The sequence below is a fragment of the Leptosomus discolor genome, unplaced genomic scaffold, assembly GCF_034619465.1.
Source record: "Leptosomus discolor isolate bLepDis1 unplaced genomic scaffold, bLepDis1.hap2 HAP2_SCAFFOLD_74, whole genome shotgun sequence".
In the NCBI taxonomy this organism is placed as follows: Eukaryota; Metazoa; Chordata; class Aves; order Leptosomiformes; family Leptosomidae; genus Leptosomus; species Leptosomus discolor.
Genome location: NW_028237858.1, coordinates 291683 through 362060, shown reverse-complemented (window position 1 = coordinate 362060; position 70378 = coordinate 291683). Strand labels below are relative to the sequence as shown.

The 70378-nt window shown below is 52.9% G+C and overlaps 1 protein-coding gene across 1 annotated transcript; it reads right to left on the bottom strand.

The window, feature by feature from the left end:
- Positions 1-12486: 12486 nt before the first annotated feature.
- Positions 12487-40011, bottom strand: LOC147412591 (coiled-coil domain-containing protein 40-like). Its single transcript, XM_086481201.1, has 19 exons — positions 39978-40011; positions 25175-25299; positions 23822-23990; positions 23445-23635; positions 22837-22920; positions 22529-22748; positions 21540-21694; positions 20593-20715; positions 20075-20196; positions 19109-19352; positions 18819-19001; positions 17333-17578; positions 16378-16591; positions 15658-15827; positions 15442-15533; positions 14719-14839; positions 13867-14055; positions 13497-13655; positions 12487-12737 (listed from the first exon to the last, which is right to left on the bottom strand). The coding sequence occupies exons 2-19, from the start codon at positions 25271-25273 to the stop codon at positions 12492-12494; spliced, it is 3027 nt and encodes a 1008-aa protein (XP_086337327.1). The 5' UTR covers positions 25274-25299; positions 39978-40011; the 3' UTR covers positions 12487-12491.
- Positions 40012-70378: the final 30367 nt, after the last annotated feature.

The following is a 70378-nucleotide window of genomic DNA, read 5'->3' as shown; positions in this document are numbered from 1 at the left end:
AGAGCTCCCGCTTGCTGCGCTCGCCCGCCCCGCTGCGGCTCTTCTGGCGGAACTTGCGCAGGTCCTCCTTGAAGTCCTCGTGGTCCATCGGCCGGTAGTCCTGGGGCTCACAGTGCATCTGGGCACCCACGGCTCTGTCAGCACCCGCAGGCCCCCCTCCCCACCCCCTGGGGCAAACCCAGCACCCCCCAGGACCCCCAGCACAACCCCCTTCCCCTGGAGGTACCACCCTCATGGAGGATGCTCAGAGCCAGACCCTTTCCCCTCACAGGGCAGGGTTTTGGGGAGCGGAGAGGGGGATTTCCCCCCACCCAGCACTCTCACCCTCCTGCCAGGGACCGCCCCCCCTCCCACACAGGGGGTGAAAGGTAGGAGGGCTTACCTGGTACTGGGGGAAGAACTCCCGGTACCCCCCCTTCAGGACATAGAGCTCGGGGTAGTGGAGGTGGGGGTACTCGTTACAGGCTCGGTCCTTCTCCCTGATGAACCGGCACCTGCAGAACAGGGGACAGGATTGGCACCCAGATAGGATCCTGCCATGCCCAGGGGGTCCGGCAGAACCCAGCGCCCACCCCAACCCCCCCACCCCCCAAACTCACATCCTGGGCCCCCTCTCGGAGGAGAACTCGCAGTGGAAGATGACGATCACCCTCTTGCTGGCGTCGAAGGGCACGATGGGCTTCTTCAGCAGGAACTCCTCCACGTCCTGCTCCAGCGGCAGGTTGATGGCGCCCTGGCGAGGGAGAGGGGCCCCTTTCAGCCCCCCCCTCCTCCCATTTCATCTCGGGGCGGGGGGGGGGGGGCTTTATACCCTGCCCCCCTTCTGCCCCATCTGCTGGGAATGCCTTCACCCCCCTCCTCCTTCCAGCTGGGGCTCAGCACCTCCGGGGGTGCTCAGCACCTTTGGGGAGGCTCTCAACCCCTCCAGGGGGTTCAGCACCTTTTGGGGGGGGCATCAGCCCCTCTGAGGTTTGACAGGTTTGTGTCTCCCCCACCCATGACCACCCTGTCCCCAGCCCCAAGGGGCGCAGCGGCGGTTCTGACCTTGATGTGGCCTCCCTTGTACTCGTAGGGGTACCTGCAGTCCACGATCACGCAGCTCTCGATGAGGCTGCTGAACTGCCCCGTCAGCACTGCCACCATCTGTGGGGGGAGCCCGTCACTGAGGGGGGGGCGGGGGGGTGGAGGGCGGGCAGGGAGACAGCCCTGTGGGGGTGTATTTTTGGGGAAGAGGTCACTGCTCCCTTACCATTTCGGGGGAAATGTACTTCAGGTCCGGGTGCTTCCCCTCTACCGTCTGCAGAAGGTAAGGCTGGAGGAGAGGCGGGTGCTGGGTCAGGATCTGTCCCCAGGGAGACGTCTTGGCTGCCACCCGCTCCCCCCAGCCCAGAAGACCCCCCGCCTGCGACGTTTGCTCCCTCCCAAGAGGGACGGCGCTGCGGCGCTGGAAGAGCAGCGGGTCAGGCTCTTCAGGCTGGAAAGTCTCAGCCCCAAGTCCCCTTGGTCCCAAACAAGGGCCTCCAGCTGTATTGGGGCTCTGGCACCAGCGCAGGGCTCCACTGATGGTCCCCCTTTGTTTCAGGAGAGGGGGGCAGGTGGCATCCCCAAGCCTGCAGCACCCCCAGCAGCCCTACCTTGGAGAAGTCCCCGATGAGCTCCCGGTGGTCGTTGGCCAGCAGGTTCTCCATCTCCTGGTGGCAGAAGGACCTGGAGCACAGCAGCCGTGCTTTCTGCAGGGACATGAACCAGAGACACCCCCCTCGGCGTTAGCGAGGGCGCCGGCAGAGCCGTGGCACCGGGCAGTCCCACCAGGGATGGGCAAGGACGCCTCACCCCGAGGATTCCCCATCACCTACCGGCTCCGCCGCTGCCGCCTCCTCGCCAGGGCTACCGGCCACGCTCCTCCGTCGCTTGGTCTTGACGGGGGTGTCCCGGTCCTGGGGTCGGTCTATCCGCTTCAGGATGGGCCTGATGACGCTGCTGGGCATCGAGGGCGAGCGGAAGAGCTGCCGGCACTTGCCGCGCTTCACCGGACACTGTGTGGGGAGAGAGCCCGTGTCGCTGCCCAAGGGTCCGGCATTCCCCCCACATACCCCCCCCCCCCCCCCCCAGCACCACGAGAACAAAGGGAAAAGGGTCCCTCTCTAGTGGCTGCACACCACCCAGGACAAGCCCACAGCCCTGGGGTGAGTGCTGCTCGCCAACCAGTGACCCTCACCCTCAGACCCCACCTTGGAGACCCAAGGAAGGGGGAGCCTGGGGCCCCATCCACCCCCCGAGACACCCAATGTACCGGCTCGGCCTCCTCCTTCCTCACCAGCGGCGCGGTCAGCAGGTTCTCCATCCCCTGCGGCACGTCAGCATTGCTCTGCCGGGGGGGCACCCGGGGGGGCCACGGGGCGAGACAGAGGAGAGCGTGAAGGGAACGAGTCCCACTGCTGCTTCGCATCCCCCTGGGCAGGGACGGAGCCCCTGGCCAGGGTACATCCAGCTGTCCAGATGGAGGAGCCCTCCCTACCTTCATCTCCTCCTCATCCAGGATCTCCACGAAGCCATCATCTTCCTCTTCAGACATGGAGGAGGTCAAGGAGCACCGGCGCAGGATGATGGGGCTCTCGCCCTGGACGGCGTTTTCCTTCTTAGGGGTGTCGAACTGGGGAGGGGACACGACACAGCCCATGGCTCAGGAGTGGGGCCAGCCCCACACCAGCCCTGTTTGCAGACACAGTGACCCCAATCCCCCCAGCTCCCACACCCACAGGTCTCCAGTGCAAACAGGGAGGCTGGAGCAGCAGGTCCCGGCTCAGCAGCCCCTGCAGCAGGACCACCCACCCCCGGTGCCCCCCTCTCAGCACCCCCAGCCCCTCTCACCAGCAGGCCGGGTGCAGAGCCGAGTCTCTGGCTGAGGGGGTCCCTCCCCGCAGCCCCATCGCCGGCGGGCAGCCGGCTGCGCTGACTTGGCCTCTGCAGCTTCTTGAAGACAAACCCCTCCTGCAGCAGTGGGGGAGGGGGGGGTGGGCATGGCATCCCCCTGCCCCTTCCCCGGTCCTGCCTCCCTCTCCCCAGCCTTGCTGCCCCCCCTCACCTTGTCCTCAGGCTTCCTTGGGCCCCTCTGCTCCCTGGCCCCGTGGCTGTTGAACTCCCGGCAGTGGGTGATGTTCTTCAGGACCGGGCTGGCCCCCAGGAGCTGTGGCTGCAGGGCGGGTTGGGAAGGGTGAGAGGTGCTGCACAGCCCCTGCGCTCCCCAGCTCCATCCTCCTCCTTCTCCTCCTCCTCCTCCCAGCTCAGCCAGGGGCACAGCAGGATCCAGCCGCCCTCAGCTCAGCCCTGCAGAGCCCCCGGGACTTACCGGCAGTGAGTGGATCCTCCGGATAAGGAGCTTATTGCTGCAAAAAGAAAAGGATTGAATGAGGAGAGAAGATGCCCTGGACCAGCAGCGTCCCACCCCCCCCTGCCCCGAAACTGGCATGGACCCCCTTGTCCCCTGGGTCCCCACAGTGGGGTGAGACCTCCCCGGACAGGACCCCAGGGCAGCAATTCCTCCAGCCACTGAGCAACACCAACAGCTTGATCCAAACCCCAGGGAAGGGCAGACAGACAGCCTGGCTTTCGGGTCTGGGCACAGGGACAGAGCCCCTTCACTTACTCTTTGAGAGCTCTCCTGGATTCTAGGATGGCTGTCTCAAAGCTGCGGGAAGAGAGGAACCAGGGTTAGGGGGGATGGCACCCCGTGCCCCAGCCTGAGCAGCCCAGGAGCCCCGGGGATGGGCAGCCGCAGCCCTTACAGGGACCCCACCCCACGCAGGGGTCATCAGCCCCCCCCAAGGGGAGAGCAGCTGAGCGGCTTTCAGCCCCACAAAGGGTTAAAACCCCATCTGGAAATCACTGGTTTCAGACGGGGGGACCCCAATCTGGGCTGGGGGGTTAAGCAGCACGCTGAGGTTGTCCAGGGCACCCTGCTGACCCCACTCGGGGCCCAGATGTAGCTGGTGGCAGTGGCGCCCGCTCTCCACCTGTATGTAAATCCGGCAGCGGAGATGCTGGGGATGCTGGTCGTCGGCCATATGGCCATGCAGCTGCACACTGCGACAGGACGAAGGGGGCACTGGCGTGTCCCCTGCAGCCCAGCCCACCCAGCCCCAAGGCTGCCCCAGCATCACCATCTGCCCCCAGTTACTCAGTCACCAACATCTGCCAGAGAGGGGCTCTGCCAACGGCCCCGGGAGTGGGCGAAGCCATTAGTGTGGCACCAGCGTGGCACCCAGAGCCCCTCAGCCCTGCAGAGCTCGGCTCTCAGCTGATCCCTGCACCCCAAATCTGCGAGGCCTGGGCAGCAGCACCCCAAGGAGGCTGAGGCGGGGGTTCTGGGAGCCCAGGGAGGTGCTCAGCACCCTCACCCCACTGCGTGGTGAGGCAGCGAGCCGTCTGCCGGCCGTCCCTGCCAGAGGAGGACTTGGCACGGCAGCACCGCAGAGGCTTCCTGCCTGCACCCGCTGCCAGACCCCTGCCTGCAGCAGGGCTGGGCCGAGCACCAGCACCGACACCCCCACTAGAGGTGGTTTCTCACACCACCCCCCACCAAAAATCAATTTTGGGGTGGAGGGAACAGCTGGAAGCACAGCCCCCCAGCAAGGCTGGGACAGGCCGAGCGTGGGCACTGCAGGCAGCCTGGGGAGGGTGAGCAGGGGGGACACAGTGGGCAAGGGTGGAGACCTCCCGGAGTGGGGGGACGCGGGGCGAGGGACACTCACACTTCCTCCAGTGCCGCGGGGTCCTCCTGCGTGGGGGAGTCCAGCCCCACTCATGCGGGAACAAGGGGCAGGGATAGCACCGGGGGAGGCGGGTGGGAGGCACGCCGTGCCCCCGGGACCCTGATCCAGCACAGGTCCCCCCCCGCTCCTGTGGGGCGCTGGCAAGGTGCAGGGGAGCCCCCCCCACCCCAGCTGTGTTCCCTTCTAGTGCTGGGGAGGGGGCCACAGGGTGGGATCTGCTGTGTGCTCAGGCGGGACCCTCACCCAAAGCTTCCTCTGTCCCCCAGCATAGCAAAGGGACGACCCTGGAACCACCCATCCTGGCCAACATGTCCCACATCACCCTGCCCAGGGACCCCCACTGGGGTGGTCCACAGCCGAGCCCCCCACCGGGGTGCAGGCCTGGGCGGGTGGGGGGGCTCCCACCCATCATCCAGCACAGGGAAGGAAGCGCTGGGGAGGAAATCCCCGTTTAAAATCCCAGTTTGACTCAGAGCATGGCCAGGAGCTGAGACAGAGCGGGGGACTCGGCTCCCACGTGCACCCCCAGAAAGACCCTTCCCTACCCTCAAACCCCACCCCTGCATGCAGTGACCCCCTGCCCAACGCCCACCCCCTCGGCACAGCTCCCCCTGCACACCCCCAGCCCAGGGGAGGAGGGGGGTCGGGGCAGGGGCGGGTGTGGCAACAGCACCCATCGCTCACCCGCGTCCGAGGACTCGGAGGAGACGGAGCTGCGGGGGGAGCCCAAGGCTGCCGACCCCCGGCACGGGCTGGCCCGGCGCCTCTGCAAGGACAGCCCCGCCACCCGCCGCTTCGGGGTGTCCCAGTGGCTGCGGGCAGGGCGGGGGCGGCGATCAGCCCGTGGGGACCCACCGGTACCCCTCGGGGTGCCCCCCTCGGGTGGGGCGGTGGGTGGTGTCCCCCCCCTCCGCGCTCAGCACTGCCCTGAGCCGGCAGCATTCACGCGTGGGGGGGAGGGGGGTGCGGTGCGGGGCAGCCCCCCCCGTCTCCACTCACCTTCCCAGTCCCACCAGCTTGTCCATATCCAGCGTCAGCGGGGTGACCGGCGACATGCCCGCTCGCCTCCTGGCCACTCCGGCTAGCCCACGGCCACCGGGGCCGCCCTGCGCCGCCATGGCGAGTGCAGGAAAGGAAGGGAGGCGTTAATTACACCCGTTGGAGCGACCGTTCCCGGCCCCGGCGGAGCGGAGCGGGGCCGCGCCGATGCTCCGCCGTCCGGTGCGCGAGGGGGGGGGCGCGCGCCCGCGGCCGCCCCTATTTATATTCGAAAACTAACAGGGGAGCGGCGCGGCGGGAGCCAATGGGGAGGGGCGGGGGGCGGGGCCACGGCCGGGTCGGGGGCGCGCGGGCAGGGGAGCCCAAAATGAGGGGGACGGCATGGCTGGAGGGGCTCAGGAGGCATCGCCCAAAATGGGGGGGGGCATGGCTGGGTGGGGGGACATGGCTGGGGAGCACAGGAGAGTTTGGCCTAAAGTGGGTGAGGGGCATGGGGCAGGCACGGCTGAGGGGGTAAATGGAAATGGAGGGGTGCATAGCTGGGGTCTTGGGGGGCATACGGCTGGGGGGGCACGGAATGGTGCGTGGGTGGGGAGACATCACTGGGGGGCTGCACGTCGGGCGTGCGGCTGGGCAGGATGAGGGGTGGGTGTCCGTCAGTGAATGTGCAGCCCAGGGGGGAGCCCAGTGTTCGGACACTGCCCCCACCCCCGGCCACAAGCCCCCAGCCATGTGGAAGTCTTTGCAGTAAAGATCTCCTGGCGATCCGAAAGCCCATCCGCTGTTCGCACCATGGGGGAAAGCGCTGAACCCCTGCCAAATCTGCTGGGGCTGCTGACACCTACCTCTTGTCCCGTGCTGATGTCGAGTGCTGTATAGACAGTTCCAGATGCCCTAGAAACAAAAGAGCAGCAAAGACATGAGAAGTGGTTTAGACCCTGGAAGTGAAAGCCCTGACAGGAGCTCTCTGCTGCCTGTAGTGTTTCTAAAACACCTTGGTTCCTCCACTCCTCCAGCCAGCAGCGCACAGCGCAGCAGCCCAGAAGCCCCCTGCCATGCAGGCTATCCAAGTGAAAACTTAGGTCCAAGAGGAAGAAAAAGGGCTGGTGCAAATCTCCAGAGTTCATACTAAATTCTTTCAGTCCAAAACTGAAGGGCAGGGTGCCTACAGAGACTGGAAAATAATAGATTTCATTCTTTTCCCCTTTTCTCCAGTTTTGCTCTGTTGGGGTTTAGTTTTTTCCTTTTTTTTTTTTTTTTTTTTTTTTCCTTGCAGGGGGTGTGTGTGGATTTTTTTCCAGAGAATGTAACACACGCACAGTCTAGCTGTGCCTTCTTAGACCTCTTCTTTGGATCTATCTGCAAAACTCCGGCAACACCATGCAGTCATTCTGAGAGCCCTGAACACACGTGCCAGACAACTGAGGAAAGGACAGTGCATTGACACTGCATGTATTACTGAATGGTTGGTTTTCACTACCTCTGCCAGAAAAGAGAGCTGAATATTTAACCTCTGGTTGCAGTTTCTAAACTATACCATTATAATCCTGATCACTAAATACTTTTTTAAAGCAAAAGAGTGGAAAGAAGTGTTCTTGAGAAGTGTTATTTATCTGACAGCTATCAGGTTCTAAGTTGCTCTTTCAGGCAATAAAGATTTTTCTCCTTTCTTTAGCGTGGCCGTATTATTTTGAGACACACAAAAATGATTTCCCCTAAGAAAACAAGCAAACGGGTGCCACAAACTTGAGGGACAGTAGATCTTCCAGGTCCTGCCCCTCGCTGCAGACAAGACGTTGCCAGCATCAAGTGCTCTTTGACGATGCCTTCTGACCACAGGCACCAATTCTGATCAGTACTGAGAGACAGCAGAATCTAAGCCCAGGGTCTGAACACGTTTGGAGCTTGCCCGACTTCACGCTTGATATCACACCAGCAAAATACCTGGCCCGTGATTTTGTGTAAGTAGCTGTGACTGGACTTACCCTTGCCCGACTTGTTCAAATCGAGTGTATTTCTGCTTAGGATCTGCCACGTTCACAGTGCTCCCTGAAAGAAACAACATTAAAAATGGAGACACCCCCTTCCAGCAGATCAGAAATGCCGCCCCACTGTCTGGGGTTGGGAGCCGTTTGTAGGCAGCTGGGTGACAACAACGATACAGGCAGCTCCGCAGCACAGAGAGTCTCCACAAAGACTGATTTTTACAGTCCTCTGGAGAGTCACCCGGACAGGAAACCAAGAACTTGGAGAAACATTCACAGGAGCCGCAGATCAGAAAAGAACAAGTACCAGTGCAAGTGCTTGTTGTCTCGAAACACTAAGGACAGCTGGAACAACAGAGCCTTCATCTTCTTAGCAAGAAATAGTCCGTGCGATTCCCCAGAAGGTTTAAGACTTCTGGAGGTTAACTGCCCCTTGGGTTCTGGAATCCATTCTGATGAACAGGTGCCACTTGCAGACAGGAAGAATATTGCAGAGTGTTCCCAGGAGGGGATCTTCTCAATGTTTCAGCGGCTTGCCAAAAGAATGCCGTTATGTTTTTAGAGAACAGCGTCTCCTGTTACAAACAAGAGAGAAAAAGCATCTCAGGCAAGAAGCCAGAGAGATTGGGAACATCAAGGAGGAATGCAGATTGGGACAAAGAGGCAGTGAATGAAAAACCAGCCATGCGCTGCAGGACAGAGACAGAGGAAGGAAAAAAGAGGGGCAGGGAGCAGGACAGAGGGAGAGCAAGGAAAACCAAAGGGGCAGGTAGAATAGCAGAACAAGAGAGGGGCTTGGAAACCAGAGAGGGACGAAGAGGGAGCAGGGTATGAGAACAGACAGAAGAAAGGGACAGGGAAGCAAAAGAGTGACGCCAGTGATGGAAGGTGGGAGGGCACAGGCACAGGGAGGCACCCGGAGCACAAGAGGGGTGACACGGCCCCAAGTGTGGACGGAGGGTCGCAATCACGACAAATTTATCTACACACTTGCAGATAAGCCGGCACGTCTTTATTGCAGCGCTGGGAAGCACAGGGACAGCTCCACCCGATGGGCTTCAAAGTTACATCAAAAATTCAACATCTTATACCCTTTTTCTGCAAAGTCAGGATCTTTAACAGATTTTAACATAAGCATGCATCTTATGCCCGCTATTAATTTTGACAGTTACAATGATTGGTCCACCCTATTCTATAACTTTCTTAATAGTCCTATCCTAATCTAATAATTGGTTATTTTACTGATCAAAATCTCTGATATACAAATTAGGATGGGGAGGACGGGAGAGTCTTCACAGCAACATTCCTTTGTTTCGATGGATTCATCACATAAGAGAACTAGCTGAGAACGTACAATTTCACCCCTTGTACCTGCCTCCCTCCCTCCTCGTTCTGTGTTCTGTACAGTTTCCCAATCCACAGCAGCTTCAGCTTTGGCCATCTTCCTAAGGCCTGCATCTGCTGTCTCTTAGCATAAGTGAGGTTTTGTCTACTCCTTACCATAATGTAAATTAATTGAATCAGGAAATAATTAACTATAAGAAATTAGTTGTTTATTCAAAACAATTAATTATCAATGAAATTCAAAATTCAGATCTGATTATAACACAAGGGCCCAGGACTCACTGCCGCTCCCGCTCTTGGTGCTGCTGGGAGCATTTTATTGTTGAGACACTTCTGTCTCTGCCTCTCTCAGCTCTTACAATATGAGGCTTCCTACATACACAGCCTCACGTGCGCACACACACACACACACTACATGGCTGTACCGTGCTTTGGTTACGCACACAGGCCCCGCGGTGCATGTTGGTGACCAGCTCTGCTCAGGACTACTCACAGGGACCCTTCCTCACGCGGAGAGGCCGGCTGTCTCTTGTCTGCAGCTGGGGGCAGCTCGCAGCCGGATCCCCTTCGTGTCCTTCTCCAGCCACTTTTCCTTTTGCCCATCTCCTCAGCTTCAGCCTGAGCTGGATGCAGCTGACGACATCCCCAGGGCAGGAACAGACCACCGAGCCCCTGGCACGGCCTCTGGCAGAGGGAAAGAACCGTGACTGTCACAGCCGGCCCCAGGCCGGAGCCCCTCCTGCTGCAGCCGCTCCTGCAGACCCCGCTCCTTCCCCGCACTGCTGCTGAAGGCCCCTGGGTTAACAGAGCCCTGGGCCTGCCCGAGGCCCCGCTCGCCGCTGCCAGGACAGGCCGTGGGGCAGCCTGGGGCTGCGGGACAGGCCTCAGGGGAGGGGCTGGGGACGGGGCAGCTGCAGGGGGGGAGCGGGGCTGGGGGGGATCAGGGGGGCTCTGGAAGTCGGGGTGCCCAGTGCCTGTGATGGGGGGTCTGTCTCCTTCTCCTTCCCCTGCCCAGCCCTCAGGTCACCCCCGGGGATGCCCCAGCCGGCCCGGCTCCGGCTTGGAGCTCCCACCCACCACCCCCGGGCAGCCAGCAGGCAGAAGACACCCCGTCACCCACCCAAGGGCCTCGCTCACCTCAGGGGCAGCCCCAGCCCTCACCTCAGACGGGCCACGCAGCATCCCGGCAGAGCCATCCCAGGAGCACCCGTGCCCCCCGCCCGTGGCTCGGCCCTACCGATGACGTCCAGGTACTGCCGCACCACGCTCTTGGGGTCAGGGCCCAGGAAGACGTAGAAGTCCAGGATCCCGCCCGTCGTGCGCCAGGTCAGGGCCGGGCTGGGCTGCAGGAGCACATCTGGCGAAGCACGAGCGCCGGAGGAACAAGCTGAGGATGGGGACGTGGGCCAAGCCCATGCCCAGCACCTCCATGGGACTCACCCATCGCGTTGCTGTTCAGCAGAAAGACGCCGTGAGCCGAACCGCTGTCCTACATCACCAGGTAGAAAGGGTGGGAGCCGTAGAGGTTGACCTGGGGCTGGAGTAGAGTACAGCGCAGTGCGGGTGAGGCTCCGTTGGAGGCCCCAGCACAGCACCCACCCCACCACCTGCCTGCCACTGGCCAGAAGCACCGTCACGGCTCGGGGTGCAAAGCCAGGGCTTGCAGCCCCAGACACTGCCTGAGTCAGCAGAGCTCTGCCCCAAACAAGAGCCCTGGACCGTGTCAGGGAAAGCGGCTTCTGAGCCAAACAAGAGCCCCAGGGGGGACAAAGCCTGACTTGGGGACAACGGTCCCACGGGCTTGCCCAGGGCTGAGGCCAGGTCCCAGAGCTCCACAGCCACCGATGCCTTTCCCCAGCCCCAAACAAGATGTCAGAGGTTGCAGGGCCACCCCCACAGGCGCAGATGAGCCACCTCCCTCTCCCTCAGCCCCGCTCCGTACCACAGGCGCCATATCCCGATTCCAGAGGGTGACCCTGGTCCATGCCGTGTCGAGGACCAGCGGCGTCTGGTGCTCCCCCAGCCCAGAAATGAAATGGGAGGGCAAAGAGGTGGAGATCTGCAGGAACTGGTCTGCGAAGAAGAGGGGCGCGACGGTGGTGTTCGGCCTGTTGGAGAGAAAGGGAGACTCCGGCAAACAGCCCCAGCGGTGCCCAGCAGCCGGGTTTCGACTGATCTCTGGGACTCCTGCTTCCCTTCCCAGGCACCGAACCGCAGAGGGGCTCAAAGCAAAGCCCCCGCAGCCGCTGACCGCCACCCCACTGCTGTCACCGCCATCCCCTGCCGCATCCCTGCTCCGTCCCACGCACCGCTGGGGTTGGGGCCAGGACCCGCTTCCAGACCGAATCCCTTCGGGAAGGCTCGGGGCAGGACGGGCACTTACAGGACCTGCCCGTCGCGCTGCCGGCAGACGACGAGGCCGAAGGGATCCTGGTTGATCTGCAGCCCGTAGAGCGGGGAGGCGGCTCGGCCGCTCGCCCGCGGCGTGGCCAGGGGCACCTCGTACCGCTGCCGGGCCGGGTCCCGCAGCTGCGGGGACAGAAGGGAGGGGGGGGGTGTCAGCGGGGGGGTCCGGAGCACCGGGGCACCGGGCCCGGGGCCGGCTCGCACCGTGAAGCGGAGGCGGGTGGGGGTCTCCAGCGCCACGTCCAGCCGCCAGCTGCCCACGGCCCCCGGCAGGAAGCTGGCGGCGACGCGGCGGAGCCGGGTGGCGGAGCCGGTGGCGGTGGCCGTCAGGTTCTCCGCCCGGTAGCTCCGGTAGCCGCTGGGGAAGAAGCACCAGGGCGGGCCGGGGCTGGAGCCGGGGCTGGAGCCGGAGCCGGCGGGTGCGTAGCAGCAGCCCCGCTCCTCGCAGTCCGCCCGCGACAGCAGCCGCTCGGGGCCGCAGTCGAAGCGTTCGCCCGGGGGCACCTGGCAGCCGGCGGCCCCGGGGCTGCCCGCCGCGGCGGAGCCCAGCAGCGCCAGCAGCAGCAGCGCGGCCGGGAGCCCCGGCCCCGCCATGGCCCCGCCGGCCCGGCCCGGCCTCCCAGCAGGCGCGGCGGGACCGGCCCCACGGCACGGAGGCGTCTGCGGGGCGGGACCGGCCCCGGGAGCGGGCGGGCGCCTTCTCCCGCCGGGGCCGGGGCCTTCCGCCTCCCGGAGCTGCAGGGAAAGGCGGTGAGAGAGGGGGGGCCCGGAGGGGAAGGGGGCGGCTGCCCCCAGCGCCCCAGGCCAGGGGGAGGGATGAAGCCACCCTTGTGCAGCCAAGGAAACAAAAATCAGTTGCACTGCTACAGCTTTGGTGACCACTACCTGCTACACAGACTTAGTTTTTAGATATTTGTTTATTTACAAAGCCTGCAGGCTCCAGCAGAACAAGAGCTGAGGGTTACATGGACGGGGTTGGTGGCAGTCAGGCTTCCTGCGAGCCCAGCCTGGAGCCCAAGCACTGTCTGAGCCACTGGAGAGTCCGGTAGTGCTGGGGATGGTCCTGCTGGATCTGCTGGACGATGGCATCGATGGTCTGGAGCCGGTGGCGCAGTTTCTGGTGCTCATTTCTCCAGGCTTGCTCCGTGCGGCACAGGGGAGTGTACGTCCCTTCCTTCAGCGCCTGCAGGTGCTTCCGGCGAGTCTGGTAGGACACGATCTCCAAAAGGTTCTGAGGAAAGCAACAACAGAAATTGCTTTGACAGCAGGCCGCAGAGAGAAAAGCACTAAGAAAGGCAGGTGACTTTTGTCACCGGTACTGGAACCATCACATTCTGAAAGGGAAGGGCTTCTGAAGAGGGACAGGGCTATCAAGTCCCCCTTGTACCGGCAGAACAGCTGCTAACGGGTACAGCCAGAGAAGTGGTTAGGTTGGAAGAGACCTTTAAGATCATTGAGTCCAACCATGAACCTAACGCTGCCAAGTCCACCATTAAACCGTGTCCCTAAGCACCACATCTACACGTCAGCTAATAGAAAAAAAAAAAAAAATTAAATGTTCATCACAGAATTCCATAAACCAGAGAAATACCTGCATGCACAGGGCAACCCTCGCCAGGACAGAGTTTGACCAACTTACAACCTTTGCAGGAGGGCATTCAAGACCTTCAGCTGGCTCTCAAATCTGTGACATATGAGCAGCCAGAAAGCACTCACAGAGGAGAGCTGTGACCGGGTATTTTCAAGACACAAACCATGTCCTTCAGGCTGATGTCTCCAGGTGAATGCTGCCTCGCTAAGAGTACAACTGCAGCCCAAATTCAGGACCCCCATGAGCCCTCAAGGTGTGCTCAGTCAACTTAAAGTGCCGCTAAAATGCCAAGCACACTCAGTTCAGGATGGTGGCGAGACAGGGAGATGGGGAGCTGGCACCAGGAGAAAGCAGCCGGTCCCGTCGGGCTCGCGAGCTCCAGGGAGCGGAGCCGCTCACCCGTCGCTTCCTGTTCCGACGAGCTTCTGCGTCTGCATCGAGGCCGTCGCACTCAGCCCCCAGCCTGCGCAGTTCTCGCTGCTTTTCCGAGAAGGCGGCACCGAGGGACGCCTGGGCGCTCTCCAGCTCCAGGAGGGTTGCGTTGCAGTCCTGAATGTTCTGGCAAACGGAAGAGAAGGAAAGGGCAGAGTGTGGTTCTTCGTCCAGCTGCACTCCCAGCCATCTCCCCAGAACTCTCCTGTGGGGTTTTTTAAGGAGCCTCCAAAGCCTGTCCCGTCTGTGTCCCGACACCCCGCGTGTCTGCGCTCAGCCCACCCTGGTGCTCCTTACAGCCCCGGTGAACTCCTGCAGCCCTGCTCTGCTCGCTCACCTTCTGGGCTTTGCTGATCTTCTTTCTCAGCTCCTGTTTCTTGCAGTGGAAGACGCTCTTGGGGACAAGCTTCTTGTCTCTTTTGTTCTGACCCTCTCCACGAAGCGCTATCACCTCTCTGCGAGAAACAGATGCCTCCATATCACGAATCATCTTCTCCTGCTGCTTCATCAGCTGGCCATAGCGGACCTGCCGTGTGTCAAGATATGAAATAGGCTGAAAGTAACCAATGTTCACAAACGGCACCGAACCGATTCTGTGCGGCACATCCCCTCCACATAAACCAGACATACGTGACACGTGAGCGTTGGCAAGCCAAATTTGCTCTAAACCCAAACCCGGTTTGCCCTGTGTGGATCTAGAAAGCAAAGGGCTGGATTATCAACTCGTCTAAAGTAATCTTCAAAAGGTTTCACTGGAACTCCTTAGCAATAGGAAAAGCAGAAGAGTAAAGTAACCTGGGAACAAAAGGGAAGAGTTGCTTTGCCAGAAGACAGAAGGCTTCCCTAACCAGTGATTAAGATGATGCAATATTTAGTCATCAACATTCCTTTGCTTATAAATTGGGGTCACGGCATAAGGTGGCAAACATATTATGTTTTAAATAGATTTCTCAGGTGTCTCTAGACTCTGCTGCAGCCCATTACACGGCAGGCGCAAGGAAGGCACGAAGAGCACGCACGCTGGATGTATTTCATTCAGCCCAGCTGGAGGGTGTACGATTTCCAACATTGCTGTGGCCTGGCAATGCTGCTTCCCCAGCCCGTTTCTCATCTCCTGCCTTCAGCAACGCCGAAGCTGAATCCATCGTGTGCAGCTTCCCCTCCCCAGTGCTCCTCCCCCGGGGCTCACCTGCATCCTGTGAATCTCTGTTCTCATGGCGTGGAGCTCGCCGTGCCCTGACTCAGACTCCACCGCCGCACGCATCTCTCTCGTCAGCTGGATCTTCTTCTCCCACAGCAGGATTTGATGCCTTCAGTGACAGAAAGGGAAAGCGGCACCTTTGTCAGTGCCCGAGAGGACGCTCGCTCCCTGTGCACGCGTGGCAGCACGCTCCCGAGCTCAGTCCTGAACATGGAGCTGAAGGTGCAGCAGAACCTGAGGGTTTGCACGTGGGACACGTAAAAGGGCAGCCAGGAGCAGCGTGGAACCAGACAGGGAGCTCCGCCATCCACAACGTGGCACGGTGGTGGCACGGTGACTAACAACAAGCGTGCCCAGGCTGCCGGGGGCTGGTGGACCCCAGTGAGCTGCCCAGCGCAGCACGCTCGCTCCGAGTGACTGGCGGAGGAGAGCGCAGGCAGAGTCACCCCATACAGATCTCAGCAACGTCCAGCACGAGCCTGCTGGAACTGTTAAAGCCGACATCCTCACGGCTCTCGCTGCTTGCAGAGACAGCTAAAGCACCTTTCAGCTTCTGCGCCCCAAAATCCATGAAACTCCTTTCATCTTCTCCGAGAAGGACAGAAGCACATTTGCTGTTGCTGGTTCAGTTCGATGAGCAGAGAGGAAAGGTGACATGGACACCTACATTCAAAGAGGGTGGCACAAAGCAAGAACCTCTCTGGTACCTACTCTGCTTCCACCAGGCTGTTTAGGAGTCTTTCCTTCTCCTCAGTCAGCTGACTGTGCTTCTCCTGCATCTCAACCGACTCTTTCTCTGCTGCCTAGGTTTGGGAAGCATAACATTGTCAGACAACACAACGTGGTCAGACTAAGAAAGATTTACACGGTCACTGTCTGCCTCCGATCTGCATGGGAGGCTGAGACCTGGAAATGAGATGTCTGTACCTTGAGAGAGTGCACAAACTCGTTCTCGGTGATCGTGTTGCCATATTGCAGCTCCTCGAAGCTGCTGCTGTTCTTGTGGATCAACACATTCAGCTTTATCAAGTCATTGGACATGTTCCTCATGTGACGTTCGATGTCTTTCTGCTCTTTTGTTTCCTGCTGAATTTCATCTACAGGTGAACAGAAAAAAAAAAAAAAAAAAGTCTTAAAATTCCCACAAGCAGCAGGTGGAACACAGGCAAGGCGTGACAGACTGCCATCAGACCAGACAACGCTGCCTGCAGAGCCACCTGCGTCCCACGTACCCAGCCAAACCGTTTTTCCACAAGCCCAAAACCCAAATACGGTTTTGAAGGAGACTGCTGTGGAAAAGAGCTGGTTTGAGCCAAGGGAAGCGCCATCGTGGTGGGGACATTTACCCACCAACTACTTGCAAACGTTATTTAAGAAGTGTAGCACGTGACACGGCCACTTCGGTTCGGTTGTGCCCGTTAAGGCAGCGGGATCAGTCGGGACAGGGAATAACGCCAGGCAGAGCAGCAGAGGTGCCTGGCTCGTAGCCCCAGAGCAGTGCTGGGGCCGCCTGCGTTACTGCTCACACGGACGTAGGAGCACGGCGCATTCTCTGGTGAAGGTCTGGCTCACCCGTCCGTAAGCCCTCGCTCCCTTTTTCCTCCATTCACAGCTGAACGTTTTAAAAAGAGTTGGGGAATGACCTACTTTCCCTGCGCACTTTCTTCTGCTGCATTACTGTGATCCGTTTCTTTAACGTGTCCAGGGAGGCTACTTGTTCCTCCCGTTGGTGTGTTAACTTGACCAGCTCTTGCTGCTGATTGAGCCAGTGCTTTTGTAGCGTCATCACCTCAGAGTGATATTCTTCTATCTGCTTGGACAGCTTGTTGATCTCCATTTCCAGTGGCCCCAGTTCTTGACCCTGGATGAGGGCAAGGTTGGGGATTAATCAGGCAGAAGCTGCTGAAGCACTTTTTGCAGAAGGCCGGTCCAGCTGCTGAGATGCCTACCGAATACTTCCGCTATACTGTTACTTCCTTTGTGCCTCTATTTCCCAGGAGCTGGATGGGACCAATCATTCCTGACCTCACGGGAACAAATGCAAGGGAATCCCGAACAGCTCTCAGGCTCTGGGGCGAGAGGGGCCTCCTAAGCTCCTACAACAGGCACACCTGGGTGTCCAAGAGTCTGCCACAGCACTCATTCTTGCATTGGGCTCTATAAAGGTCTTGCAGCTCACGGTGCCAGGGGCAGACCTGGGTATCTATCAGCTGAATGGGGCCAAGCACCAAGTGATCTACATCACCCCGCCTGCTCCATTCGCCCCTTGTCAGGATTTGCAGGTTTTCTGATGAGACCCTAGTTACTCCCAGGGTATTGATGTCATTCAACGTTTTCATCAGGCACAGACAACTCCCTGCAGAAATCTGTGCTGGGCACACCCTCATTTCACAATTCCCTCATGCCAGCTCCTCCCCCCCGTGCACTAAGAGCTGTTTGACAGACGTAAGCATTTACATTAACTAGTGCAGCTTTTAAACCTCTATACTGATGCCTGAAAGTTTTAACTACTCAGCACTTACACAGTTACATTTATCAGGGGCACCTGTGGTCACCACAAAGAATAAAATCAAGCCTGGGACTGAAATGGGAATGTACATACCCCCTGCCGCGCAAGAATCTTCTCCAACCTCTTGTTGTACTGGCTGAGCGCCGCTTGCCTGTTCTCGGTCAGGAGACTGCACCTTGCAATCTCGCTTTCCCTGCAGCTGATCAGGTCACGGGTATTTTTCACTTCCTTGTCCAGCTGACAAAGTGTGTTTTGGAGAACTGTCAGCCTGCAGCTGGTATGAGTTGCATTCAGAATAACCTGGGCCACATCATTCTCAACCTTGGAAAAATGCAGCTCCTAGGAACGCCAACAGACAGAAAACAAATTACTGTCACCAGCAGCAGCCCACTGATTTGGAACGCCCGCTTCCCGAGGCACAGGAGTCAGGGGATTTAGATTCTCCTCCCAGGTCTGTGCCACAAGCTGCGAGCCAGCCACTTACCCGCTCTGTACCTTTGTTTCTCCATCTCCTGACGGAGATACCAACATTTACCTCTGCCATAAGGCTGCTGAAGAGCATGAAGGAGCCCAAACATCCCAAAGCCTTTAAGAGGCCGCGCTCATCACCTCTGCAGTTACCTGCCCTGCCTGGGTGTCTCCAGCTGCCCGGCTCACCGGAGCAGGACATTCTCCACCACACCCGACAAACACGTCCCTCACCGAACCACCACCGCAGCAGCCAGAAAGGCGGGTGCCTGTTGAGCGCAGCGCGAATGCAGCCGGGTGACTTCTGCTGCCCCCGCGCCGCCAGCGGCCACGACTCTCTGGCTACATCCAGCCGTGCACCGCAGGTGCTGATGGGAGACAACGCGAGTGTCCGCTTGTTGGTGTGCCTGTGGGAAGGGGGCGGGGGGCCCCTCTCTCACAACGGAAGCCAGCCCTGGAACTCTTCCTCTTGCTCAAGATAATGCCCCCGATTTAAAAATCCCAGGGCCAGGCTGAAGTAACCCGCAGAAATACAGAGGTGTGGGTGCCTTGTTAGTGCCAGCCCACACAACTCAACACCACAAACACTACGCTGGATCTTCTCGTTTTTCTATCTGTTCCAGTTACACACTCCCAAAGAGAGCAACTGATCGTGCCACAAAGAACTGTGGGTCTGGTTCGATTGCTCCTTGGGCTGTAATCCTCACTCAGGAACGAGAGCAGGCCTGTATCGCATTCCATGATGCCGGACAGAGATACAGGTTAGTTCAAAGTGGAGTACAGCAGTACTACATATCCACTGTCTTCCTCCAATACATAAGAACTGGTACTACTTTATGGTAAAAACTCACAGAATTCATCGTTCTGTCCCGTTTTTTAAGTAAAGAAAGAACAGTACATTATGTGTCAAGGCCTTTTTGGCCAAACCCTCTCGCGTACACCAGAATCCTGCACTAAGAGCACTGGAAGAACCAAACTGAAGTCACAAACTCAGCAGACCTTCAACTGCAGATCTGAAAAGCAGAACGAAGGCGCGGACGAAACACACTTGAGAAACACCGCTCAGGGCGGTTTCCTTCCCCCGCCCTCCCAAACGGAAGAGATAACATACCAGGTCTGTTTTTCTCCTACGGAGCTTTGCAGCCAGCTGCGAGAAGTGCTTTGTGGCTTTGCTGGACACCATCTGGTCCTGAAGCTTTGCCATGATCTCGTTCTCCATCTGCACTTTGGCATCAGTTCCTTTCTCTATGTCCTTACTGATGGACAGCAACTGATTCAGACAAGCAGCTTGATCCTAAACGCAGGAAAGACAGGAGACAGGGTCACTACAACTGTTTGGGGAAGGGGATTAAACATCTGTGTCTGATTTGAAAGGTTCTTCTTCCAAGTAACTCTCCTCACCATCCTGGTCCTGTTGAGGGCCTGCTCTGTCTCGTGGAGAACGCGAGCGTAGGTGCCAGATTCCACCTTCAAGGCCTCCTGCCTGGAAAGGCACTGGGCAATCAGCTTCTTTGTCATGTTGGCATCGTTCTGTGAACGGCTCAGGATGGCGACAAGCAACTCATTCTTCTCCTCCTCCTTCCTGATTGACTTCCTACAGCCATGGATGTCCGTTTCTAGGGACTTGAGGTCATGTCTGTACTTGCTGGAGAGGCAAAGAGGATGGAAAATCACCACAGGGGTAGACTCACGCGCTGAACAGTCATCTACAAATTCCTCTTTTCAAACACGCTACTGCAGCGACAACAGACCAAGGAGGAAGATCTTTACAAAGGCCACCCTGCTGTGACAGTGCAGAGTCATCAGAAGATGGATGGAGACAGAAGACTGAAAAGCAAACGTACGTAGGAAAATTAATTCCCGCTTTCAGTCCTGTCTCCACCCCCCACTCTTACCAGGATGCCACCATCAAAGCACATTGCAGGGAATCAGCCAGGCTGACTCCAGAGCAAATAAGCGCTTCCTTTGGCAACAACAGGACATTTTTCCTGATGATTTCTGAAGGCATCACAAAACCCTAACTGAGAGCGACAGGTAATATCCCTCTTGAAGTCTAGCTCTTTGGATTGAGAGATGTTGCAAAGGTGAAGGAACTCTTCTAAAGGACTAAAATATGAACAGAAAAACTCTAAACAGCTTTAAAAACCCCACACATTTTGGGGGAGGGTTGTGTTTTGGATACAGAATAGTGACGAAGAACTGTGCTTCCTATCCTTTAACCTTACTACGTGCTTCAGAGCAGCAAACTTGTTCTGCTTGACATATCCTGCACGCGCAGCAATAAACTGGAGACGCACTGCCCCTTTCAGCATCCCTCCCGTCCAACCCGTGTGAGGCCTCTCCTGGGACTGTTCTCAGATACCGTACCTCAGCAGCGCTTGGGTGGCGATATAGGCCTCATCTCTCTGCTTCATTCCCGCCAAGCTGCTATTCCAGTGGTTCATCAGTCGCTTTTTCTCCATGTTAATAGCCTGAACCTCCATACAAGCCTGGGGGAGAGAGGATTTGTAGACAGGATAAATCTATACTAGGCTGGGAAACCAAATTCACGTTACAATGCCTTTTTTTGGTGTGTGTTCATAATACGCTGGGCAGGAACAGCTTCAGCTAACGTGCCTCTGGTTTATGGTCACCCCCGACCACAGAGCATAGGTCTGCAAGGAAAAAAATGCAGAGAGGGTGGGGGAGGAAGTGATTTATAGGCAATTCTTGAGGACAAAGGGAAAGACAAAACAAACCAAAACAAAAAAGTCTTCATTCCTCCAAACAGGAACTGATCATACAACTCTGTCCTACACTGTAGCTACCACGTGAGCATGAGCCAACGGGGTCGGTCCTTCCATAGGGAAATATTAACCAGAAGCAAAAAAAAAGCATTCTCCTACCTCATTTGCTGCTTGCCGAGTTACTTTTGCGTCCTCTGCCTGAGCCACAAACTGAGCTTCGAACAGAGCAATCTGTTCCTGCAGCTCGTAGGCTTTCCGGGTCAAGCGGTCTACCAGAAGATCCTAGAGAGGCAGAGCCAAACAGCTCAGGATGAGTAACATAATCTCAGGCTTAACCAACTAAATTCTACAGCAATAACTTGGGCTGAAAATGAATTCAGTTAGCTTTGATTCCTACTGAAACTCTTCCATTCCTATCCAAACGACTCCTGAATGCAGCAGTGACAATTTTCAAGAGAACAAAACCTTCTTTGCTGGTTTTTATCGTTCCACCCACAGTAGGAAATTGGTCCTTCAGATCTGAAGCAGCATTCACCCCTGCCAGCATGGGTTACATTGCGCCACCTCTCCAGCAGCTGGGAATCTTGATAATTTATGGTTTAAAATCCTTTGTTAAAAACCATCTAAACCCATTCCATCTCAACCGTTTGCCCGCAATTCTGCATCAACAGTAATTAGTTGGTGTCCTGCTGCAAGCAGGAGGCAGCAGAGGGAGCTCCAGCACACCGACCGCTCAGTTAACCTTCCAAGTTCGCTCTTCCTTGGGACTCAGAGCAATTCTCCAGACTTCAACATACGATACTTCTTTGCTAAATATCTTTCTGCCCCCACACCCCCGTTGCCTGCGTGAAGAGTGATCACTACTGATTACTACTTCCTATTATAAGGCTCATAAAAAAATTCTGTTCAGTACATGCCACTATCTTGGTGGTGGGGATTCTTCTCATTTTCAATTATTTGGGGAAAATATCCCCACGCACCTTCCATGGTGTCTGTATATTCACTACAGCCTTCCTTCTGCCAAGGCAGCACGTCCTCCGAGACTCACCGCTAGCTGTCACCTGAATTCATTTATTTATTTGAAAGAAGAGAGTTTTACTTGATACCTGTTTTTTCTTTTCCACGTCAGCTTGGGCCTTCTCCAGCTCAGCCCTCTTTGTCGACCGTTTCGTTAGTAAAATATTATGGTGCGTATGGTCCGTGTTCTGCACGTAGAAGAGGTGCAAGGCCAAGTTTTCAACCTGGGTCTGCATTGCAGAGACTGGGGAGGCAGGGGGAAAAATATTTACAGAAAAGTATGTTTGTAAGACACACTTTAAACAGAGGTAAAAGGGAAAGAAACACAGAAACACCCAAAGCCAAATTCGCACACTGACCAGCCAAATCAGCCCCCCTGAAATGTGAATTTGCATCGGCTTTGGAGTACAGCTCCACAAGCACAGCTAATATCTTGGTAAGCAATTCATTGCTTCCCAGCACTCAGAAGCCCAGGAGATCAAAGAAGGGGCGGCCTCAGGAGGCTGTGACTCCACTCCTCTGCCCCAAAACAGAACTGTCTCTTTCTCAGTCTGTTGAACGCTTCTCTATTTTTTTCAGCAACCTGCCAAACCTTTCTAGGCAGTTTATCCTACGCTGAGCTACCCTCGCCATCACAGTTGTTTTCCTGTCCCCTACCCACAGGCCTGCAGCACAACCAGCATGAGTCAAGTCCATTTCTTTGGCTGGGACGGGTTCCCACACGGATGGCACTCTCAGGCTCCCGCGTGCCCCTCACGACCCACGACCTTTGCGATCTCGTCACACCCTTACAGAGACACAGGCAAACGTAACAGAGCGACAGCATCTTCCTCCTTCTAAGTCACAGAGCAGCCCATCTGCCCGGAACAGTTTTAGTCCTAAAGACCTTCTTAGAAGTACAAGGTAGCCACACGGTCTTAGAAACAACCAGGAATACCTGTGAAAGGTTTCAGCGAGTGCCTTATTCCTGATCAATGTTACTGTATTTTTCAATCCAATGCTTGACTTGGATTCAAATAAATCCCTTTCTCCACACAGTACTAGAGCCAGGAAACCCGGCAAGGGCTGCCTCGGTCACCTTTCTGGCGTTCATCGTGTGTGTTCTGACACATTTGCTTGTAAGTAAGCCTGAGGCCCTCCAGCTCCTCCTCCAGCTGCTGACGTGCTGCGGCCACCTGAGAACGGCGGTCGTGGCTCTTCTCCAGTTCCAGCTGCAGGCGGGCCAGCTGCTGCTGCGCTCCGTAAAGAACCAGCCCAAGCTCTTCCCTCTCTGCTTGCCCCTTCTTCGCTGCTGCCCTCTGCAAACACAAGAGGAAACCAGTTACCTGGCTTCAGCTCGGGCAGGGGTGGGCTGCTGCGGGAAGGCAAAGTAAGAATGCCACGTACCAGTTCCTGAAGCTCTAGGCTCACTTTTTCCATCTGCTTAGTGAGGTGACTCTTCAGGGCAGCCTGGAATCTTCTCATCAGAGGCTGTCAAGAAGTATGACATTGATACAAGTCAACTTGTACTTGTGTAAAGAAATTATGAAGAAACCTTACTGCTGCCCCCGCTGTTAAATAACACAGCGTATTTTCTGCCACAGACCCTTGCATTCTTCCTTTAGCTACGCTCACTGTAACGAGTGAGAGGAGTTACATAGTGGGTATTTGTTGACAGCAGAAAGCCACTACTGAGGATATCTGAAAGTCAGAAACACATCAGAAGAGCTGCCTCTGAGAGCCCATCCGCTCGCTCTTGCTGACAGTACTTCTCTTTCAGGAGCACTGAGGAGTATCAGATTTACCCACTACACGGCTCCCTCCTGAGCCTCCCGTTTGGGGTTAACCCTGAGGGAGCAGACACGCTCAGGAGTCAGTACTGCTGCAAAAGCCTGTTTTAAACACGTGGTTTCAGCCTATGGCTGAGCCGCTGCTGACAATCTACCTTGTGTATTTCATACAAATAAAAACAGCAGGTCTGCGAAGAAGAACGACAAGATTGGAGGACTTCTCACATGTTCTAGATCCAAGACAACCAGCTCTGTTTCTTCTACGGTTTCTTCACTTCTTCCACTCATTTCGTGCCCCTCAGCTCCACGCTGCTGGCATGCCTGTTCCCGCCTTTGGTCACCATGCTCACTGGTGAGCTGATCCAACTGCTCAAAGGCAGTCTCTGAGCAGAGAGAAATGGGTTCTCCAATGTCACCTGGACCCCACCCCCCAAGAAAAAAAAAAAAAAAAAAAAAGAGAAGAAAAAGACAAAGAAAATGCTTAGATTTTAAAGCGTTGTGCCTCCAGTTGGACTAACAATGACGAGAAAGGGAGAAAACTAGAAACTGTGCTTGACGGGTGGTATGGAGTGTTGTACTGTTAGCAAGGGACTGAAGGATACCTGACTCTGTGCAGCTGTTCCGCTCCGCTGACCACGCAGACACCTGCTGAGGAGCTCCTGAAGGAAGGGGAGGGTTTTCTCTCTCGGTTACTGGCTGCTCCATGTCACCCAACGCAGGAGGACAACTGTCTAATTCGACTTTGTCCAAGAAAGTCTCAGGGGATTTTTTCTGAAACGTAAAATCCACCACCTGAAACAGCTTTTCAGTCTGCCCTGACAATCTGCTTCTTTCTGTCATCACGAGACAAGAACGATGCAGACACAGAATCGGCAAGAGGGCCTTGTTCTAAACTCAGCCCACAGATACACTGGCAAAGCTGTGCCTCTGCCGATTCAAAAACCACCTTTACCCACATGCAGCACGACAGAGGAACCTCTCCAGCTCTGTCACAGCTTTTGTAGACTTTGTGCCTGACCAGTTAGCTTCTCTCTGTTCAGTTCTGGTCGGGTTTGTGTTGGCAGCAACAAAACCGCCCCAGGAGAATTTGAAGTTACAAATACCGGCCATGCCTTCTGTGAATAAGATTGTGTGTGTTATTAGTGTCTCACCTCTGCAGAACTAACAAACAGCTCTGTAGCTCCTCTTTCTGCTGCTGGAAATGTCTCTTTTTGGTCCTGCAGAGGAACGGACCCTTCTTCTTCACTGTCGCTCCCATTCTCCGCCTCTACTGCCTAGCACACACACAGGCAAAAAGCAGAATAGCAGCGTTACAGCAGGTTGTGCATTTGGTTTAATGCTCATGCTACGGTGCTGTAACAACTGCTTTTTGTCATGGGAGTTTAATTTTGAAGTTTAATCTCGTTCACAAAAACAGTCACCCAGGCAGCATGAAGACGGTAAAGATCCTGACAAAAATTCTACACACCACTTTTAATTTCAGATGTGTCTCTGGCTCATGTCTATTTTTTAAAAAAATGCCCTTAGGGATTTTAGTCCTCCAGCTGGTGCTACACGTAGCCAAACTATTATCTTCTTTTTAAAGAGACGCTGTTTTATCCCGTACCATCATTTGCCAAATTCAAATATCGTGCAGTACCAACAGACAAAAAAAACTTAGCACCACCAACCTCGAACACAGCCCCCGTACGTGTGTCTGTGAGATGGGGGCAACCTCCCGTTTAACATGCCTACAGCCATCTGGGAGCTGAGTGAGAAGCACATGCTTCAGGACGCTGCTGACACACAGAACTACAACTACATTTAACTTGGTTTTTTTAATAGGCAGGGCAAGACTTCAACAACCGCTCCCTTGTTTTACTTCTCCCTATCGAAACTGCTTCCACGAAGCCATCACTCTGCAAGGAGAGCGTAGGAACATCATGCTGCCCCGCGAACGTTCTGAAGGAAATCACCTCCATAGCAAGAGGCGACGGAACTCGGACGATATCCCGCGCAGCGGAGCCGGATTCCACCCCAGAGCCCTCTGCTGCGCCACCGGCGGCCTCCTCCATATTGCTGGGCTGGGGATGGCCTGTGCCTGCAACCAGAGCGGAGGGAAGAGTGAGAACCAGCCCGGCTCCCCGGGGCCCGCCAGCTGCAGGCCGCCGCGGGGCTGGGCACGGGCACCCGCGGGGCCGGGGAGGCCGGGCGGCCGAGGGCCGGGCGGTTCAAGGCCCGGCCGCGGCCCAGCCCCGCACTCACCCGCCGCCGTCTGCGCCATGTTCCCGTGTTCCCGTTGCCAGGCGACGCAGCAACACCCGGTCACGTGAGCGCTCCGGGCCGCACCACCTCAGCCCGTGGAGGCGGGGGGGGGGGGGGGGGACGCGGGCCGCACCACCTCGGCTCGTGGAGATGGGGGGGGCTGTGGGGGGGGCGCTCGGCCCGCACTACCTCAGCCCGCCGGGCCCGGGGGGGGCCCGCGGCGTCCCGGCCGCCCTGGCGGCGCCAGCCCCGGTGCGGGGCAGCAGGTAACGGCGCCGAGGGCTGGAGTCCGGGCGGGGGGAGCTGCGGGGACGAGGCACCCGGGACGCTGCCCAGCACCCCGGGGATGCATCCATTTTCTTTTATCCCGCTCTTTGTCTTCCCTTCCCACCGGAGCCCCGAGGCGCTCGGTGTGCTGCCGGCTGGGGGCTGGCGGAATGCGAAAGAGTTCATTTTAACTTTATTTTCTGCTGTTCTGGGCTGGCTCCCTAAAGCTTGGGGTGTATTTAGGATTGCCTTCCTTTTGGGGAGGGGGTCCTCTCTCAAATTGCCCCAGTATCTACCTCTTCCTTTGCTGTTATCAGCAGAGACATGAAGGTGGATGGTCGGTGTAATAAGTAACATATTGTGCTTTGTTCATTAAACCTGTATGGGAAGGTATGGATGGAAGATTTATGTGCCCGCAAGGCTTGATAGCCCAACCGAAGGACATCCGGCAAAGTAAACAGGACCCGCAGCTGAGGGGGTTGAGTAATCACATTCTTGCACAAGTTCACCCACAGGGCAACGAGGAAGACCTTCAGCCTTCATCCTTACGACCACCAGGAGGCAGAGAAAGACCCCCCAGCAACAGAAGGAACATGCGCAGAGTATCGCCCTGATTGTGACATCGCGAATGCAGGAAATGAGACTGTATATAATGTGCTTACACGAGGCGGGAAGGCGCGAGCCGTTGGCGGAGCGCAGACTCCCCGGCCGCCCAGCGCTGCCTTTGCTCTTGTTCGCTTGCTAATATAATAAAATTCGCATTGGATTTTGACACTTTAAATTGTCCGTGTCTCTACTTATCACAAACAGAATGAGTTAAAAAATTTCAACAAAACAAGGGACAAAGTCTGAAATACAAATTACTGGGATAAACCTATGTTAAGGCAGGTTTATTAAATGCAGTTATTCTGTCACAGAACAGATTGACAGAACAGTCGAGGTTGGAAGGAACTTCTGGAGACCATCTAGTCCAACCTCCCTGCTCAAAGCCTATGACCTCGTCTAGTCTTTCAGTTGGCTTTGGATTTTTTTATTTGACTCCAGTTTCTACACAAAGGTATTCTGACAAGTGTTCAAGCCATCCAATCACAGTTAACCTTAAGCCCAACAACAAAGAAGCAAAAGAAAAGGTAAGTGAAGGTAGTTTTTCTTCAAGGCAATAAATACTATTAAACATCACCAATTAACATGTGTACGCCCTGCAACTGAAGCATCCTGAATTGACAATAATTATAGCAGTGAGTCTAAAGTTTTACAATACTTACTTCAGAAAAACAATTCCAAATCTAAGACTTTGCAGCTGTTTAGTTTAATATCCACCTACACCTGTTCTTTTACTCATTTTATTGACTCTATCAGCCTGTCAGGGCTCTACATTTTTCAGAATGCAAGATGTATATAGATATGGTCCTACTTTCTATCTCAATGAACAGTGACACAGTAAAGTACTCGGACATTTCCGATCATCACTCCAAGCTGGGCTAAAAACTGGCTGGATGGCCAAGCACAGAGAGTGGTGGTGAAGGGAGTTCAATCCAGCTGGTGGCCGGTCACAAGGGGTGTCCCCCAGGGCTCAGCATTGGGACCGCTCTGGTGTCACATCTTGATGGATGAGCTGGATGAGGGGATTGAGTGCTCCCGCAGGGAGCTTGCAGATGACACCACGTTGGGTGGGAGTGTCGATCTGCTGGAGGGCAGGGAAGCTCTACAGAGGGATCTGGACAGGCTGGATCGCTGGGCCAAGGCCAGTTCCACGAGTTGCAACAAGGTCAAGTGCCGGGTCCTGCACTTCGGCCACAACAACCCCCAGCAGCGCTACACGCTGGGGAGTTGTGGCTGGGAAGCTGCCCGGCAGAGAGGGACCTGGGGGTGCTGGTCGACAGGCAGCTGAACGTGAGCCGGCAGTGTGCCCAGGTGGGCAAGGCGGACAACAGCATCCTGGCCTGTGTCAGCCATGGGGTGGCCAGCAGGAGCAGGGAGGTGATCGTGCCCCTGTACTGGGCACTGGTGAGGCCGCCCCTCAAATGCTGGGTGCGGTTTTGGGCCCCTCAGGACAAGACAGACACGGAGGTGCTGGAGCGTGTCCAGAGAAGGGCAGCAAAGCTGGTGAGGGCTCTGGAGAGCAGGTCTGATGGGGAGCAGCTGAGGGAGCTGGGGTGGTTTAGTCTGGAGAAGAGGAGGCTGAGGGGAGACCTTACTGCTCTCTGCAACTGCCTGAAAGGAGGCTGGAGTGAGGTGGGGTCGGTCTCTTGTCCCAAGTGACAAGCCATAGGACAAGAGGAAATGTCCTCAAGTTGTGCCAGGGGAGGTTTAGGTTGGACATGAGGAAAATTTTCTTTACTGAAAGAGTGGTCAGACATTGGAACAGGCTGCCCAGGGAGGTGGTGGAGTCACCATCCCTGGAGGTGTTCAAAGATGCACCCATGTGGTGCTCAGGGTCCTGGTTTAGTGGCGGGCTTGGTAGTGTTAGGATAACGGTTGGACCTGATGATCTTAAAGGTCTTTTCCAACCAAAATGATTCTTCTATGTTGCGCCAGGGAGGTTTAGATTGGGTATCAGGATAAATTTCTTTACCGAAAGGGTTATCAAGCATTGGGACAGGCTTCCGAGGGAAGTGGTGGAGTCACCAGCCTTGGAGGTGTTCAAAATCGTGTTGATGTAGTGCTTCTAGACATGGTTTAGTGCGCATGGTGGTGTTAGGTCAACGGTTGGACTTGATGATCTTAGAGGTCTACTCCAGCCTAATGATTCCATGATTCTATGATCACTACTGGCACAGTTTTAAGAATGGGTCAGTTCATACCTCAGAGCTATTGTTTTAAGCTCTCTGACAGCTCAAGCAGACAGTGTGTTACTGGATTGACTTGGTTTTGGTGTTGAATGTTTCCTGGCAACTACAACTACAGAACTGGTTCTCATTTGAAAACAAAATCAAAAACACAGGTCTACCTCTGTTCCCAAGATACTTTCTTTTATGTCCCCTGGGATTGCTGCTATTATTCTAAGAAGTTTGGCTTTACACAAAATCCTGCTTAAATTGAAGATGGCAAGGAACAGCATGTATTACACAAATCTGCACACAAAGTTCCACCAACAGAACTTCATTGATTCAGGTTGTGAAAATTTATGGCTACTGATCACCATGTTCAGAAAAAGGAATCAAATAGCTACACAAGTTCACTACAAATATTTCAAATCTTACTGTATTAAGCCTTTGAGTGGAATGGATCATCAAAAGCAACAGGACTGCTTAAAGAATGGAAGAGAACTTGCATTTCCAATGCACTGAGAAAAAAAATAATAACCACCATCATCATCATTTAGTCGGATCAAAGTAAGTCCTCGCTTTTTATCTGTTATCTGTTTAAAGGCTCCATATTTAATAACAGAGCTTTAATAAAGAACAGAGGACTTCCCACATTTAAGATACCCAGAGGACTTCCTTAAGCTCCTCAGTACAACCTGACACCTGAAATAACAACATCCAAACAAAACACAGACATCTCACTGCGTTACTCAAAGGTCCATGGGGACTAAGGGTTTCTGTACAAAAGCCGGGGTAGTACAGATCTGGAAAAAACCAAAAACCGTAAAGCACACTGGAGACTTTTTGGACTAAATAGTCGCCAAAGGAAGGTGCAATGGAGAGGGGATAAAACTAAACAAAATACAATCCGTTTAACTCCCAGGACACTGTACACTTTGTAAGTGAACAGGACAAAGTCTCCTTATCACAGTAACAGGTAAAACTTGGGGATAACACTATAGATTAGCCATGAGAGGTAGTTTTATGCATTTTATGCATATGAATATAACTTTTGATGAAGCTATTACAAAGTAAACATTTGAAGCCAGTTTATTCCCTACTAGTTGGTTTTCTGTAGTGGTTTTATTGCTTTTTACCCAAGGGCTTACAGAAATAAGCATTAATTAGGTCTTTTTTTTTCCGCTGATGGCAGAATACACACATGGTAATCTGCCCAAACCATTGTTTTCCCATGCTACAGCTACTGGCATAGTAGAAGCTAGCCCTAAAAGAAAAAAAGAGAGGACTAGAAGCTACTGAATATATTTTCCTGTTCATTGTCAGAGAAGTGATTGTCTCGATCTCTTTCAAAACAGACTTTGCTTTATACCCGTGTGTTTAGATACCCTTGCAGCTGGTTACCCTATGGAGAACTCCAAAGATTAACAACCAAATCTGAAGACCCAGGTGAACCTTGTAAAACACCATTCAGTGATTCTGCACCTTCCATACTGGTTTTGTTCAGCCATGTGCCTCTAGTGGTATATTCTACTTTTTGTAGTGAGATGCTCTAAGAGCTTTTACCGGCACATTATGTCAGCTTACGTGCCCCGTCATGACAAGCTTGAGTAAGGAATGCACTTGAACGCCAAGCTATGACTTTTCCTAAAGTCACTGGACGTGACCAGATCCGAAAGCACGCAGGGTGTTAACGTCAACGGTGTGATACACTTTGCAACAGCCCTACTGCTCATTGCTTAGTGAAGACACACCTCAAAAGAGCACTTAAGTCTTCCTCAGAAACTATCACTGACATTTCCAAGAACTGAAAAGACAGGCTGTCTTTCTGAAGCCGTGCAACAACTTCATGCTAATCATCCAGTGTCAGGAGACAGATCAACAAGTTGTACAAGTTCAGAAGTACACTGACAAATCATACCTCCAAGTTTTTTGTCCCCGAGGTCGGTTGGAGAGTTATCGCTGCACTGAACTCACAGTCCACAAAGATCACTAACTAGTAAAATGTTTTGGGGCTGTTGAACTATAAAGTTGCAACTGTCTCTCACTCAAAATAAAAAGGTTGTCAGGACGCACTCAGTTTTGTAAAGCAGTCAGAGTACTACTTAACTAGAGGCTCTAGTTTGAGACTGGAAAACTCTCTGAACACCAGTATCACAGAACACAACTATTCCCGTTCTCGTGTTTCAGATTTGGAAGTATTTGCATTTTATTTCCAGTACTAATGGCATCACTTTTGTTCTAGCCAGTTTTATTATTTTGCTGTCCTGGCTCCCGGTCCTTTTGAGAGAAAGGTTTCATTCAATCCTTTGAACAATAACGATGAGGTTACTAACAATGAGTTTAAGAAAGAACTGACACACACAAACTTGTTCAGGCATCCAGAACAAAAGAACCTGGAAGTGTTGAGAGCAAAGTTCAGGACGATGAAGAAAAGGATCTATTTTTCATTTGTAATTAGACCAAGAAGGGAAAATGCTATAAAGTAGATTCAAATCATTCAGATCAGATTACCAGTGCAGCACTGTGCCAAATTATAAATTAGGACTTTACTTCATTTGACATTTTTATCGATATTAGAAGCATTTTCCAAAGCCTCAGTAGAAATTGATGGAAAAACCAAAATCTGAACTCTCACACCCTAACCATCAGACTGCTCTTCAGTCAACACTTACTCTTCCCGTGGTCATTCCAACACTTGGGACAACTGAAATAAACAGACTGTAACCAGGAATAAAAATCTGTGCTTTAAAAGTATTTTGCATAGTTAAGGCCAACACTTGACTGATTATTGCAAGTCCTGGCCAATTAACTTGAGTATATCAAAAGTAAAATAAACACAAAGTGCATTGAGAGCAAAGCACAAACCAACAGGAACTTCTCACACAGGTGACCGCCACAGCATAGTATTAATAGCGATGGCTGGGGCTGGGACAACCACCTGAAAACCTCCTATTGACGGAAAGTAAGACTAAGGCTTGTGCAACTCTACAGAGAAGCTGGCCATTCAAATCCCTGGGGCTCTAGCCCTTTAAGAGACAAAGAATTCCTTTATTTCTAGGAAAAGCAGAAAAGAATTGCCATTGAAACCACCAGAAGACCTTGAGATCTAAAACCACAGGTCAGGCTATTTATTTTGTCGTGGCTTTGGTCAGAAACTCATTCATCAGTGTCACCGGGGTGTTTCTGCACTGTCCTGTTCTAAAATGAATGCTCCAGCAAACTTCATATTCATTTCTTCAGAAAAAAAACCCAAACCAAAACAAAACCCAACCTTTAAGAGAAAACCCCACTATATTTCTAGCTCTTTGATGACAAAGGCAGACTTCCAAATAAGAATCATTTCAACCCTGTGCCTGTAGAAAAATTGTTCCTCTGCCTCCTCTGTTGCTATTCAGAGATTTCTAAGCAGCTACGAGTCCCGACCAGACAAACGTAACAAATTCAAACACTCCTGGCAGAGGCCTGTTTATTATTTTCCAATATGACTGTCTGCCAAGTTTCCCTGTCCAGGGTTTGGCTTGGCTTTGTTTGGCGCTTTTTTTAAAAAAAAAAAAAAAGAACTGTGTGAGCTAAGCTGTGTCAGGGACTCTCCTTCCAACAGTTCTTGCAGAAAGTGGAAGTGCACCAGCACGTATGCAGACTTGTATCTGAATACGGTTCAAAACCATTACAAGACACAGCACAGTCAAAACTTTAGTCTTCAAAAACCAAAATGCTATGCTGTGAGTCTTGGAAATCATTTACCAGTACAGAATACTCAAAGTTGTTCTTAACACATGATAAAAAAAGCATAAACTTTAACGAAATCAAGCTGAAATTGATGAACACAGACATCTTTGGCTCCCCTCAAAATACAACCTTTTAATAACACCTTTGGTTTGATGACTTTTCAATGCAATTCTACAGCGCCTGTTTCCAGCCTATTGCCCATCAGTTTAGCTGTACAAATCTGCACACAGCGTTACAGCACAAAGGCACAGATCTGGTGAGGGTTTCTTAGAAGCACTGCTGCGCACTGTTATCTTAAATGATGGTCTTGTGATTAAGGCACCTAAAGGCAAGAAAAGGAGGACGAACCCCCCTTCAAACCCCTCGCGACCCTGTACAGGTCATCCAATCCCTCGCTCTATATTCCACATCTAAAATACCAAATTAAGAATTGCTCAAATATTTTAAATTTTTTAAAATCATTTGCTAACTGCATATGTGGCACTCGGACACAAATGCAGTCAGGCAGTCTGTATGTGCGATAAACACTGAAAACAATTTCTTTGCAGGAGTAGAATTAAAAGCAAGAAAATAATCAAGAGCCTTTGCAAAGGTTCTGCACACAATTCTCAGCTTTCAATCTGAACACAGTCTGGAAAGGCCAACGTGAAGGAATCATCCTCTGGCGAGAGTTTAATCCAATCTCAAATAACTCCAGTAAAAGCACCCAACAACAGAGATATTGCTTAAAAGGGCAGTGGTTTGACACGGCAAGCCTTTTGATTACTCTTGCTATTAGGAGGTTTTCAGGTCTTGAGGTACAAAACTCTGTTCAGGACATGAACTGGGGAGTTGTGGGGGAGACAAAACCCTGAAGTTATGACTGCATGAACAACAGCACTCACTTCAAAGTTACCATCCTGAAGAACTAAAAACTTAAGCCCATACACGACTCACAAATGAGACCGTGGGTTCTGCTGCTTCTCTCCTACAAATAAGTAACTCTCCTTGACAATTATGCATTAGAAAAATGCAGGGCTCCAATTATTGTTTCTAACTAAAAACATTTGTAGCGTATTTCTAGGAAAAAAGGATTAAGGGTGGAACTCCTGGAGGCAGCCAGACACACACTGATTTTATAGGAATTGTGATCATTCCATACTTTTGAAAAACCACGTTCTCGATGTTATGGAGCCACACCAGGCAGATCATCTCCTGACAAACTTCCTTGCACCCAACGGAAGGATTGCCCCTTGAAATTTGAATCATGTCTCAACTATTAAGAAACTGTCTTAAAACAAAAAGATAGATCTAATACATGATTTCCTACAACAACGGCAAGCTAACAAAAATATTTAAAGGTGACATTTTTGACACATTCATCCTGTTATTGTGGCTGCTACTGGTCAATAGCCAGGGATCAAGGTCTCTGTTAACACAGACAACTCCAGAACATAATCCTCACATGAATACACTACCTCTAGTGCTAGCAGTACCCTGGTTTGAGGAGCTGAAACAGCAGAATTCCTCTGCAGAGCTTCAGTGTGTGCAGCATTTCAGGACACACAACTGGTAGAAAATCCCCTGCCCTTCTTTAGTTACTCATCGCAGCATCCACAGGCAGCTCACAAAATACTCTGAAACAGTAAACTACTTTCAGCTCCAGAACAGCTCAAACCTCCATTAGTGCTAACAAAGAACTCAGTCATTTGAGGACAACAGACTGAGTCGACCTCCTGAAGAAAAAACCCGAACCAAAACACCCCCCAGCCCTCCTCAGCTCAGCAAATAAATCGCATCAGGCTTTCCCCTCTGCTTCCCCCTGCCCCACAATTCTAAGTGACTTTCTAGTCTAAAGGCACTCACAAATAGCCACACCGTGCCTTTGCCCAAACAAGCCCAATGAAATCAGACAGCTTCAGAAAGCAACATTTATGCCGTGTGACGGCTGCTGCATCAAACCCTCGCACTAGGAAACTCCTGTTCACTATTGCACACCACGAAACATCTAGGATTATTAACGAAACATAAAAGAAAAATAATGCAAGCTACTGGATTTGAAAACTCAGCCATCCACCTTCGAGGAAGGTGCAGATTCAACTGTATGACCAAGCTTCCAGTTTCAACTGATGGCTGCTGCAAAGCAGCTGTAAAAACGGCCAAAGTTTTGATCTACTCAGTTTTAAGCATTACTTGTGCTTCTCCTGACCCTTCTACACCAAATTATCTATCTTCAGATAATAAAAGCATTACGCTGCAATCTTAGTCGCCAAGGTTTCTCCTAAACCAACTTCTTACTAAAGGGTCTTTGGCCAACGCCACTCTGATCTACTGTTACTTTTCCATCACCATTTTATCTCCACAATTTTATTGTCAAATGTATAAGCTTCGGCCTCTCGCCGTCAATGTTCTGCTATCAAAATACCAAGTCCCTGGTCATGAGGGTACTACAAGTAAAAAAATGGAACCGCTCAACCTTTAGAAACTACAGAATTCAAACATCCAGTGAAATTAAATGGTTTACTACGAGACAGATGACTATTGACAGAAACCAGATTATTAATAAAATTAAAATATCGCATTGCTAGTGGTTTCCACAAGAGAATGACATTCTGAAAAAGCCGAAGACTATCTTGGAAAGAATCAGATGTTGCTAAGGTTTTCTTTCAACAACTCAAGCTCCCACAAAACAAGTAAGGTATTTATGGAAGCAACTGAAGAACATGACAAACAAACAGGCTACAGAAAGCCCCCTGAGCCTAAAGAAGAGATGATCAGTTGAAGAAGTGACCTGTTTCTCACTGTGTTTGTGTTTTGTTCTGTTTTTTAAATCTGCCACATAGGCACCTAGATTAGGCAGCTCCACCAAGCTTTCTCCGCCAGCAAAAGTATTTTCTTGTGCACGCATCACCCTGCAGTCAGGCTTGAAGTCTGGCTGGTTTTAGTTTATTTCTGCTGATACACGGGGAAGATGAACACTAGATATCTGGAATTCATTTTATTTACATTTTCACATCCCTTAACCTAAATATAACCACCTAAATTTTCACGAAAGCAGGCAACACAAAACGTGCTCACAAACTGCACAGTGCTCACGAGAACACTGTAGTTCTCCACTATGTTCAACAACTCTTGGACACTTCTCAGACAGGGGGACTTTGTTCTCCTTCTCTCCCACTGCACAGAGCAATCAACCTCACCTAACACTTCATCTACTTCCACAAGTCTGGAGATAAGAAATTCCAGGGGATGAGTCAGCCCCGTGAACCAAAGCAAGCGAAACCAAAAGGGAGCACCTTGGATCACTGGTCCCTGTTGTTGCAACTCCCATGTCAGTATTTTCTGCAGCCCTGGCTCTCAGCACTCTCTTCCTCCAGCCACCCCCACCCTCCCCCCCACCTCACCTCACATGCTCTGCATCTCCCTTTCCACTCCCAGCCTTCCTTTCAACACATCCTCCCCTCCTCCTGTTTGTCCACTCGGGCAATCCCTCCTACAAAATCCCACTTCAAAATGACGACTAACAATATTGCCATGCCATCTGTTTTCGTAACATATCACTCTTCCTACACCTTTTAACTCCTCCTTTTATAGAGAACAGAATTCTTTTGGAGTGAGGACTATCCACCATCACACTGTCTAAAACAACTCGTTTCTGTTCTTAAGTCTTTCATCTTTAGTATAGCCGTGGTTAAAAACGACTATGTATTTCCTTGATTAGGTTTCCAACTGCTGGCATAAGAACACAAGCTCACCAAAACCTGACATGCTGGCACAACCTCTAAATGCTTAGCAGAGCTTTAGTCTGTTCTTCCCACCTATCCTATGGTGGGTGGTTTTGTTGGTGGGTTTTGGGGGTGTTTCAAGCACCAGACTCAAACCAGAAATCTAGACTGTAAAGGTACTAAATCCATCTCTGCATGGGCATTGCAGGTTCACAAACATACATGTGAATGCACAAATTCCTTAAGAAGCATCCACTAAAAAAGAACATAATAAAGAATGACCTGAATTACCATGGCAAGTTAAATTACTTTATGCACAACATATGCCACTCTTCTGAAGTAAAGAAAACATGGGACAATTTAAAACTGTATTTCTGGTACAGAACACCTTCTTAGTCAAATGACGACTTATATTCAGTTATTTTAGATCATTCCTGTGTTTTCTGTTCAGGTAATACATACCATCAAAAATCAGAAAATACAGACCCAGGATTTATCACTTTTACTTTAGTCATACCCAAGATATTTGCATAGACGTTTTCTAAAAGCTACAGAACAAGCCTTGCTGTAATCAGAAATGAAATGCAGCGCGTACACGTTCACCCCAGAGGACGACATGTTAAAAAAAGGAAGAGGTAACAACAAAACACACCCTGGAGAGCTCTAAACCAGATTTGGCTGTTATGCAGCGGAGAGAGAAATGAAACTGAAGTGAGGAGAAGCAGCCTTGTGGTAATGCAACACAGAGGCCAGTCACTAGTGGTGCTCCAGAGGTCAATACTGAGGCCAATATTGCTGAACACCTTCATTAACGGCCTGGACAGCGAACAGGTGTACCCTCAGCAGGTCTGCAGATGATAACATTTGGAGGAGTGCCTTACACACCAGAGGGTTGTGCTGACATTCAGCAGGACCTCGGCAGGCCGGAGAAACGGGCAGAGAGGAATCTCCTGAAGCCCTACAAGGGGAAATGCAAAGTCCTCACGCGGGGAGGAATAACCCCGTCCCTCACTGCGGGCTGGAGGCAGACTGTCTGGAAAGCAGCTCTGCAGAACAGGACCCGGGGTCCTGGGTGAAGCAGCCAGCAACGCGCCTCGGCCACAAAGGCGGCCAACAGTGTCCCGGGCTGCATTAGGAAGAGCACCAGCAGGTCGGGGGACGTGACCCTTTTCCTCTGCTCAGCACTGGTGAGACACATCTGGAGTGCTGGGCCCAGGTCTAGGCTCCCCAGTACAAGGCAAACACGGACATACTGGAGCCCGATGAAGGGCTTGGAGCATCGGACATACAAGGGAAGGCTGTGTGAGCCAGGATTTTGTAGCCTCAAGAAGGACGGGGGGTGGCGGGAAAGAATCTTATTGATGCGTATAAAAACCTGATGGGAAGCAGTAAAAAAGAGTGGGTCTGACTCACCCAAGTGGTGCCCAGTGAACGGACAAGAGGCAACAGGCACAACTGGAAACACAAGAAACTTAAAAAGGAAGTTTTGGGTGGGTTTGGTTTCTTTCTTTCATGGTTTCCCCCCCCTCCCTTGCTGTTTGTTTTGTTTTTCTGTGAGGGTGGTCAAACACTGGAACTTACCCAGACAGGTTGTGGCGTTTCCATCCCTGGAGCTGGTCTAGGTGACCCTGATGGAAGCAGGGCGCTTGGACTAACTAAACGATCTCTAGAGGTCCCTTCCAACCTGAACATTAATCTGAGGGTAAAAAACCCACTTCTGTGGTAGGAAACAGAGGAACAGATAATACTCACAGCCGAACTGGGTTGGTTTTCCTGCTACTGTTTACACCTAACAGTAAAGATGATTAAGCCTCAGTACTACAAAGCTAATTCAAACAGCCTAAAAGTCAAAATAGTTGATACCAAGTATTTATAAAACCAGCTTTATTTTACCTCAATGTAAGAAACTGCCAGACAACCTCAGGCTCTACAGTTTTTAATAATGAATAGTTACTCATGCATTGCATAAATATTATTACATCATATCTCGTATGTATGCAAAATCAGAACTACAATAAAATAGGTTCCTCTGTTTCAATATTGCATCAATTAACCCACTCATCCACTTAATTTGGAGCTGTAGATGCATCAGGTCACAACAGCTTTAACATCTCACATGCCTCTGTGTCTAAACAGGGAACAGACAGACCATTCTAAATACAAAAAAACCCAACCCACCACCAACAAAAACCCCAACAAAAAAACCTGCTCTACCATAATAACTGGGTGAGAGGGAAAGATACCATTACTGTGCTTTTCTATTATGTTTTTGTCCTGCCTAACATCTAACGTACATATCAACACCTCACTTTCAAGATGTAAGTCAATAAAACACGCAGAAATACCTTCATCCCCAAGGTCGGCATTACACAACGTGAGTATAAAATGGATCACAACAAGGACGCTGAACACGGCTCACATCTCAAAGAACACGGCTTTTTTTCCAACTCGGTAATTAATGCATGAGTAAACTACAATAAGTATTACATTCATTTTCCTAAATATTAAACCCATTAGAAATTTGTTCTGATGGTCAGAAACACACTTGAGACACGGGAAGACTGTAACCCTGAGCCCATGGAGAAGGGGCAACGAAGAAGTGGGATGTGACATGAGGAAGTCTCGGGGGCAACACGGGCCAGGGGTTAGGACGTTCCCTTCTGCAGCGCAGCACCAGTGCCCGCCGTTGTAGGCAGTTTGTACCACGCTAGCGTAGGACCACCATAAAACCCCCACTTTGCAAGTCCTGCACAAGTCTCCCTTGTGACTACGCCCAGAGGTTTCCCCTCGCACGCTCACCCCTTCGCCACCCGCCCCGCAGGAACACACCTCCTGCTGTGCCGCCTCCACCCCCGTGCCCACAGACTGACCTCCCAGGTGACAACCCAGGAATCATTTACAGCCACATGAAACATCTGAATTCGAATTACTTCACATCTCCAGCTTCTGACTAGCAGCACGAAATTCAGTGGCTTTAATTGTGAAACAACCTTTCCTAATTCTAAGCTGCTGAAATAGGCTGCTGAGTCAGCACCGTATAAAAACTTAAGTCTTACGCTAAAGGGGGAGATGAAAACACAAGAATTTGTGCCCCCCTGTGCTGCACAGTAATCCCACCCCGAAATTCCACTCCCCGTGGCTGAGCGTATGCTGTATCCTAACAGACCCCAGCCTGGCACGAGCAAACCTGTCCCCACGGCATTCCAGAAGTCTGGGCAGAGACCAACTGCTGCTCCTGGCCCTGGCAACTCGGACCCGGGGGTCTCCCTCTTCACCACCTGATGCTGCCCTTGGCAAGCAAGCCCTGGTTTGAACACCTCCCCAGCAACCCACCAGCACAACTGGTCTTGTACCAGACAGCTGCCCTTTTTCCTGACAGAAGCAAGGGGCTCGAGGAACTGGAAGACCAGCAGCCAATTATCTTTCCTAATCACAAAACAACCCTGCAGACCCTTACTTCAGCTGATGGCAAACTCCTTCCGTTCACAGCTCAGTCCTTGCACAGTCCTCACCATCCTCCAGGAAACTGGGTGGGCCTGGAAATAACTGGGTTCTCTGGACATACACACACTCTTCACCTTGAAGGTGTACTGATAGCTACACCCACAAGGTACCCCAGGGGTCACAGCATACAGGCCTGTTCTTCTGCCAGAATAAAACACACAGCGCATACCTAGAAACCTGTACCGTGAACTCTGATCTGAGAATCAGAGCTTTTAAAATCCCCAGTTGCTGACACTGCTGAACTGGTAAAGCACGGTAGAGGTCTAAAGCTTTTCCAAGAAACTTCTCTGCCTACGTTGTATTTACGTGCACAGGCTACAGGTGCTTAGAGGTTCTTATTCGTGAGTGCCTAAATTTTAAACAAACCTTCTGAAGCACAGCAAGTTCTCCACTACTTCAGGGTTCTTTGTTTTCGAGGAGACTCTTTCACACTTTGAATCAGCCTGTCTCTAGCTAGATGAAGCTAGCCATTTCCCTCTCCCTTCAATGCCAAAAAAAGCTTGTTTCATGACCCCCCAAGATGGAGGTGTTTGTTAACTGACCTGCTCCCGTCTCTCCAATCCCACACGTGGGACCAGTCCGTAAGTATCGCCTCGGGGTTGCTCAGCCATAGCTCTCCAGGCTCAGCTTCTCCTCGTCCACCAAGCACCTCGTAAAAAAAGACGTAATTACAAAAGTTACTGCCTTTGCAAAGTTGTGGGATTCTAACTGGGTAGAAAAGTTCCCCAAGTCATCATACTACCCAGTGTTACAGCACCCTCAAACACAGGGCTCAACTGGCGGTTCACAGGAAGGCCGAACACTCCTGCCTCGAGCACAGCCACACCCAGAAGCACCAGGAACACCTTTGGGGGCTGTAGCAGTTTGGGCTGTCTAATTGCAGTCCACGGGCCCCAGTCCGTTAGAGTTTGCATCCAGCAGCGTGCCTGGCTACGTCACCCCTGAGCCATGACTCTTCCCAGTCCTTCCCCCTCCACCTCTACCAGGAGAGTTGTTTCAAGGGACACAGGAAAAGTTGTGTTTAAAAAAAACCAAACAAAACCACAAAACAAAATAAAACAAGAGATAATTCTAAAGCCTCACTGATTGATGTGAGCGAGCTTAAAGCTTTGCAGAAACTTCAGGCAAAGCACCTAGAAACTGAAATGGCTATTTCTATCTTCTTTGCTGGAGGCACCCACACAAAACTGTTTAGAAACTCCACCCAAAAGGGAGCGATTCCTAGGTACTGCCTTTTGATTTGGGTTGAGGTTTGGGAAACTGTAGAACAGTAGGTACACCAGAGACAGAGAGGACTTCTCTGAAGGAAGGTGAGGCTAAGAACGCTTCTGAACACACTGCGAATGGTCAACAGAGCCTCAAATTGGGACTGCAGACAGTAAAACAGTGTTGAGTCCTTCATACCAAGTAAAATACCATCTCCCCTCAAAACCCACGCCGACAAGCAGCAAGGGTTACTGACACTGGCATTACTGAAGCTACAGAGAACTGTGCCTGCTGCAGCTCAACAGCTGAAATTTTTACCTCACCTACAAAGCCAAAAGCTAGAACATTATCTTCCCATGGAACATACTTATTTGCCACTTAAGAGGCCACCTGAATGCAAAACCATCGGCTCCGTTCCCGCAGCTTTCAACAGCGAGGGTTCTCCTAAGGAAAACCCACTGTGTGCTGTAAGAAAGCACAACCAGGGGCATTGATTGTCATTTTGCTTCAGTTAAACACAACCGCATCTCCGAGTCCAACGATTCAGCTCTGCCCTCCCTCGCTTCCCGGCGAGGTGACCTCGAGTACGGCGTCACGGCCAAGGTGAAAAGTCCCGAAAGCTGCGGCTTCCCAGTTCAGCTCCCAGCCCCCACGGTCTGCAGTTACGGCAAGGGCCGTCAAGCACTTCCCTGCCTCCCCCCCTCCCCCCCTCCCCGCCTCCCCCCCCGGCAGCGCCGAGATGAAACCCTCTCACCTCCACCCCGCCGCGGCCGTCCCCGGCAGGCGGCTCTCCGAAGGCACGGGGCGGCCAGGGAAGGGGAGCGGGCCCGGCGGCAGGGACGCAGAGAGCGGGACCGGAGGCCCCGCGGGCGGACGCCGCGTTACCTCGCTCCCCTCCGGGGCCCCGCAGCGGCGCTCCCGCCGGGAGAGGCCTCCCGGCCGCGGGGCTGCAGCTCCCTCGGCCCGGGCCGGGGCTGGTGTCGCGGCAGCCGCAGCGCCGGCCCCGCCGCCGGACGGCGAGGCGGCCCCGGCAGCGCCTCTTCCCCCGGGCTCTCACCGCAAGTGCGAGCGGCGCAAGAGCGCAGGCGCCGGCGCGGCGCGGGGAGGGCGGCCCGGGGCGGGGGGGGGGTCGGGGGGCGGGGCCGGGGCGGCCCCTCCGCTGCCCGGGGGAGGGCGGGCGCGTCCGGGCCGCGTCTCCCGCCGTGCCGGCGCCTGCGGGACAACGGTCCCGGGGCTGCGAGCGTCCCGCCGGTTGCTTCCGCCTTCGGTCCCCGCTGCGGCGATGAACGCGCTCGCGGGGCGGCGGGCGGGAGGCACGCGCGGCTCCGAGACAAAGCCGCGATCGGGCACAGGGTCATCGGCCACCGCCGGGGCTTGGGGCCTGACCCCCCCCTCTGACGAGGCTGCAGAGCTGGCAGGTAGGAGGTGCCCTTGGGCCAGCGCCTTGTAGCTCCTTTTTAGCTGTTTTTCATCTCCAAACGGAGCGCGCGAGCTGGGGAGGCTCGTGTGGCGCCGTGGGGGATGTGGCTGGGGAGCTGACGTAGGCAGGATCTCCCTGCGGTTCCTTCCCTCGGGCAGAAATCAATCTGAAACTCGACTTTCCCGGGTGAGTTCGCCTTCCCGGTGGCAGCGTGGGATCCAGGAGCAGCGTCGTGAGTGATAAACCTCATGTTCGCCTCCGTGGTCAGAGCTGAGGCTTCTGCTTACCCGCTTCAAACACCCCCCCCCGCCCCCCGTTCTTTTTTACCTTCCAATCTAGAATTTATTTTCCTCTGTGAGAGAAGGGGAAAGTACTGTTTCTGTGAGGTACATAGTGGTAAGGGGATGGCACGACTTGCAACTGAGGAAACGGTTTCAACCATTGAGTCTTGACGGTGCTGTAAGCCTTTGTGTTCTGTCTTGATGGTCACTGCTTTTTAAACAAGATCGAGCTCGTTTTATACTTTAGATATAGGGAGGAAAGGATTGCAGAAGAGTTGGATTAGTGGGACAACAAGAGGAGGTAACTCATCCTACTTCTACTTACGGGAGAGGGAGTGGGGAGAGGGGGTGGTTTGCGGGGGTTTTTTTGTACTTGGTATTGATGTCCTCAACTTGATTGTCATTTAAAAATGCAGCCAACAAATGAAACAAACCCAAAATCCACAACCAAAAACAACCAACAACAAAAAAAAACCCAACCAACCCCAAAAACCCAAACTGGTTTGGATTTTGCGTTTCAGTGGGGTTTTTTTCACTATGGTAAAAATTCTTGTTTTAAGACAGCTTATAGTAGCTTCTCAGTACCTCCCTACTTCTGGCAAATTTGGAAAATTCAAGCCTTGTTCTACACCTATTACATTCTTAAGTTTAGGCTGTAGAAGTTGTAGGCATTTGAACATCTGAAACTTGGGCCATTTTTTGGTTTAAGTATATGTTTTAAGAAAGTTTTAGTCATGTGTTTAGTGCCATTTGTGTTCAGAAAAATCACAGAATCACACGCTCTGCTGACTTGTGCGTCTGTGTATCTCTTTAAATGTGTGTTTTGAGGCTTAATTTGCCTCTGCATAGTTAAAATCTTGATGTTTACCCAAACTGAGTTTTTCGTGAGGCCACTTCACCTCCAGAGCCTGGGAAGCATTTGCTGAAGCAGTGCTGTAACTGACTCAAAGAAAACTCACTGACAACTCAGTGTTATTAAGCAGGGATTCTGTATTACGGTGCCGGGCAGCACGGGGGATGGCTCCTTCCACCCGTGCTCCAACGGGTTAGCAAAACACATCAGTTCCTATACACAAAAATCATACGTTTGTGAAAATGAATTTGTGAAACATACCTTTGTGTAGAAACTGGAATCAAATTAAAAAAATCCAAAGCCAACTGAAAGACTAGACGAGGTCATAGGCTTTGAGCAGGGAGGTTGGACTAGATGGTCTCCAGAAGCTCCTTCCAACCTCGACTGTTCTGTCAATCTGTTCTGTGACAGAAGAATTGCATTTAATAAACCTGCATTAAAAGAGGTTTATCCAACTAGTTTGTATTTCAGATTTTGTTCCTTGTTTTGTTGAAATTTTTTAACTCATTCTGTTGTCTTCAATGACAAGAAGGAATACCTGAGTCATTTCCACGTAGTAGAAATTAATGGAATCAAAACTAAAAACAAGTTTTCAGCTCTTCCTCAGTGTTGAAAGTTTTACAAGACCTTTTTTAAAGGTGTTTTTTTGCTTTTATTTTATTAAGCTATCTTGGATATTCCATAGTAGACTAAACAAATCTAAGAGGGAGATGGTCATAGACCTAGGGATTATTAGTCAGATGACTGAAGAACTTGCTGAACACTAGAAAAAAGAAAACAAAACCAACCCAAACCCCTCGCTCTTGCCAGATCCAGTCCCTGAGCACCTCATCACACACCTGAGCTCAGCACTGGACACAGCTTAGTGCAAGGCAGCAGCAGCAGCTCATGCTGCTGCAGAGCTACACTTTCAAACCCCAACCTGTTTGTGAGGTAGCAGGGTCTGGTTAAAGCTGCTGGTTCTCTGAGTTCATTGATAACGTCAGAGTTAAAGAAATTAGACCGAAGCCATTCAGTACAATACTTGAATGTGTAGTGCGTCAGGCAGAGGGCTTTTGAGCAGTGATTGAGTTGCTTACAAAGAACAGAATCAGGATTACATGAGGCTGTTCTTTGATATTTTGGGATTTTCAGTCCTTTGCCACCCATGTGTGTAATTTTCAGCTACTTTGTTTTTTATTGTGAATGGACACAGTGAATACCTGGCTATCAGTGCTTTTAAAGCCCTACTAAAGCATTGAGTAATAAATAAATAGGGCTGGTTTTTCTCATGTTGCTACCTCCACATGCAACATTTTGTGATGTCTCGAACAAGGTGACAGTTCTTAAACTTTTGGGGTTTTATGCTTCCTGTACTACTTGTGGCATCCTCAGGCAGAAAGCACGATACCCAGAGCAAAGCAGCAGACTTTTGAACTGGGCTAACTTGGATTCTTCCCTTAGTTCTCTTGCTGCAAAGCACGTTCTAGTTACTCCTCACGGTTAAAAGCTTGGAGGCACAATGACCAGCTGACACAGCTCCCGTGTCATTTCTCTGTTTTCCCAGATGTTGAAATAATAATGCAGTGCCCCTTTCCTGGAATGATGACCGGGAAAATGCTCACCAGCTGCATGTTATACTGTGTTTTCTTCAGTGTTCTGCAAGTCCAACAAAACTACAGTTTAGTAAACGCTTGTTCCCTGACTGCAGCATGGCCATCCGCACATGTTGTTGCAGCCTGTTGGGTGTTTATTTTTCCATAGGTAAAAATTAGAAGTACTTGATTTTCAGTTATTAGGGCTAAATGATGAGGAAACACATGGAAAAGTTCCACTGTATGTGATAGAAAATGTACCTTAAAAGCAAGAGCGTAGCTGTTTATTTTGGAAAACTGGTTGTCCGTGCTTTAAATTCAGGAAATGTGAGTGTGTACTCGCACAGTTGGATACAGCCGTGTTTACTCTGCATTTCTGAAATTACAGTGACTGTATCCAACCTGTTGTGCAGTATCGTGTGGAGTCCCTGGTGCTGCGTATTGCAAAGCCAACGAATTGTGTTCCTGGGACACCCAGCATCCAGCAGCGAGCTCAAGGGAAAGCCCTGCAACGTGCTCCCTCAGTACCGGAGCCAGAATCCCGCTCCTGCGGCAGTGCTGTTCTCGTGTGAGCCTTCCAGCCGTTAGAGCCTTCTGCTGGGATAGCGCACAGCTACTGGTTTTCAGCCTGCCTGGGACAGGTTGAAAGCTTAGGGAAGTAAGTGGTTCATCTTTTCTCACAAACTTTAATCTTTTCGAAGGTACTGAGAACCCTTGGGTTTCATTGGAAACCAGGGGCAGGTGTGAATAGCACCATTTTCTGCTACACAATAGAGATGATAAAAATCTACCCTGTGGGTGTGTGCATGCACACACACATACCTATACACATCAATAGGTATTTTTAATTAAACCGAGAATTAGACTGTTCTGTTAAAAAAAAAAAAAATCAGCTCTGTATGTCCATGTGTGTACAGCTGTCCCATTCTTGTGGTGAGGCCGGTTTTTCCTATTGCTTCAGAATAACTTAGAATGTCACATCAATCTACTCCCTGTTTTCCAAACTGGACTGGTATTATTCGGCTGTATGTTAATAAATGATTGTTGTTCTCTTTTACCAGTTGTAGTTCATTCTGGTCTTAACTATGCGAAATGGAAAGATACAATGGGTTACTCTGTGTGGCCTCTCTGATGGAGCTTAACAGCGATTCTGTTGATTGGAAATCTCATGGGTCATTATAACGTGTTATTTGTAATTGTACGTAGCTAAGAAATTTTGAATGACAGTATGTTTGTTTATGGCTGAGATTATAATTGTGACTGTATCCTTGGTAGTGTTACCAGCATTTAATGTGAGTTGGTGGGTTTCCTTGCTCGGGCTGTAAATGAAAGAATTGTCTTCATATTTCATTTTCCTCTCTATCAGACAGGATGCATTCCAATCTGGCCGTGCATCTCTCAGAGCCCTTCTTGACTGACTGTACCAGATTAGAGATGATACCCCAGTGTCACCCAGTGGAGGAGCTTTTGTCAAGGTGACGCTATCAGGGCTCTCTGACAGGCACTTTCCCTTCCTGTTGGCCGAGCAGCTGAAGATCAACTTGATCTTGTGGTTTCTCTTTTGCTGCATTACGAGCAGACAGAAGGGGGGGAGGTTCAGTCTCCCATTTCCCCATGTTTTTTGGTATTTGTCAGATGGCTGAACTTCTGGCAGTTCAGGAAATATTTACACTTTATGCTTTCATGTACACTGAAGGCTCATTTCATCAATAATTCAACTATGTTTTACTTGTGCAGTTTGGGGATCAAACAGTAATTATCTGTGTGTAACACGTCATTCTTCTTCTGCCTGTAGAGCAGAATGTTTTCCTAGACAAAGTGTCGTGGTTTGGGAGATGAAACTCCCTGACCTGCTTTCTGTTCTTCTCGTTTTATATGAGGTGTCTGCTGGCTGCTTGGTAAGGAAGTAATAAATATGGCCTGGAACTCTTTCAAATAATTAGCCAATCACCAGCATACACCTATTTAACGTAAACCACAAACTTCAAGTAAAGAATATTTGCAGAATTTTTAAACAGTGTTCCTTTAGCATTTAACATTTTGAGAATGAACAGGTAAGTCTTGAAGTCCCGTTTCAGTTAACAAGGGTATCTAACCAGTGGGTGAGTGGGGCTGAGGAGAACAAAGAAGAAGCTGTTTACCCTGCCCTTGAGAGCTTTGCCTGCATTCGGAGTTGCTCGTGGTAGTTGTGGGAAGAGCCAAACCGTTGGTGCCTGAGGCACCTTGCACATTAATTTGTCCTCTGAACAGCGATTATCTTAACAGTTCTGGGGTTTGCTTTTACTCCTCACTCTTTAGGTTGGGCTTTTGAACGTGATTTTTTCCTTGGTTCCCTTTGTGGCAACCTTCAAGAAGAAAGGGTGTGCTGGCGGGAGTGCTGGGAGGGATCTTGGAGCCGAGGACGGCGGTGAAACAGCCCGTGAAGGCTTATGAGCCTGACAAGGCTGTGACTGGAATGCCTGCAGCTCGGCAGTCGGGTCTGGAATTTACAGCTGACGTCACGTGCGGTGCCAGCGGTGCTGATGGCTCTGGAGGAGGGCCGGCGGGGGCGGGGCGGCGCTGCCGCGGCGGGGGCCGCCGCTGGGGAGAGCGGGGCCGGCCCGGGCCTGGGCTGGCGGCCGGGCTGGGCGGCGGAGAGCGGCGGAGCCACCGGCTGCTCGCTGGGGGCTGCTGGGGAGCGGCGGCCCCGGGCCCGGCGGCGTCGCGGGGCTCCCGGCGGGCGGGCGGTGCCGGACTCCGCTGCCCGGGGCGCGGGGCGGCGCAGGCGCAGCGCGGGGCCGGCCGGGCCGCGGGTGCCGGTGCCCGCGGGGCAGGAGGAGCCGTCGGCCGAGCGGGAGCGCCGGAGACCGGGGCAGGCGGGGTCGCGGTGCCCGCGGCGGGGCCGGGGCAGGGGCGTCTTTGGGCCTCGGGTAGCGGCGGGGGGGGCGGCAGGCGGCGGCAGCGACCGTGCGGGAGCCGCCCGGCCCGGCCCGGGTGTGGGGAGGGGAGGGGAGGGGCCCCCCGGGTGGCGAGCGGTTTCGCTGCGGGTGTGGAGCGAAGGGCGCGGAAGAGGTTTCCGCGGGGCTGCCCCGTCCGTGCGGGCCAGGCGGTCTGGGAGCCGTTCCGGCTCGGCCCCGCTCTCTCCCGAGCCAGGACCCCCAGGGGTGCGCCCTGGGGCTGCGGTGGCTTCGCGTCAGGGTCGGGACGGGCCGTGGCGAGGAGTGAGGCGGCTCCGACATGGCCGGGCTGGAGCTTGGGTCAGCCCGTCCTGCCCTCCCCGCCTGGGAGCCTTGTGGGGGAAAAAACAGCTTGTCCCGCGCTTTTTTCTCTTTTTTTTTTTTTTTTTTTTTTTTTTTTTTTTTTTTTTCTTTGATGACCAAAGGACGATGGCTTTGTGCTGGCATCAGAGCCGATAATCCCGGGAAGTTTTCATTCCCGCTGAGCAGTGCTTGCACAGCGTCCGGGTCTTTTCTGCTTCTCCCACTGCCCCAGCAGCGAGCAGGCCGGGCGTGCGGAAGAATTTGGGAGGGGACAGAGCCGGGACAGCGGGCCCCAGCTGGCCGAAGGACTGTGCCGTACCGTGTGACGTCATGCTCGGCAGTAAAGAGCTGGGGGAAGAAGAAGGAAGGGGGACGCGTTGGGAGCGGTGACGTTTGTCTGCCCAAGTAGCCGTAAGGCGTGGTGGAGCCCGGCTCTCCTGGAGGGGGCTGCACGCCTGCCTGCCGGTGGGAAGGGGTGACTGGAGCCCTTGTCTCGCTTTGCCTGTGTGCGCAGCTTTTGCTTTGCCTCTTAAACGGCCTTTATCTCCACCCACGAGTTCTCTCACTTTTACTCCTCCGATTCTCTCCGCCGTCCCACCGGGGGGAAGTCAGCAGCGGCTGTGTGGGGCTGAGCTCCCGGCGGCGGTTAAACGGCAACTGTGCCGACGGCTGCTGTTCCTGCCCAGAGGAAAAGCCGGCAGGGGATTAGGTGTGGAAGAGGCGCGGGCTGTTGGTTTTGCTGTTCAAAGTGCAGGGAAGGCTAACGGAGGGGTTATGACTGCGAGGGCAGAAGGAGGGTGGGGGCGCTTTGGGAGAAGCCCCGGGCTGCGACACTGCGAAAGTTGGGCAAGTTCCTCCCCGCGGGGCAGGGGGAGGCTGCAGCCGCTCGCCGCGACCCTCTGCGTGAGAGCCCGGCCGGGAGCCGCTGCGCCTCGCCTGCTCCTCGCTGCGGGGGGAGATGCTGCAGCCCGAGAGGTCCCGTCGGGTCTGGTTCAGCATCGGCTGGGGCAGAGCCCAGGCGCTGACGAACCTCCTTTCCCCGTGGCGAACGCGCAGAGACGCCCCGGCCCCCGCGGTGCTGCCGCTGGTCGTGTCCATCTGAGCGAGAGGGGTGCGCAGCGCGGTTCCCGGGACAGAGCGGGCCCCCGGGGAGCCCCTGCTGGCGCCTGGTCTGCCCGTGCGTGATCCGGGCTGTGCCGGCGAAGGACGATTTGAGAGAGGCACCTCTGTCTGGTCGGGGGCGTTTCCAGCCCCCGCAGCCCAGCCCCCGCCCTGCCGGTCTCCTCCCTCCCGCCCTGCCCTGCCCGCCCCCGCGCTCCCAGCGGAGCCGCAGCCGGCGGGGACTCGCCCGGCGCCCGGCACGTCCCGCCCGGCGCCCTCAGCCGCCGGCCGCGCTCGCCTCTGCCGCGGGCGGACCGGCCCCGGGAACGGCGGGGAGCGGGGGCGGGAGGCGGGGACGGCAGCGGGACCCCCCGAGCCCCGCCTCCGCGGGAGGGGCCGGCGGGAGCGGCTGCCGTGAGCGCTCCGCTCTCCGCACGCCTCCGCGGGGCGCGCTGGCGTTGGCGGTTTGCGGGCAGAGAGCGGGGTGTCTGTGAGGGGCCGAGCGCGGTTTGGGGGGAGGTGGCAGCCACTCCGCCCGGAGTCGGTCACTGCCGAGCCGCGCCGTCCCGGGGGAGGGGCGCGGCGGTGACGGCAGGGCCGGGGCTGAGCGCTGCCGCCGGGGCGGGCGCTGGGACGCGGCACTGTCCCCCGGGCGCTGCGGGGGTCCCGGCTCCCGGCTGGTCTCCGCTGGGCGCAGGGACCGGGAGAGGGTTGGGGCGGCGGGCGATGCCGAGCTGCCAGGTCGGAGCCGGGCGAGGAGAAGGCCCGGTCTTTCGCTGATTCACGTCAGTCGTTGCCGTTAAAAGGATTCGCGCCTCGGGGTGCGAGCCCTCGGCCCTGCCCCCTCGGCGTGTCCCCTGAGCTCGGCCGTCCCTCGGGCCCCCCCGAGCGGGAGCGCGGCCGGGGACGGAGCGGAGCGGGCTCCCCGGCACCCTGCGCCCCGCAGGCGCCTTTCGGGTGCGTCATTAGTGATAATAATATCCGTTCTTTTTGTAGCGAGATTGAGGATGGATGGGGGAAAGCGATGGGAAATAATCGCCTTTTTTTCCGGTGGAAATAAGGAAACGTGAAAATCATGCACTGGGGGGGGGGGGGGGGATTTCAAACAGAAAGAAAAGGCTTTTATTGGGAAAAATATGTCTCTAATCAAACCTGTCTAAATTAAATGCTGTGTACAAACCAGAAGTCACCAACCAGCAAAAAGTATACGCGTTCAGTTCGGTTTCCCCTTAGTTTTATAGTTTTGCTTCCGACTCGAAATTTCCAAGTGATTACCGCTCCCGATTTCAAGGCTGAAAGAGCATTTTCTGTAAATGTTCGGTTTGTAAGTACAGGGAGAAACACATATTTGGGGATCCTGATATTCAGGCGAACGCGCCAAGAAGAAACCAGCTGCCGACGGCGGAAGAACAAATGAACGGGAGAGAAAGATGCGGGGGATGCCCTGCGAATAAAGCAATCGCTACAGAGATATTTAGATGTATTTAATGGGATGCGTTATTCAAAAGCCCTGCTGACTGGTCTAATCATTTAGAATCGCCTGTTTTCCTAAAAACTTTACCAAATATTTACACTCAATAAACATTAATCGATTAACAAGCCGGTCGTTCTTTTACAGCACCTTTCCTGTGGTCCCGCCGTCGCGTTGTCCCCGCACGTCTCCACCGTTTTGTCGTTTTGACAAAGTATAAACGGAGCCCTTCAGGCGGTGGTGTTTATAAACCGGCTCGTTTGGGCTCGGAGTGAGTCTCTCCGTCCATCCACATCACCAGATAGAATAATAGTAACGAATCAGACAGGGAAGATCCGGACTGAACCACCGGCCTTTTCCCTTTTTCCCCAGGGGTACTGAAGTCCCGAATCACCGATTCTTCTGACTTTCTGGCCGTTGATCCACGGGAATTCGTAGTTCAATGTCAAAGGTAACAACAAAGCATTATTCGACTGTTCGACAGCTGGAGGAAAAGGGTAACTCCTGTGTACGAGCTGCTGCTGAGCTTGGCCAGATTGAGGGGAAAAAAGGGCGAACAGCCCGGCGGGGTGACGTCAGGCGCACCCAGCGCGCTGTCCGGGCTCCGGGGCTCCTTTCCCGACGGGCCGGCAGGAGCCCCGGCGGGCGGCAGCCGCTGCGCTCTCTCCCCCTGCGCAGCCCGCGCCCTCCCGGCCCGGCCTCCCGCTCTCCCCCGCGGCTCCTCTGGCTGCCGGTGGCGGGACCCGGCTCCCACGGCCGTTCCCGGCTCGCTGTCCCGGGCAAGGCCGGCACCGCGCGCGGGCTCCGGCGGCGGATCCCGCTGCCCCTTCCGAGGCGCGGTGAGACCCGAGTCCTCCGGCCGAGGCGGGGGAAGCCGCGCTCGGCGCCGCTCCTCGGGGCCGGGCCGGGGGCCGGGTGCGGAGCGGAGCGATGCTCTCCCTGAGCCCGCCCGGGGCCCCGCTGCTCCTCCGGCCCCGCTGCCAGGGGCGGCCCGGAGCCCCCCGGGAGAGCCGAGCGCTGGGCGGGCGGCCGGGCTGTCCCCGCCGCTCGGGGGGAGGGAGGGGAGCGGCGGGGCCGGAGGCGGCCGAGCTCCCGCGGGGAGACCCGCCCGTCCCCGCCTCCCCATCCCCGGTCAGCGCTGGCGGGGCTCGCCCGCCCCGGGACGGCTGCGGGCGGTCTCGGGGCTGCCGCTGCTGCCCACCCTGCCCTCCCCGGGCGTTTGCGGGGCGGACGGACACCCGCCGCCAGGGCTGCTCGGTGCCGGGGATGCTCCCGCCGTGCCCCGGTCCCGCCGTGCCCGGGGCGGGGGGGCTCTCGCCCCTGCACCCCCCGCAAACCCCCTCTTTTCTTTGCCCCCCCCCGGCGCCGCCGTAAAAGGCGGAGCTCTGCAGGGGGCGCGTCGGGGACGGGCGCGGGTGCCCCCGAGCGAGAGGCGACTGCTGCCGGGCGGCCGCTGGCCTCGCCGGAACCGGCGAGGGGCCCGATCCCGTCCGGCCGCGACTTGCCGGCCGAAGCTCTCCCCTCCCGCTGGCAGCGCTTCGCCGGCGCTGTCGTGCCGACCCGGCGCTCCGCTGTGACGAGCTTTAGCGGCAGCGGCGCTTCCCCGCCCGCTCGTCCCCTTGTCCCGGCCCCACCGTCGATTATCCCGGGCCAGCCCGGGAAATGTCTCGAGGGGCAACGGCCGGGGGCCTGGCCGGGCCGCGGAGGGTGGGTGGGCTGCTGCGCGCCCGATCCCCAGACAGCTCCGGGACTTGATTTTCGCGGGGGCCACTGCAGCGGCGGAGCCCGGGAGAGCGGCGCTCCCCCCCTCCCCTCCTCGCCCCGTCTCCCCGGCACTGGTTTCCCCGCGGGAGGGGGGAGCAGTCGGCCCCCTCTCCTCTCTCCCCCGCGCCGCAGCCGGCGGCCCCGCGGCTCCCCGCCCCCTCGCCCCGACCTCCCCGCCCCGCTCCGCTCCGCTCGCCACCCGGGCCCCTCCGGGAAGGGGCTCTGGCCCTGTCGCCCGGGTCCTGCCGCTCTGGCCCCCCCGGAGGAGGGCAAGGAGGGGCCGGGGGAAGGAGCAGGAGCAGCGAAAGCGGCGTGAGAGGGAAGGAGGACACTGCCCCTTCCCGGGCTCTCTCCCCCCGCCCCGTGGGCAGAGCCCAGCTCGGCCAAGGCACGGGCGGGCCGGGGCCGGGCCGGGCGATCTGGGGGTTCCCCCGCGGCGGCACCGCCGCCCGGCCTGGCAGCCCCTTCCCGCGGCCCCCCGGGGCCCGACGGCGCCGGCCCCGAGCCGAGGGAACTGCGCGGCCGCGCTCCCGGCGGCACCGGCAGCGCGGGCAGAAACGGCTCCGACCGGAGCGGGGCGCCGGGCGCGGGGCCGGGGCCGCTGCGGGGGCGTTTGCCCTGCGGGACAGCGGCGGGGCTGGGGGCTGCGGGGCGCTTCCCTCCCGTGAGATACGGGGAGGAAACTCTTCCCGGGAGGGCGGCGAGGCGCTGGCACAGGCTGCCCGGAGCGGCTGGGGCTGCCCCTGCCTGGCAGGGCTCCAGGCCAGGCTGGACGGGGCTGGGAGCGACTGGGCTGGTGGGAGGTGTCCCTGCCCAGGGCAGCGGGTGGCACTGGGTGGCCTTGGAGGCCCCTTCCAGCCCAAACCCTTCTGGGATGAGTCTGGGAAAGAAGCAGCGCAAACACACTGTAAGCACCAAACTAGTATATGTTAATCCAGCTTTGTGAGGAGAACGTACACTGCAGCCTCTGCCTTCCTCAGTCAGTACACGTGGATTACATCAGCTGCATACATTAAAATTAGGGAAAAAAATCAATGTCAGACTGGTGACTTCAGCTCTGTTCGCTGCACAGATTCATACAGGAAATGTGTCTGTTCTGCGAGGGAAACAAACAAAAAAGGACAATAAAGCCAGTAAATAAACCTCACAGAAAAGTCCTTACACCAGAAAGAAAACAACGACAATTCAATCGAGAAGAAAAATGTCAAATGATTCAATCTTCTGGGGATATTCTAAAACCTGATGCTTTGGGGTGGGAATTAGCTTTGTATTTGTTCTGGCACCATTTACTCCAAAATATACCACACTAAAGCATACAGCCCTAGTGGGGGGGAGGGCGGGGAACAACACCCCAAAACCAACAAACAAAACCATGTCTCTGCTTTTATTCACTTAACACCCTGGAGAAGTTAGATAATGGAAAAGTAATTCTGTGGAGCCTTGCTAAGTTTTAATGCATTTGTAATCATCAATTATTCTTCCAATACATTTAATTTCTTCACAGTGAATGCGAACAGTTTAAACATCTTGTCTCTACAATGGAAAAATCATATGTTTATCACAATTATTTGTCAATATTAGAAAATTGTTTACTCTTCCTCCATATGCAATCTCTCCAAGCGGGCAGAGAGATCATTCTTTCTACTCTAATTCTGTTTAGGATGACTGAACATCTACACAGAACGTTAAATGCTGCTTGCAAAGTGCTCTCAAAATATAAGTAACCCTCTTCACCACCTCTTGAGTGGGTAAATATTGCACCTTTAAAAAAAGGGAGTAAATAATGTCATTTGAATCTGTTTATGGTAGTGTAACCCAGGAAAGTTCTCAAAGGAACTACTTTGGTATACAAGCAACAGGTACCCAGAACATGGCTCAGCCCAGTGGGGTCGGTAATTTTCAGGAATTCTGACTAACTGTGATTATTTGAGTGTTGGGTGCAGTTCACTCGGCTGCAATGAAGAGAGCTCACGCTTCAGTTACCACACTGACCTAACTAAAGCTTCGGACAGTGTTAATCCGCAACTCGACCGAAACCAAACAGCTTTTTTCCAGTTTTTGTTCCCACTTGGTCCACTTTGGGAAAAAGGCCACTTTTTTTTTGATTTGAGGACTTGCCTTTTCCTGAGCTTCTTTTTCCTGGGATGAAGGCAGAAAATTTTTTCTCATCTTTAGAAAAGGCACCCAAACAAAGTGGGCTCAGAAGGAACTTGTGTACCCCTTCAGTACTGCAACTCGTGATGCCTGACATTCCTGAAAGTGTTACAGATTATTTATTTGTTTATTTTAACCTGGATAATGATGATACTGGCCACTAGCTCCTCCTCGCCCACGGTCTTTATACTACCTCTAAAGTCAGGATCTCTTGAGGTAGAAAAGAATAGAAAGAGATGAAGAGATTTACACTAATCAATTTCCCTAAGTCAGAAATATCTTTTTCTTTTCTGACTGTTCTAGTTACACCTATAGCTCTACTAATCAGAAAAATACATTTCAAGACGTCTCACTGAAATCTTCCAGAAATTATCTCAAATTTATACTTCCACGAGGTAAAGGGTTCTCGCTCACCACCTGCAGCAAAGCTCACCACCAAAGCACACCCATCTGCCTCTCACAGGACTGTGAACTCCGCTCACAACCACAAGAGCTGTTTCCATAGCAACACGCGAATTGTTCAGGGTTACAGATGACAGAGCTCCTGCATCCCTCTGTCAGCAGGCTGACAAAGGAACCAACAGAGCCTTCAGTCAAAAAGCTGCCTCTCAGATCGTGAGGGACAAAAGGGGAGACGTTAAGTTTCTGAAGTAAGTAGGAACACAGACAGCAGGACTCCAGAAGACCTGCCCTGGACCGTGGAATCCATCACCTCCACCTGCCCCCAGCATCTCAGGTGACCAGGCCCAGCATTCCCATCACACAGTCCTCAAACTCCACCTTAAACACGGACTTTGGCTTTTCCACCCACTCCAGCCAGGCTTTTGCAGTTCAGGCTGTAAACGAACGACCAAAGCCACCCACCTCTGTCCACACCAGCGTGCAGGCATGTCAGCAGGCCCTCTGACACCAGGCTTTTACCAAGAGCACCTTTGCAGATCTCGCTGATTTCCTGCAGCCACAGTCACTGCCCTCTGGTTTGCCCTGACCTGGAAGGCTTTGGGGTGCTGCCTCCTCCGTTGGGGTCAGGGCTTCTACTTCCACGCTACCAGAAGCCTCACGTGGTGCTTCCCTGCTGGCTGCAATACTAAGGAAAGCGGGAGGCTCTGGTTCTTTGGTGGTCTCCATGGGTTTTTCCTTTTATGTTTTCTTTGTCGAGCCAGATCCCCGCTCGCGGTGCCTGGAGGCAGTTTTGTTCCTGCCCGGCCTGGCCTGCGTAGCTTTGGGCTGTCCCCGCTCGGGACGTCTGCTCCAACCCCTTGTTCCTGCTCCGTGGGCAGTGAGTCTTGCTCCTGCCCCGACGAGGCAGCTGGTTGCTATTCCTGCCCCACTTGAACTGGCCGGTTTGGCCCCTGCCCCAAACTGAGGTCATCCATTTTTCCCAGTGTCCACTCGGGGCAGTTGGTTTTCCTCCTGCTCAGCTCAGGGCAGTTCGTTCTGCCCCTGCTCCACCCGGGGAGACTTTCTTCTTTTTATCCCCTGCTGGGGCATCCCGTTTGGCCACAGCCTTGCTCGGGCGCCTTTTGCTCATCGTGTCCCCCTCGGTTCTTCCCCTCACTTGCTTGGGGAGGCTCCTTTTGCCCCTTCTCCACACAGGCTGCCTGGATTTACTCCAGCCCTGCTCTGGTGGCTCTTTATGCCCCTGCCCAAATCAGGGTGGCTAGCTTTGCTCCTGCCCCACTTGAGGCACTGAGTTTTGTCCCTGCCCTGCTCCCGCCCTGCTCGGAGTGCCATTTTTTGTCCCAAAAGCCTCATTTTTATGCTCCAGACCCTCCTTTTAGGGTACAAACTCCTCCCTTAGAGAACAAAGCCTCATTTTCTTCATGTCCAACGCCTCAATTTCAGCACCCAAAGACCCATTTTTAGGCTGGAAAGCCCCATTTGTAGGGCCCACATCCTCCTTTTTAGGCTCCAAGCCTGCCTTTTAGCACCCATAGCCTTTCCCCATCTTCCTCCTCCTCACTCTAAAGCTTTTAACGCCACAGCCCTGCACACAGCAGAGCAGCAGCATGGCAATCCTTGCTGCACTCCGGAGCTCACCTCAGGAAGAGCCATTTGAATCTCTCCACACTAACTCCCGTCTCTGCTGGATCGCATCAATATTTCGTCATGTGAAACCAGCTGCACCCAGGGCACCTCATCCCGCTGCTTCTCCCGCTTACAAAACAACAGGAGCTGCAAAATGGTGTCAGTATGAACAGTCCCGAGCCGTGGGCATTTTTCCCTGTTATCCAGGGTATCAGGTGGCCACCAACCATTCCAATACAGAATGAGGGGGGGCCCAGACATACACACACACAGAGCCCTGCAATCAAAAGCTGGTTGGGGACATGGGGAGTGACACACGTGGGACACGGAGGGACAGGAGGGGACAGAGACACAGAAGTGAGTTTATTGCTTAACTCAGCGAGCGCTCGGCTGGGACGGTCACTGTCCAGGCACAAGCACCTTGTGAACAGCTGAATTAATTCTGCGGTTCCTTGCTGCAGGCAGCGTTCAGGCTTTAGGAGCCTTCATCAGTTGCTTCACACCTTGATGTGGACGACTAAAGGCAGCGGAGCACCGTGCTACAACACACCACTGAATTTCGCCTCGGTCCGGACTACAGCTGACCACAGACCCCCCGTTATTGCTGGGTCTCCGTCTGTCTCACCGCTTCAATTACACTGGAGTTGCATAAAACCCGGATTGTGTTTATGCCTTCCCAGCCTTATCTTCCTCCCCTGATGCTCCTGGTTTCCTAAAATACCTGTCAGCCTAGGAAAGAAATCGTGTGTAAAGACAAAGCTTGATTTGAGGTTATGCTCCATGCCCGGTGTCACTTCAGGACACCTCTCCTAATGAAGCTCATGGGTCACGACCACCTGGACCTGCATATGCAGACAGCGAGGAGACACGGCCAGAAATGAGAGCTTGGCCCTCTGAAACTCCACAGGGCAGAGCTGTGAAAGAGGAAAGAGCAGGTGAGTGCGATGGCTCAATGCTGACCTCTCCGTAATGTACTCGTTCGGTTGAAAAGGTTGGGAAAAATGCCGCTCAGCCCGTTTTTCCCCAGTGGGACATGGAAAAAAGCGGGTCCTGATGGGCAGACCGTAACTACGACCTTCTTCAGTGGGGTGTGAAGCAGTTACGCCTGATCCAACAGCGGTGATACCCTCCGTCTTCTGCATTTTTCTATCGGTATTTAGGCACACGTGGACACACGCATATAAAATTTCTCACCAGTTATGTCAAATCTGAACTGGTTTCTGCAGAGTTATTATTATGCTGAAGCTCAGACATACTCTGACGGCTTAGAGGTCTTGCAGTTTCCAAACGGACGAATGGGAAAGAAATCAGCCAACCCGGCCACTCCTCAGAATTGCTGCCCAGATACACGCCTGCATAAATCAGCATATTGTCCCCAAAGACACTTCAGAGAAGCATTTCCTGATGGCAAGAAAGAAATTACCTTCCCTGATCAAACTATGAAGAATTATTTAGGGATGGGCAAGAAGAAAGTGTCTTTCCAGACAGCGCTGCTGTTCATATCCAGCGGCTTTACCTCTTCAGGTGCCCGAGGCTGCTGCTGGGAGAGGAGCAGTTTGGGCTCACTGACAGAGGCAGGGTGTGGTGACAGAGCCAGCTCGAGAAGTTCACACTGGAACATACTGCACTGTAAACATGGATGTACTGCTGGAAAGTTGGATTTTGATGTTTTTTGATAGCTTGGAGGAGACATAAAGGCTGAATAGCCATGTGTATTTCTTCCTACCCTAATCTGAGGGATTTTTCTCGCTTGTGCATAGTTCTGGAGAACATGGGAGAACCAAGGTGGTGCGGCAGGCAGGTCTGACGGACAGCTGATAACTGAGAGCACTCAAAGCATCACAGTTTACACTCTGCTTGGCCTGCTGCAGCAATAGACTTAGTGCAGAAGAGGTGTGGTAGAGGCTCTCAAGTATAAAGAAGTCAGGTCAGTTTTGCAGAAACAGGTTTTTGAGTACCAGCCAGCTGGGATGACACTTAAGAGGCTTTCCACAAACATCGTATTTTTAAGTTCTTCCTTCATTTAGGCTTGCATATTGAATGTTTTTTCTGAGACTAAGCTTAAGCCTATATATAGTCCTTAATTTATTTTTTTTAAATACTTCTCAACATTTCTTTAATGCAGAGATGGAAACAAAACTATGGAGCTCAGTAATGGCCAGAGAGAAGTACACACATCACAGTTCAAGAGACAGGAGCACCCAGAGGGTGCTGTCACGACTGTACCTGAAGGGACAGCAGGAAAGTACGTACGGCTCTGGGAGAGTCATGGCCAAGGATGGTGATATCACCAGGGGCACCGATTGCGGGTAACGTCAAAACTGTTGGGAGTGTTGGCACATCAGCAAAAAGAACGTACATTCCTGTAAGCAAGAGGAGAAACCCCTTTAAGCTTGTTGTGTATATATTGTTTACAGTTTTCCTGAAATAAATTTGTTTTTCAGTGAGTGTCAATCTATCAGAGCTTTTCCTATTTTTTTCCCATTTCTACTTTTAAGCAGCAGTTTATTGGTTCAGTGTTCTGTCACATGTAGTTTAGAGGGTGGAGTCTTTTAAATCCTCAGCTGTCAGTGGAAATCCATCAAACAGCTGTAGATTACCTTCTTTCAGACATCTAAGAAAAAAGAATCTTCAATCCAAGGGAAAAGGTTGTGCTGTTGGAATCCCTGCCATGGTGAAATACAGCAGGTGGCCAGCTTTAAGCGTCTGGGTATCAGCTTACTTGTTGCTTGACTTTCTCTGCAGTTCGCCTTAGGCGATTCTTCTTCCCTCAGAATCCCATTTTCTCTCCCTCTCACAGTCAGGAGGCAGCAGCATCAGCAGACCCCAAAGTCTGCTCTGCCAACTGCTCCTCTACGTTCATGAGGCCAGGACAGGGGAGACTGGGGGACAGGTTCAGGCTCCGAGCAACTCAGAAATGTGGGAGGAAACACAGCAACAGCACAGCTCATCTCACCCCGTTCTTGCACCTCACGGGCACTTTGAAGCTGACTTGTCTTTTAAACTCCCGCAGTACCTACAAGCTCAGTGCTGCTGCCAGTGTCTGCTCCAGCTCTCCAGTGCAGTGGGTGCTGGGAAATGTCACTCTCTCACACAGCGGAAGGCACTCGCTTTCTTCCCCTTGTTCCCGCGCTTCTCCTCCGGGCAAGCGAGCTCTGCCCTCCCTGTGCCTGCGCCTTGTTACCCCAGGGGCACCCCAGCTTGCAGCAGTGAGACCCGCGCTCACTCAGAGCTGGGAGGGGCTTGGTGGGGCGGGTGGGCAGGTCCTGGCACCCCTGAACAGCAGCTCGTAGGGAACGCAGGGCTAAGTCCCTTTCATGAGCATTGATAAGCAAGTCCTGTTTTGTTTTGGTTTTTATTAAATGAAAATAAGGAAAGAGAGACATTCTGAAGCCAGCACGCGACAGCTCTACTGGGCGTTTGCACCAGCACACGGCACGTGTCTGATTAACCCCAGAGGGTGCCCTAAAACTGTGAGGGGGCCCTTCCGCTGCCAGCACAGACAGGCCGGCCACCCCGCAGCAGCCTGAGCAACACGCCTGAGGGCAGTTTTGCACACTTCTTTCACGTGATCTGGAGGGAAGAGACGTACATAAGGGTATGTGTGTACGTGCGCAGGAATGGGCACACACCGAAACACAGGAGGTTCCCTCTGAACATCAGGAAACACTTTTGTACTGTGAGGGTGACCGAGCGCTGGAACTGGTTGTGGAGTCTTCATCGTGCCTGTTTTTTCCCTGATAATGTGGGCAGCGTTCTCTGTGGGGAGACCGAAAGGGACTGAGCCGTAAATGGAAGGGAAATACTATGTAGGAGTAAGTCAGAGGCGACCTTTGGAAGCCAGCCAGGCACGGTTGCTTTGGTTGGCGGGAAGCCGTGGGAACGTTAACAGTTACCAGGGCTCGCAAGAGGGTATAAGTAAGTTTGTTACTAAATAAAGTATCTCCGCTGCGTATAAGTAGGTTGTTGCTAAATACAGTATCTCAGCTGGGTATAAATAAGTGTGCCTGCTGAACAAAGGTGTCTCCGTGTGAGCTTTCACCTCAGCCTGAGCCCGTGCCTTCAATTGCCACAATACCACACTAGTACAATAGAGACATCCACAAGAGCCCTGACACACGGCAGCAGGAAAGGGACACAAGCTTGCAGGCGCAGGCTGAGAAACCTCCTGTCTACTCCAACACTTTCCAATGAACACTGCAGCTCCCGGAGGAGGAAGGAGGTGCAGGGACACCCCAAACACATCCACCTCATCACGACTGAAAACAGAAAACACAGCAGCAACGCAAACATGTTCAGAACAAAGGCAGTGACACTCCTCTACCCCCAACGACTCACTCCCAGTTCCAGACGGGTACTGCAGAAGTCTGTCCCCAAACAGGCCTGAAACACAAACAAGAGTGACAGCACAGTAATGAAATCGTCACCTCCCCTCCAAGCCTTCTAACAAGACACTAGAACAAGAGTGCCCAGCACCAGCTGTTTGTCTGTTTTGTTCACAAACTGACTCCTTGAGACACCCCTCTTTCATCCTACAACAGAAATCACAAGCTTGAAGATCTGACACCCAAAGAAATGACGGAGATGGAACAGGGACAGGTTTCAACGGAAAGATCCGGCTCAATCAGAAGGCAACTGGTCCTTTTCTAACCTCTGGGAGTTTTGGCAGTTTAGCAAACATTTTAAGGAGCTATTACTAAGAGCAAGTGAAAAGTACCTCTTCAGAAACACGGGTATGACACCTGCCAGGCAGTACCTATCCAGATTATTCACAAAAATTTTGGTCTCGAAATTTTCATCAGTTTAAAACCTGTTTCCCCAGCCTGACTTTGATAGATCAAAGCATCTATTAAACAAAACAGAGCCCCAAGAATATCGCACAGCGGTGCACTGCAGAGGTTAATTCCACTTTGCCTTCAGAACATGTTCTTTGGTGGGTTTTACGTGTGTCTCAAATTCAATTGACTGCACCTTCAATTCTGGAAAATACAACAAGGCAAACAACCCAGGACAACCCGGGTTTCCTTTCAGAGTTAAGACACAGGGGCAGCTCCCCACAGAAACAAACCAACCCACAGTGGAGCACCCACCGCACAGAGGTGTTTTGTGGGAGCCCCGCCTGCACAGCGCTGATGCAGCCCTACATTTCTCATCCCGATATCCAGGATGTGTTCTGGAGGAAGGGGTGCCAGAGCCTGCTGCTGACTCTGCCCGGGAGCAGTTGCCTGCAGGGGGTCGTCCCGCTGCTCATACCGAATGTCACAGCCCTGGCCCACCCGCACGGCGCTTCCTCAGGGCAACAGCAGTGCAACCACTGGGAGAGGCCGGTGCTGGAAACGGGGGTGTTTCAAACATTGCACAGAACAGGGGTGTCGCAGAAATCACCAGATTTAGGATTTTAGAATACTGCTTAGAAGTCCCCTTACTTTTCCCATTTTGATTTGAATATCAAGAATTCTAATTAGTGGATATTAGTAGGAGAGACTAATGATTATTTTGGGAAAATAAGTCTCAAATGGAATAAATGATCAAATTGTCTGTACTGCCAATGCTGCTAGGATACTCCTGTAAAGTCCCAGACCTGAGGTATTCATTAACCAATGATCTGTTAGTGGTTAGAAACAAGGATAATGTGTTGCAGTCCAAGATGTCTGCTAGACAGGATTTCTGATGGTTCCCGCTGTGTATAATCTTTGAATCGTGACCAAAGTAGGTACGAGCCAAGAGCCTACGAGCCAAGGACATGTTCCTTGACCAAACATGGTCAATTCGAGGAGTGGTCGAGACCTCCGACTCACGGACCACCTACCCAAATTATACCCCCTACTCACAAGGGAACAATACAAGACTACGACAGAGGCTCCATGCTAATTTGCATCAGAAGCGAGAGAAGAAGAACCAATCATCGAGAAAAGGATAATGAATATGCATTGTATAGACTGAATCTGTATGAATTCAATGTATAAATATTTGTTGATTGCAACGTGCAGGTGGATATCTTTGGGAAGGATCCCATGTCCCTGGTGCGCATTGTTAATAAAGGACGTCTCTACTGATCTCACTGTGTGTAGAGGAGTGTTTCTTAACCACTGCAGATTGGCAACAGGGGCGATTCTTTTTCCATTGAAAATGTTAAGAAATGAATAGTCTCAAAGCAGAGCACAAAGTGATTTTCAGGAGTCTGTCACCTATCAGCTGGCTGGCGATTGACCACTCGCGTAACACCAGGATGGCATATCCAGTTTTCTTTTCCTAGAACTTTAACAGCAAAATAAGAACACAATAAGACACTGTACGGCCCCTCCCACGACAGCCCATGCAGGGCTCTATTATAGGAACCACTGCCCCATAGGCACCCCACAGACACCCCCTGTGAGGGGCCATATAGGCACCACCCCCTCATAGGCACCCCACAGACACCCCATGCAGGGCCCTCAAACGTCATAGGTGCATGATACGTAACGTAACACACATGTCTTTTTTAAATAATTCTTTGTAAGGGCATAGAGAACAGAATGTGAAGCTGTAGTTTCATGAGTTTTGACAAATCCATAAGGAGGAAATGATAACACGAGCGTTTGTTGCTATTGTTCACTCGTTAATTAAATGGAGCTGAAGTTGAAATGGAAGCAAGGATGAGCTGTCTTCCCACCAAAGAGCTCACTAGGCCTAATTAGGCTTCTCATCCCAGAGCTCGTTAGGCTGCTCTAGAGCAGACACCGCCGCTTTCAAACGGCATCCAGCCCTTTCACCAGGACAACCCTCCCTGCCGCTCCCCGTCCCCTGCCACCCCCACAACAGCTCTGCCACCGCCCACCCTGCGTGTCACCGCCCGCCCTCCCCCGCCGTGCTCAAACCCGGACCTCCGCTCTCCCGCCCGGCAGGGAGCGATCGGGCCTGGCGGCGTCTCGCCGCCCGCCGCAGCCCAGCCCCGCCTCAGGGCGCCAACATGGCGGCAGAGGCTGCCCGTGAGGGCCGTGGCAGCCCCCGCCCCCGCCTGGCCGTGATTGGCTGTCATGGGAAGGCGGGCCGGCGAGGCGCTCGGTGATTGGTGGCTGGTCGGGGAGGCTGTTCTGGCGCGCAGCGGTCCTCCAGGCTGCTGCCACGAGGCTGCCGGCCGTCTGTCCGTCCGTCCTCCGCGCTGAGGGGAGGCGCGGCCCGGCCCGGCCCCGGCGGCGTCGGTAGGTCCGTGCTCCAGCCTCTGCCCCGGCGGTGGTGCTTTGGGGCCGGCTGGGAGGGAAGGGGCAAAAAGGGAAAAAAAAAAATAAAGGGCGGGGGCGGCGGTGAGGAGAGACCGAGAGGAGCCACGGGGCCGGGCAGCGGCTGGGGAGGGGAGCCGGGGCCGGGGCAGGCGGGGGGTCACAAGGGACTCGGTGGAAAAGAGAAGCGATCGCTCGGGGGCGCGTGGCTGGGGAGGGGGTTTGCGGGGCGGGAGCGGCGGGTCCGGCCGTGCCGGTGGCGGGGCGGGAGGGGCGGAGCGGCCCTGGGGCGGCGGGGGGTGCGGGGCGGGCGAGCGCCTGCTGCGGGGCAGGGTCGGCCCTGCGGGGAAACGGGGGTGCGTTTGGGGAGGGTTTGTGTCTGCCCGCTGCGTTTTACTGTGTGCCGGGGGCTGGGAGTGACCTGCGGGGCGGCTCGGCCGCGGAGTGCGGGGGTGCGCCGTAGGGAACTTGCCTTTGGGGTTTTTTAAAGTCACGGCACCCTCGTGAGTGGAAGGGAGGAGTTCTCCTGGGTGGCTGACGGTGATGAGGAACTTAACAGAAGAAAACTGAAAGCTCTGTGGTGTTTGAATTCTGAGATGACTCCAGTGGCCTTGATGTTTTTAAGTTCTGACCGTGTTGTTACTAGGAAATAGTGTTGAGAAGATGTAAAAAGTAATGTTTGTGTTCTGCAGTGTTGCAAGTGTGATGAGTCCATTTGTACTTGTTATTTGTGTGTGTAAAACGTGCAGTTTGTGGAAAGCTCTAGCATTTGCAGAAGGTTCAGGGAAAAAGACACTTTAATTGTGTCTTGGGATGTTGTCAAATACCGAGTTTTTAGGCTAAAAATACCTTGTGTTGATCTGTGTGTATATTTTATAAGCAAGTAAATCGGCGTTGATCTATTAAATACGCTCGTAGTTAAATAACGACAGAATGACTGTGATTAGAGTTGATTGTATAACAATTCCTCGCTTCTGGTTCTAGTTACCTTAAATGCTGCACTCCTAAAAGCTCTGGCACCGCCTCTGTGGGCGATGAGCTCAGTGCCACAGGGGCCAGTTGCTTCTCCTCCGGTGATTCCGCTGGTTTAGGCAGACTGTTTTGTGAGAGGCTTCTGTGAGAGCTGTGTAGAGCCTGTGTGTGCTGTGCAGAAGGGCAGCTGTGGGGGCCCGTACAGCGGAATTGAAGAGCCTTCCTGGGAGGTTGGCAGTGGGTGGTTTTAGTATAATCTGCCGTGTGTTCTAAAGGTTTTAACAGCCCCCTCGATATCTGATGGGATAGCTAAAAGAGAATAGTTGGGCTCAAATGACAAATGAATCCTGGAATGTTACCGGCCCTGTGTTTTCCTCTCGCTGAGGATAAATATCACTGCCCCCTCCGAAGGTTTTGTTCAGCCTTGCCAAAACCATCGGATGACAAACAGTTACTAGAGATGAGTTTGCAGAGGGTGCTAGTAGGAAGGAAACTTTCTGAAGAAGGAGGTACCTGTAGTGTATGTCGCAGTGTGAATTGTACTGTTTCAAAAATAGTCGTATGTATGTGTTTTGATATGGGAAAGTAGGAAATATCTGAAAATGTTCTTTTTGAAATATGTGATATACTTTAGTCTCTGCAATATTAGCTAGCTAGCCTTGTCTTTGGTAAACAAGAGTGTGACCCCCTGCCCTTGGCAGGGCTTAAGTAGGGTCTTTATCACTTGAAGGCCTGCTTCATTGTGCTCAAGTAGGGTCTTGATCACTCGAAGGCCTGCTTCATTGTTTTAGGTGAGATGGGGATGGGGGAGGAATTGTATTTGTGCAAGAGACCGTGACCACGGAGGGGGATGTTGCCTTGAGCTGTGGTCGTGGGGTGGGGGTGGGGGGGTGTGTGGAGACGAGACGAGACACTGCCCAGCTGTGGCTGAACTGCGCACTCTGGAGGACGGGTTCAAAAGGACAATCATGATGAAGACTATCGAGGAACTCTTACTTCCTCCCCAAGACCACCAAAAGACCCCCGAAGGGGAAGACTGTGCCTGCGCAAGGGGGAGGAGATCTAATTGACATCCGAAGCGGGACAGAGTGATAAATAGGTAAATATGTAAGTTTTGTTGCTTTAAATAGGACGCAATTACCGCGGCTCGGGGTGCAGCATCCTTAGGGTACCTGACCCTCGCTGCACCCAGCGCTGCAGAGCTGTAATAAACAGACCTGCTTCACCATCAGCTTGGATTGCGGAGTTCTTTCGCAGATCTGTTCAATGACAGCTTTTGAAATCCTCAAATGCGTCTGAAGTGTCTGTGGGAGGTTTGAGATTTCATTTAAAATGCGGCTCTACTTTTAGCTTCAAATTTAGAGTTTGGGTTTGCATCTGAGCTGCCTGTTTCAGGGTGAGCCTTTTGGTTCGGCTTCAAGCTCACATTTCAAGTTTAGTTTGCATCTGACCTTCCTGTTTCGGGGTGAGCCTTTTTGTTCGGTTTTTACCTCCCCTTTAGAGTTGGGATTTGCATCTGACCTGCCTGTTTCAGGGCGTGCTTTTTGGTTCGTGCTTTAAGCTCACGTTTAGAGTTTGTGTTTGCATCTGACCTGCCTGTTTCTGAGTGGGGTTTTTGGTTCGGCTTTTAGCTTCAAATTTAAAGTTTGGGTTTGCATTGGATCTGCCTGTTTATCTGTGAGCTTTTTCGTTTGGCTTTTAGCTCACCTTTAGGGTTTGGGTTTGCATCTGAGCTGCCTTTTCAGGGTGAGCTTTTTGGTTTAGGCTTTAGCTTGCCTTTAGATTTTGGGTTTGCATCTGACCTGCGTGTTTCATGGTTAGGTTTTTGGTTCGGGGTTTAGCTCACCTTTTAGAGTTACGGTCTGCATCTGAGCTGCCTGTTTCAGGGCGAGCTTTTTTGGTTCGGCTTTTAGCTCACATTATGTCATTTTACCTTTAGACTTCGTTGATGTCTTTTTATGTTTAGATGTTACATAATTATATGTTTATATGTTATGTTTTGTTTTTTAAGTCTAGACTTTATTTTTTATAATTAGGTATAGTTTTTAGGTTTGGGTTTCAGGTTACAATTTTATATCGTTTTAGGGTTAGGTTGGACGGGTGGAATCTGTCGAGGCACAGGCTGCTTTGCCCAAGCCCAAACCCCTGGGGAAATGGAGCCGAGGCAAGAGCAGAGCTCGCTCCCGCTACAAACTGCAAAGGGCACGAGAGTCCGAGAGAGCCAGGGCACAAGTAACGCCTGGGAGGTGCGAGAGCCGCAGGCAAGAAGCTGTCGCTGGTGGTTCTCCTCCCCAGCAGCCCCGTGCGGCCTCCGCTCGTCCTCCCATAGCCCCTCCAAGCCATTCCGCCGGCTCCTCAGGGACCTCCTCGGGGATGTCTCCCTTGGGCTGCCCGGGCCAGCTCTGGCAGGGACAGGGCAGGGGGCTCCCTTGATCCTGCCCCGGGGCATTGTGCCATGGGGGTGATGCAGCCCCCATGCACCGCCCCGCCCACCACCCCTCTGCCCAGCCCCCTTCAGCGGAAGGCCTGGGGGCACACGGGGGGGGCGATTTCAGCAGCTGCAGCCCAGAGGAAACCCAAAGTCTGGGGGGTAAAATAGTGCTGTACTGCCCTGGAGCAGAACTTGTGATTCTTGGAGTGCAAATTTTCAGCAAGACACAGATCTGTTCCTGTGTTAGGGCTTGTGTCTCTGTTGGGGACACTTCACCCCACGCCAGGAAGACTCTGCTTTAGAATTTTCTTACCGCAGTCCAAAAAGCGGCAAAGCTTTTTGTCTTTAGAAGTGCTCAGCTGATTTATTAAGAGTTTATAAATGGAAAAGGAATGGCTAAGAGGCTTAAAATGGTTAATAAGTGATATTTAGATATATAAAATTAGGAGATATATATAAGTAAAAGGAATGGTTAGTCTCTTCTTTTTTCCCTTATTCATGTTTTTTCTTTGGTATTTCTTTTTCTATTGTTGCGTTCTCTACCTCCTTAACAGTAAAATGCTGTGCTGACCCTGCTGCCTGTAGAAGGGTTCAGGCTCGCTCTTAGTTTTTGGGCTCTGCATAGCAACAGAAGTTGGCAAGAGGAAAGGAGCTCCCCAGTATAACACAGTCTGGGGAAGAATCAGCAATTGGAAAAATTCTTCCTGAAGGGAAGCATGTTCTTTGTCCTTTTCAAAATGAGCTGTAGTGTTTCTAGACAGAATCATCTTGAAGAGAATAATAAAGACAAAAACCAAAATGTGTGTTATCTTGCATGTCCTTTGTGGTTTGTTAAACAGTCTTTTTAGTTTGGAGATTGTTTTTGGCATGTGCTTCTCTGGCAGTAACTTGATTTCCTGTGTTGGAAGAGGAAGATAATAGGGGATCTAAAAACCACTTTTGTGGTCTACCGTGAAGTCTCCATCTGCTAAAGTGTTGTAAAGCAAGAACTGTCACGTAGGGGGTTGTAGAACTCGGCTCTATGGTACTAAGACAGAATTGTCTTACTCTTTTGTAGCTGGTTCCTGGAGGAGAAGGACCAGAATTGCTATTGTTGTCATCTCTGAAGACCTGTTATAGATACGTGGGTATATAATCTAAATGGAGCTTTTGGGGTATGAGTGTGGGTGGGATTTGGTGTGGGGTTTTTGTGGGGATTTTTATTCACACACTCTTGCAGCTGACCTTTGAAAAAGGGTCGGGATTCCCTCTTCAGGAGAGGTGCATTGCTAATGATAATGCTGACTTTGTAAGTTGCAATGGTGGCTTTCTTGTAAAACGCACTAATCTGTTCTGAAGAAAAGGCTTTCTTTTTGTTAGTTACCGTGTTCTGTTACGGAAGTGCACGAGTTAAGTAGTTTTAGAACTGGTTGCTGGAATGGAAAATAATAGTTACGTTTCAGTTGCTCTCAGTCTTCAGGTTTTCTACATCTGTGGCATTTGTTTGTGGCCCAAGTCTCTCTAAAACCCGAGCCCTGAGCCGAGAGACTGCTGTTCGTTAGAGTGCTGGCAGGTACTAAGCTGGATCGTTTGTTGAAAAGCAGCTTCAGGCTGCGTCACCAGAAACCTTGTGGCAGAGCACTGTCGAGTTCTGAAAGCTCTTCAAAGTGCATCCATCTGTTTGATGCTCAGCAGCCTTTTGTTCTGCTGGCCTGGAGGTTCTGCTGTCCCAAAATCAGGGTTCTTTTACCCAGTGTGCAAAGAGCAGACAACCACAGAGTCCAGATACTGGTTTAATTCCAGTCTGCACAAAAAAGGGTGTGAGGTGGTAACTCCATAAAGCTAGCACAGGTTTTGAGAGCTAAAGCTGGATCTTATATACAAAACTACAGTGAAGTCAGCGATGTCACTCCTAACCTTACATATGAAACCAGACCTTTAACATTCTTTTATGTCGATTCTCTTGTTGTCTTTGAGATTAGTTGGGTGCCACCAAGGCAACAGACACACAAGTTGGTTGGATTGCTGGTGATAAACTCGCTGTCTGCAAAGCACGTGCAAGTTTCAGGTAAGAGTAACACAGCCTGGCTATAAAACACACTAAGTTATAAAAGCAACTCGACAGAGATTTCTAAGTTTGCTGGGGAGCACGTGGTGCAAGCGAGTGTTTGAGTCTTACCCAAAGGTCTCCCTGTGGGGGGAAAGAGAGGCTCAGCCTGTCGACTGATCCCAGAAGTTTAAGGGAGTCTGTGACATGTCAGCGATGACATCTTCCCGAACAGCCTCCTCTCTTAAGCTATTTTTATACTATTTTTTACTTTTTGGGCGGAGCTTGAGTGACTCCAGTCGTACAGACCCTCATTATGATTGGTGTCCAACTCTCCCGCTTCACTTTTAGAGGTACAGGCTAGAGACATTCAGGGCTCAAGCTCAGCGAGGGATGGCCGCACCTTGAAGGCGGGTAGCTTTTGGGATGGAGGCGTGTTCTGGGATTATAGTGAGATTATGATGGGCAAAGTCCACCCAAAGGACAGTATTCTCTCAAGGAATGACAGCGTCGGCCCCGGGTAGCAAATACGCAGCTTATCGGTTCCGCAGCACCATCCAGTTCCCATCCCAGGGCGGTACCGCAGAGCCTGGCCGCCCCCACCCTCTGTGCCGTGCCGTTTGTCTCTCAGAGTCAGCACATCAAGCTCCCCTGATGTTGCCAACAGCCAAGGTTGCCTGGGGAGCTCCTGGGGAATGGATTCCTTGTGTACCCACCGCACTCTGCTTTTGTGCCCTTCCTTAGCGGGGGAACACTGCTGCACCGTTAATCCAAGTCTAATTTCCAGGTCGCCTCTAGCTCTGCTTCCACAGCTGCGCAGAGGGGAAGGATCACTGCCCTCAGCCTGCCAGCAGCACTCCTCCCAAGGCAGCCCTGGGTGCTGTTGGCCGCCTTTGCAGCAAGGGCACGTTGCTGCCTCGTGTTCAACTTGGTGTCCCCCAGGTCCTTTTCTGCAAAGCCACTTTCCAGCCAGGCAGCCCCCAGCATATACTGGTGCCTGGGGTTGTTCCTCTCCAGGGGCAGCTGGGGACTATCCAATCAGCTGTGCTTAGTGGAAAGATCCACTTTCCTGCAAGTGCATTGAGGAGATAGTGCTGGGTACCAGGACCGTCGTGTAAGATGAACGCAGCCAGTTTTCTTGTGGTCCTGTTCTGAGCAATGTTTAATCTGTACTGTAAAGGTATCCCGCGTTTCCTGAGCACTCAAATCTGATAGGCGGGTTTC

Coding starts and splice junctions, on each gene's coding strand:
- LOC147412591 (XM_086481201.1), bottom strand. CDS start 25,273: ATGGAGGAGGCCGCCGGTGGCGCAGCAGAGGGCTCTGGGGTGGAATCC. Junction 19,002..19,108: donor CCCTCAACAGGACCAGGATG/GTGAGGAGAGTT, acceptor TCCTGCGTTTAG/GATCAAGCTGCTTGTCTGAA. Junction 14,840..15,441: donor AACAGCCTGGTGGAAGCAGA/GTAGGTACCAGA, acceptor CTGTCACTGAAG/GCATCAAATCCTGCTGTGGG.